This window comes from Epinephelus fuscoguttatus, linkage group LG21, assembly GCF_011397635.1.
Source record: "Epinephelus fuscoguttatus linkage group LG21, E.fuscoguttatus.final_Chr_v1".
NCBI lineage: Eukaryota > Metazoa > Chordata > Actinopteri > Perciformes > Serranidae > Epinephelus > Epinephelus fuscoguttatus.
Genome location: NC_064772.1, coordinates 28,305,115 through 28,366,528, shown reverse-complemented (window position 1 = coordinate 28,366,528; position 61,414 = coordinate 28,305,115). Strand labels below are relative to the sequence as shown.

At 41.4% G+C, this 61,414-nt stretch overlaps 1 long non-coding RNA gene across 1 annotated transcript; it reads right to left on the bottom strand.

Moving 5' to 3' along the window:
* Nucleotides 1-21,113: 21,113 nt before the first annotated feature.
* LOC125882211 (uncharacterized) lies at nucleotides 21,114-58,358 on the bottom strand. The gene is made up of 3 exons (XR_007448317.1): nucleotides 58,260-58,358; nucleotides 23,558-23,693; nucleotides 21,114-21,251 (listed from the first exon to the last, which is right to left on the bottom strand). It is a non-coding gene; the product is annotated as an uncharacterized LOC125882211 (long non-coding RNA).
* Between the last annotated feature and the right edge of the window lie 3,056 nt (nucleotides 58,359-61,414).

Here is a 61,414-nt window from a genome sequence, read left to right as displayed (position 1 = left end):
GTGGTGAGAATGTGTTCCGACCTGGATCTGAACCAACTGCAGTCACATGACACATTGTTTGGGTTAAACATGAGCATGTTACAGTCCTGGAGGATTATTAATGTGCACCTCCTCCTGTACTGCCTTAATATGCACATTCAGCACATCCAATGCATCAAAACATTGTTTTCTAGTTGGAGCCGCGCCTCGTTTTCAAACTGTATGGTTTGACTAAAATGAACAATGACAGCAATATAGTCCACGATGACCAGTGCTAACATCAACCTGCGTAGCTGTCCCTCCATTGTGACATTAGAAAGTGTCACATTTATCTTGCAAGTGTACTCTTCTTCAACGTTTGCTTTACTTCCTGGATTTTTCCCGCGTCATGTTCTCATGACAGCATTTACAAGCGGACCAGATCAAATGCCTTGTGTGAGAAAGCTGCTCTTGATTGTTCAGAAATTCCAATTCTGGAAGAAGTGTAAATGTAACAACGGGGTGCATTTTCCATCCAAAGCCATCAGTCTGCCACATCTAGCAGCTAACGAGTCACACAGACCTCTGAATACATCAAACTAGTCGCCACAGCCCGACAAACACTTAACAGCCATGAACACGTAGTAACAGTATCAGCTGTCTTACCTTAAAACATGTTTCTGCCTCATCAGTATCACCTTATTAAAATCCAGGGCTCTGATTGCTCAATGCTAATGGTGATTTATACACTCAGCTGTTTGACAGAGAGATGCAGTTGCAGTGTGTGGCTCAAAAACAACTGATCTCTCTATAAAGTCTCAGTTGTTTCTGTTTGTTTTCCACCCCCCGCACGCATCTTATGATGATGTCGCAGAAAACTGGTCTATTAGCTACAGAGCAAGCAATTACTTTCAAGATGAGACAGAGCTTTTTGTCTTTATTATCATCTGCTGAAACATTTGCTCTGTGTCTAACAGCATTTGTGTGCGTCTTTAACGTTAATGAAGACGATGTGTAATCTGCGTCACATTTGGCCGAATGCTCGTTGCCGGATAAACTGCACAAACACAGCTGGAAGGAAGTGGTGGTGACACAGAAGTTGTGTCCCGTCTCTTTGTCCCTTGGATTTAATTAATTTCACTGCACTTTGCTGTGATAAAAGTTCACAATAATCTTCGCAGTGTGAAAGTCTGACTTCCTCTCTTTGTTCCCCTCGTGCTCATTTAGAAGTTTGTTGGCTGCTTAAATCATTTTCTCATCCTGACTTCCTCTCTCCTTCCCTAATTCTCTCGCTCTCACCGTCTCCCTTCCGTCTCCTCTACTTAATGATTTCCTCTCTCACTCGATAATCCTGAATACCCTTTCTGAAAGGTTCTGGCCCTTTCCAACTGGCCCTCCCACCAGCGCAGAGCTTTGCCAGGATCCTCAAAGCCTCCCTTTCCAAACATGTCTCTGTCTCATAACTGCTGCATCTGCTCCCAGTCAGACCTCCTGGATCTCCTGGCAGCATGAATCCAAAGCCTCCCGTCTGTCTCCCTTTCTCTGCGAGCAGAGGAATTAAAAAAAGAGTATGAGGGGAAGATGAAGAGATGCAAGCGATCTGCGACGAAGCACTGAGTCCCCTCCGAGTGGTTGTATTATTCAAGGTGTTGTAAAACCTATTAATAGTACATTTGTTCTGGGAATGACAAATTCCTTTGTCCTTCTGCTTTGCTCAAGCAATAAGACTTCAAATGTGCCTCAATTTATCAACAAAAGGCGACAGAGAGCAGATGTTTCCCTAATTTATTCTGGAGTAAAACTTGTCTTCAGCCCAGACTTCACAGCATGTTTAACTCCAAATGTGCTTCCTGAGGTTGGGTGGGATCACGATCAGATCACGTTCTCTCTCCAGATGAAGCTGCGGGGCCAGTTTGGAAGCACAGTGAGAAGCCGCCCTCTCAACAAGGTCTCGGATTGATTGCTGTGTTATCGTATGGCCAGCTGAAGCCAAGTGAAAGGAAAAAACACTCCAGCAAGAAATAACTGCTCTCTTCCAACAAGAGCCTTTTTCACAGTTGGACCATTTTACTTGGGTCTGAACCCAGAATCATTTCGGGGTGCTTTTCACCCTGACAGTGTTGCTTTCTTTCACATGGAAATTCTTCCTAACCACGAATAATTTGCGGTTGTCGGCATGACTTTTTGTTTATTTCGTGCCACTATTTTTAATGTAAACTCTAAAAGTACTCAGGCATTACATCTAAAAACATTTTTATGAAGTTTTCTTCTTTCGTCTCATGTTTTGTAGGAATACAATTAAAACCTGATCTTGATCCTTTGGGTCAAGTCAAGCCATAGTTTCTGCTCCACTGGTTTATCTCACATGTTTCATTAGTTTTTTAATATTCCCCTTTTTATTGGATTTAATTTAGTTTGGATTTTAAGTCTGCCAATACACACTAACTTCAATAATGGATGGAAAAGTTTTGACTCATTTTCCCCAAACTTGCATCAAATCCTTTCACATTTCAAAGAGAGATTTGCTGCAAGGCTGCCTGTGACTTAAAAAAAGTCCCACTACAGTTTGCCCACTTGAACTGTAATATTATGAGATTTATTGTCATTTTTTAAGTCTACCCTAAAGATGATTTTTTTCACTTGTGGGCACAAGATAATTGGAAGTAGTTATTTATTTTGTGGGAACATGTTAATTATCTTGTGGGAGCAGTATAATTGGAGCAAGTTAATTACCTTGTGGGGACAAGATAATTAACTTGTTGGAACAAGAAAATTGGAACAAGTTATTATCTTGTGGGAACAAGTTATTTATCTTGTGGGAACAAGTTATTAGCTGGTGAGAACAAGATAAATGGAATAAGTTATCTATCCCGTGGGAACAAGTTAATTATCTTGTAGGAACAAGTTAATCATCTTCTGGGAACAAGATATTGAAAAAAGCTATTTATCTTGTGGGAACAAGTTAATTAACTTGTGGGAACAACATAATTGAAAGTAGTTATTTATCTTGTGGGAACAAGTGAACTATCCAGTGGGAACAAGACAATTGAAACAAGCCTATTTATCTTGTGGGAACAAGTTAATCATTTTGTGTGAACAGGATAATTGAAACAAGCTATTTATCTTGTGGGAACAAGTTAATTAACTTGTGGGAACAAGACAATGAAACAAGTTATTTATCTTGTGGGGACAAGTTAATCATGTTGTGGGAACAAAACATTTGAAACAAGTTATTTATCCTGTTCCCACAGGATAATTGCAACACGCTATTTATCTTGTGGGGACAAATTAATAATGTTGTGGGAACAAAATAATTGAAACAAGTTATTTATCTTGTGGGAACAAGATAATTGAAACAAGTTATTTATCTTGTGGGGACAAGTTAATCATGTTGTGGGAACAAAACATTTGAAACAAGTTATTTATCTTGTGGGAACAGGATAACTGAAACAAGTTATTCATCTTTTATTTTAAGGTATTTTTTGGGCAGTTTTTGCCTCTCTTGATAGAACAGCTGAGACAGACAGGAAATTAATATAGAGGGGGGGATGACATGCAGCAAAGGGCTGCAGGTCAGAATTGAACCCAGGCTGCTGAGGAGGACTCAGCCTGAATGGGACACACACTCTACCAGATGAGCTCATGGGAAGAAATTATTTATTGTGTGTGCACAAGATTAAAAAAAACCTTCACTATTTGGGTCTTTAGGGACTTTTAAGAGTCTAGATACATTATCATTTCTGGTTTCTTATGACAGTAGATTAAATATCTTGGGTTGTGGACAAAATGACAGTTGAGGACGTCATCCCAGGCTTAAGTAAACACTTATAAACTTTTTTTAAATACTTTTCTGAAATGTTATAGACTAAACAACTAATTAATGATTTGAGAAAATAATCAGCAGATTAACTGACAATGAAAATAATGTTGAGTTGCAGCCCTATTGCAGGTGCATTCTTACAAACAAGTGACAAACAAGTATGATGTCACTGAACCAACCAGAATGTGGCACTGCATGTGCTGTGATGAAAAAAGGCACTAGTTGCCATTTTGAATCATGGCTTGGCGGAGCACTGAGGGCTAAATGACACAGGAAATCAACACATCTGGGTCTCTGGCTCTGATCACAGCCCATCACTGTGACGTGATTGCGCCTCCTTCTAGGAAGTTTTAACGTAAGGCAGAGCTGATCTCTATTAACCCAGCCACGAGGCCAGAGTCCTTGACATGCAGCTCCATCCGAGCTGGGCACTGACTTCTTTTTAAACGTTGGGACACACAGACGTACAGACAAACAGCAGAAATGGGTCGACTCGGAGCAAAAATAACCTGATTACAGCCCACACGCTGCCATCACTGAGAACAGATTGGATATTTACATAATAAGCTTAGTCGTGCAGTCAGTTTCACACCAGCAAGAAACCAGATTCACTTTGCAGAAGCAATAGGATCCCTGTTATCTGTACAAGGAGAGAATAATGTGGGTAACAAATGTGTGGCGTGCTTCACACACGCGTATGGACTGAAGATGATGTAGTTTGACTTGGTTTAAAGAGATTAGAAGGAAGATGTATGAATGAGATGAGGCTGTGCAGATACGAAGGCTTGTCAGCTGATTTGGCAGCAGATTAGTTAAAGACGTGTGGGAAAGACAGTGGATTTTTTCGGCTTTCTAGTCCTGCTGGTCTGTTTGCTGATGAAAGCAAAAACCTCAACAAGAGGAATCTGCGTAGCGAGAGAGAGAAAGATAAACAGGGAGGGAGGAAGGCAGCAGGAGGAGGTATGGAGGAGTTCTGTGAAAAACAAAGCATGGAGTAGAGTGTGTGATGTGCATCACTGGAGGCTGGGAAGAGTTAGCCTAGTGTGATCAAGTGTAGTTTTCTAGTAGTAGCAGCTCTTGTCTCAAATGTAATATTAATGTATTGTACTTGTGTATCATTTTTATTGCATTATAAAAGTGTTGCCTTATGTTGGGGTAACTCTAACACTATCTGAGGAATGTGATAAAAGGCTCTCAGATTTCCTCAAACACATTGTAGTCTAGCAAGAGAAATAGGGTCCTGTGCACCCCATAGCATTTTTTTGTAACCTGCTTTTTTAGGACCCCAATGGTGTCTAGTTAAGAATTTTTCATGTAGCCAAGGTCAACTCATGGCCCACGGGGTTCGTTTTGTGGCCATCTTGAAATTATGTCCATGCTAATGGTGAAAAACGCTCTTTCATCACTCATGAACCAGACAAGATACAAAGACAAATGAACTTTTACACCAGAAATCAAACCGAGAGGTCATTCACAGTCTACATCCACTCTTTATTGGTAGAAAATAGGCAAATGACACATTTTAAGCTCATAACAACATAACTTATTTTGCAGTTCTTTCCTTCAATAGCCAAATGTAACTACAGAATTTATTATCTTACATCAGTCTCAAGGTTATTAAATCCATGAGGTCTATGGCACCAAGAATAAATCAGTTTCAGGATGGTGAGGAAGACCTCAAATCAGACCAGGTACCTGATGAATGCTGTTGAACTTTAAGTGTGGCTTAGGTTAAATAAGCTTTGAAGTTTCTCAATCTTACTTATATATAATATCACTTTTGAGGTTTGTGTTTTTAAGTGTGAGAAAACTCATAAACCTTTGCAGAGCAGTGACAAATAGCGAGTGGATACTTCATGTCAATGAGCTTTCCATTTGATTTCTGGTGTCCAAATTATATGAAAAAGTCAGTTCATTTGTCTTTGTATGTTGTCTGGTTCAGGAGTTCTGAAAATCGGCATTTTTGCCATTGGCATGGACATCAATTCAAGATGGCCGCCAAACAAATCCCATGGACCATGAGCAGGGATGGGCAGTATTTCTATTACTTGTATTTAAAATACGTATTTCAATTACATTTGAGTATTTTGTAATTTGTATTTGTTCAGGGCGATAAAAAGCAAATGTAATTTGTAAGAAAATACTTTTGAGTGGAGTAATTTGTATTTAAAATACTCAAAATACTTTCTCCACGAATCAAAAAACAAAAATAATAGGCTACACTTTCTTATAGTATTGGATGTAACAATATTTTTTACTTATTTTTTTTTTTTTAAAAATATTTTTATCTATATGTTTTTTTTTTAAACTTGGGCCATTCAGTGTGCCCTTCACTGTGCCCTTTTACTGGACTGTGCATAACATAGGAAATTGTATGTTGTTGTGATTGATGCTTGGCGTGAGTATGCTACAAATGAATTGCCTCACATCATGTGGGATCAATAAAGTTGTCTGAATCTAAATCTGAATCAATAAATAATATTTTAGGGTAGCCTACACCAAACTGTGAGAAAACAAGCACAAATTTGCAACAGCTGCGACCAAGTTTGCTACTATCACGCCATTAATGGATGAATCACAGTTGTTCTTTCTGTCATAGTTACTTGTGGTCTCAAACTGCAGCATGTAAATTCTGAGCATTTTTGCTCAAGGACTTTTTGAGTTATTCATTAAAAGATTTGAATTGGTTAGTATAGCGCCACCTATGGACAAATCGTGGGCATTCTTTCTTGTATAGTTACTCATGGTCTCTAGTTGCAGTATGCAAATTTTGAGCATTTTTGGTCAAGGACTTTTTTCACGAAAAGCTTTGTGGACTGACCGACAGAGTGACCTACAGAGCTGCGGGTCACTGCTAAAAAGAAAAAGAAAAAAGTATTTTCTGTATTTGAAAATACAAAATACATGTATTTTGACACATTTTCTGGCACCAGTATTTGGTATTTTATTTTGATACATTTATTTGAGGGGTATTTTGTATCAAAATAGATTTTGGTGTATTTTTGCCCATCTCTGACCATGAGGTGACAACAAGAAAAAATCTTAATTATACACCATTAGGGTCCTAAAGAACCAGGTTACAAAAAATGCCATGCATGTACGCAGGACTTTATTTCTCCTGCTAGACTATTAAATCAGTTTTTCAAATTGTTACCTTCTTGACTATATCACACCATTTTGTTAATCCATTCTTTAATACTTCTGTTTGTTTTCTTCTTTCTAAAGGTTGGAGAGAGACCTCAAGTGTGGTGATTCTCTACATCACACATTTTACTTTCTCACACGTTACACTCCCAAATACAGTAATACATTCATCACACTTAGTACAACTGTCTGGTATGTTGTGGTCTAATTCTACTGGTGTTACATAACTAAGTATGAGCCATTTATGTTGCAATAGTATTAGACGAGTATTTATAGAATATTCTGTGCATCTCCACAAACCATGTTCCAAACCTCCTCCGTTATTTCCTTATTTAAATCCTTCCTCCATGCTCCCAATTTTCCCTCTGAGGACACTTGGGATCCAGAAATTAAGAAATCACAGAAGAAAGAAGTCAAGCCGTCATTATAACGGTCTCTTTGTGACTTGTGCCTTGTTCCTTCTCCCATTCATGGTGCCCATTATGGACAACCGCGCCCTTAGCATTCGCCTAGACTGTCTATGCCATGGTCTGACACTGTCTTCAGCAAAGTAGGATGACTTGTTGCTTTCTTCAACGCTTTTACTCTGGATGAATACATGTACAGATGCAACTGTAGGTCTGGTTTAACAAAGCATGTCTCTGAATCTGCACAGACAGGAGGAGTTTCTTTTTTAAAGCAGAACAGAATCATGTGTGGGTGCCCAGTAGCACCACTGCAGGTGGTCAAGCTAACTTTGCCCTCAGGGCAGAGCAACTTGAGCTTCCAGAGTCTCTCCAAGCAAACGTCCAGTCTGAATAAACACTTTCAAATTCTTCTCTCTGAGTTGGACTGCAAGGAAACACAGAAAGGAGCCCCCTGGATGGCTGCTGTAGCTAACTGAATAGGGCCCTACCTCCAGAGTGGCTGCTTGCTACAGAGGAAGCATTTTGTCTTCTAATGAAATTCGAGGAAACTAAGTGCAATGGCTAATAACGGTGGTGGTGGTGGTAATAGTGGACTATTATAAGGGTGACTGTGAGTCATATCACTTTGGTGGCCCACCATAATTATTCCAACCCGAGTGAACAGTCGAGGAGCTGAATCAAATGGAGGAAAAATAAAAAAGAATGAAGGCAGAGGCAGGAAGGCAACAAGGGGACAAACGTCTACTGATTTGTTTTCCAGTGTCTCCTGAATCTCCACCAACATGACTGACAATTACAATAAAACACAGGTTGAAAAACACTGTAATTTGGCAAATGAAAGAATAAGAATGGTTATGGTTGAAGGAGAAAAAAGGCCAACTTGAATTGTTGGTTGTGACGGGCCACAAAATTCATGTTGCTATATACAGGACACACTACTTCCTGTACTGGCACTGAGCATTGGCAGTGACGTAAATCAGCAAAATATGAACCAAAGTCCTTATGGGATACTGAGCTGAATCATAAAGTAAAGGTGTAATAATTATTCAGATGTTTGAACCTGGAAGCTTGATGATAATGTGGATTTAAAATACTTTAGTAGAGAGTAAGGGAAGTAGCACGGTCAGTGAATGTACTTTATACCAAAACTGTTGACAGTATCAGTCATCATACAGCATTATACTGACTCTACCTACCAGGCGGCCGCTGCAATGCCAAAAATAGTTATGCAGTACCTCCCTGTAGATCTGATAAGACTAGAAACTGTAAGCTTCAAAGTCAGGGCAATGCAAACTAATTCCATACACACACATGCAGAAATGGCTTTGGGGAGATTTTCCCCAGTGATTGGTTGTGGTTACAGCGGCTCTGAAACCCAGTCTGCTCTGCACCAAAAATGTTTCCACCCTTCCTGTATGGGGTAAACATTCGTACCATGCAGCCACCCATTGGCCAAAAACCTGAAACTGATCCGCACCGCAAAATCGGAAGTAGGTCGATTGGCGCTGTTGGCAAACTGTCTCCCTCTAACTCACTCTCACTCTCTCTGGCTCAGTGTGGCCGACAGTTTCTTTTTCAAACTCGTGCTTTTGGGAATAAGGCAGACTGATGCCATAACAGAGCTGTTAATAACTTCAGTGGGAGAAACTTGGAGGGGAAGTGCAACACTAAAGAAGGCAATGGCACTTCCCATCTCCTGCCCTTTATGACACGATGTAAAAAAAAAATGCAGTTTGTGTGGAGTCCTGGAGTCTATCTTCTGCAGTGAGTGTATTTTAGTTCGGAAATATTTGTTTTTACAGCCAAGAAATAGTAATCAGTGCATTTTTCCACATCATTTCAAATTAACCTTCAGTGCTAAAGTCCAGCCCAGAATAAAACACTGGTATTGTACATTTATGCAAACCACAAATGTTACATCTGTTTCACATTTCTGGGACATATTGCTGCAGGTTTTCAGCAGGGGACAACAAAAGCAGGTGTTTTTAACCTCAGTTTGTGCTGCAGTGTTTGCAGCAACAAAACGGGGTGTTTTTAACCTCAGTTTGGGACATGTGCTGCAGTGTTTGCAGCAACAAAACGGGGTGTTTTTAACCTCAGTTTGGGACATGTGCTGCAGTGTTTGCAGCGACAAAACGGGGTGTTTTTAACCTCAGTTTGGGACATGTGCTGCAGTGTTTGTAGCGACAAAACGAGGTGTTTTTAACCTCAGTTTGGGACGTGCTGCAGTGTTTGTAGCGACAAAACAGGGTGTTTTTAACCTCAGTTTGGGACGTGCTGCAGTGTCTGTAGTGACAAAACGGGGTGTTTTTAACCTCAGTTTGTGACATGTCCAGCAGTGTTTGTAGCAACAAAAGTGGGTGTTTTTTAATGACAGAATATGACAGGTCCAGTTGTGTTTGTAACAAAAGCGAGTGTTTTTTAACAGCAGTCTGGGACATGTCCAGTGGTTTATGTAGTGACAAAAGCGGGTATTTCTTAATGAAAGTATGTAACATGTCCAGCAAGTTTTGTAGTGGCAAAAGTGGGTGTGTGTTTTTTTTTTTGTTTTTTTTCACGACAGCTTAAAAAAAATTCCAGTGGTTATTGTAGTGACAAAAGCGGGTGTCCTTTAAAGGGATAGTTCGGGTTTTTGGACATGAAGTTTTGTGAAACGCTGACCATCTGTAGCTCTGATGTGACAGTGTCACTACTGTCAATGAGCCTCCTGCTCTGAGAAATGGCCCGTAGCTTACCGGAGAAAAAGTAGTTCTGAAGATATAAGGGGGACACGTAACCAGAAGGTTTTAAGCTACAAAAAAGTATGCATGTGTTTTGTTAGACTATTTCAATAATTTTAAAACATCCCCGCATTACGCCAGACCTTGCTATCAATTGGGACTATTTTCTGGCCAGTATCACTCCGCCGTGCAGGCCCGCAAGACAGCACGGCAACAGAAATCAATAAGACAGTTCATCACCACGCCGTGCAGGTGCGCAGGATAGCAACGGCTAACGCAAACTTCATCGGCTGTTTCCAACAGAGAACCAGTAGGCTATTATTAGTGAGCTGTGGGAATAAAAACATCGCCGGCTCCCAACTCCATCAGTTTCCTGCTACAGATGTAACCCGTAGGCAACTTTGGCTAACCAACCACCAGAACAAAGCAGAGACTGGTCGTAATCACATATGAATTCACATTCTATGTGACTGATTACTCGTGTCATGGATTTAGCAGTTAGCCTAATATAATAAACTAAATGCCTACGGTAAAACGAGGCCGCGTATAATGTACTCTCCACAACACAACAGGCTATAAGTTCAATCAAACATTTTGTTTTACAGACAATCAGTTACAGACATCGTTATATAGACTGGTATTAGGTAATATATCTCTCTTTGGGCACAGCAGTGCGGAAATTGCGTTTTCTCTGTCCGACGGGATGTGTGGGCAGCTGAAGTGAGCCTGACATACACACAGTTGCTTCACCCTCGCCGGCTTGGTAGCGAGGTTCATCCCAGTTGACACAAGTTGCCTATGGGTTACATCTGTAACAGGAAACCGGTGGAATTGGGAGCCGGCGATGTTTTTATTCCCACAGCTGGGGAAGTCACAAGTTCGCACCATTCTGGTATTCCTCTGTTTACCTACAGCAGCTGACGAGGGTGTGTCGTGAGCCTGAGCCGGTGTTCACGCTGTAGTAGTAGGTATATATAGGGCTAGTACATCTTTTTCCTCACTAATAATAGCCTACTGGTTCCCTGTTGGAAACAGCCGATGAAGTTTGCGTTAGCCGTTGCTATCCTGCGCACCTGCACGGCGTGGTGATGAACTGTCTTATTGATTTCTGTTGCCGTGCTGTCTTGCGGGCCTGCACGGCGGAGTGATACTGGCCAGAAAATAGTCCCAATTGATAGCAAGGTCTGACGTAATGCGGGGATGTTTTAAAATTATTGAAATAGTCTAACAAAACACATGCATACTTTTTTGTAGCTTAAAACCTTTTGGTTACGTGTCCCCCTTATATCTTCACAGCTACTTTTTCTCCGGTAAGATACGGGCGATTTCTCAGAGCAGGAGGCTCATTGACAGTAGTGACACCATCACATCAGAGCTACAGATGGTCAGCGTTTCACAAAACTTCTGCTATAAAAGCAGGTGTATGACATGTCCAGCGTTGTTTGTGGCAACAAAGTGGGTGTTTTCTAACAACACTTCGAGACAGGTCTTGCAGACCAAACTGGGTCTTTTAAGTGCAATAATGATTTTTTTCCCCCAACCCAAACTAAGTGGTCTTTGTGCCTAAATCTAACAACATATAAACCACTAAACATATCTACTTCATATGAAATGTACAAATGTAACATTCGTGGGTTTTAATAATTTTGATGATTACTGTTTCTACAACTCCAAATGATCCAGTAATATCAGAAGCAGCACCAGTACATGTGTTTTGTATCAAGACAGAAATAAAAGAGTATGAATTACTGCCACCAATACATTATTCATGGTTAGTGTAATTTTTTGTGAAATGTTGTGGTGAAGAAGCACAAAATGCTCTTACACAGTGAGGGAGAGTGCTGTGTTTGCCAACTGATCTATAATTTACCAGTCAGGGTCTAATGATATCTGCACCATCCTCTCCAAATGTCTGTGTGTGTTTGTGAGTGTGTGATGAAGAGATAAGGAGTTGGCTGTGACCTGAGGCTCTGAGCAAACACACAAGCTTCGCATGAGTAATATGACATAAGACGTTGGCCGATATGCGTTAATACAGCTGGTGTTAGGTGGGAATACTCTCAGTGATGGATCAACCACCTCCAGCATCGTGGGTGCCATTTACCGCCTGTCGTCCTCCTCAACATACTGCTGAATAAAAGCTGAATGGTGCAAGTTCAGCAGTGAGGGGAACGCCAAAGCAGAAAGATGAGCAATGCACTTACCACCCTACTTTGAGAAATTATGATTGATTATAGCTCCCTGAAGCGTTTCTCACACCGGTCCTCTCCGTGCACTAAATTGGCTCTTGGCTCTGGGCAAAGCACCATTTCATACAGGCACATTTTAAAGCAGACTGTAGCCTGCAGAAGTGGGTTAGCCTAGACCTGTCACAGTTAGCATATGAATTAATGCTATGTTACGCCAGATGAGTTTTATTCTTATTCCGAGTGTGACTGCAGTAGCCCAGCTGTCGGCACAGATTAGCCTGTAGTCTGAATGGTTTGAAGAGTGAATACCCAGAACGTCCTGACTGCAGAGCACGCTCCAGGCTGCAGTCGCGGCCCCATATGATTTTTAAAATGTGTCTGAATTGTTGGCACAGACTCGCCAAGTTCATGTAGTGTGAAGCAGTGCAAGACTTAGCAGACAGAAAGTTTTTGTCAGTTTAGCTCAAGGGAGGGAGAAGAGAATGTACAGGAACAACAGTCACTTTGAACAACAATACCCACTTACACTGACAGTTTATATCAGGTCATCGACCAACTCCAGATGCCCCACTCTTGATAAGCTGCACTGGACAAATGTTAAAATCCTCCAAACAAAACTGAATATAATTTAAAGTGACATTAAATCACAATTAAATTTCACACTCATGCTATTTCAAAATGACTTACTGTGATGTGGGGTCTCATAAAATAAAGCCTTAATCCTTCTTTACTTGTAATGATATCACTTAAGTACTAAAAACGTGCTTAAAGGTATACTATGAAGGACAGGTCAGTTACATGCTTGCCAGCAAAAGTAAAAGTAAAAGACAACCCCACATTAACTCTCATTGGCACTTCATTATATATATTTTTTTCTGTGCTGTGTGTCTTGGATGCCTGCTGCTAACTAGTGTTGGACCATTCGCAAACGAATCTGTTGAGTGAAAGTACCGAACTGAATCACTTCCGGAACTGATTCGTTAATTTCTCAGTTCAGTTGAGCTCAGCAGCCAGCCTGCAGGCAGGGAGTGGAACTGCCGATTCGGTCTGTGCGAACGATGAATCACTCACGAGTCAGACAGGGTGCAGGGAGGGACTGCCTACCACGTGACGAATCACTCGGTGAACGAATCACTCAGTGAACAAATCACTCGATGAACAACATAACCCCTATCCCTGAGTGATTCAAATCATTTCCTCTCAACGATGCACTATCATAGGGACCGTTTTCTCCAAGCTAACGGCTAAGCGAGGAGTCAAGCCACATGAACATAGTCACACACCTCCCCATTGTTTTAACAGAATTAGTTTCCAGATTCCAGCAGGGCAGACGCAGCAGCAGTTAAGCTGCGTATCAGTTCAGTGAGTCGGACTATGTAGTGCTCCTTCCACCAAGCACTGAACGATTCGGTGAACAAATCGTTTGAACGAATCTTTTTAATGAACTGATTTTAGTGATTCAGTCACATCTAAAGAACTGTTTTGCCCATCACTACTGCTAACAGTCTGGCAACTGGTTGCTACATTTATATAAAGCCCCTCCCTCACCTGAGAGCAACATACACATTAATGCAGCAGTAATATTATTCTAAAACATCATTTGTGACAGTAAAACACTGACAGGAAACATTGCATCCATCCATCCTGCTGGTTTGCAGGGGCAGCAGGCTGAGCAAAGTATTCGAGACGTCGCTCTCCCTAGCAATGCTTTCCAGCTCCTCCTGGGGGACCCCACAGCATTCCCACGCCAGACGAATTGTATCATCCCTCCAGTGTGTTCTGGGTCTACCCTGGGGCCTCCTACCAGTGGGACGTGCCTGAAACACCTCTAACGGGAGGTGCCCAGGAAGCACCCTGATCAGATGCTCCGAACCACCTCAACTGACCCCTTCCATCACAAAGGAGCAGCGGCTCTACTCCGAGCTCCCTCCGGATGTCTGAGCTTACCCTATCTCTAAGGCTGAGCCCAGCCACCCCACGGAGGAAACTCATTTTGGCCGCTTGTATCCAGGACCTCATTCTTTTAGTCACTACCCAGAGCTCATGACCATAGGTGAGGGTTAGGACGTAGATGGACCAGTAAATCAAAAGCTTTGCCAATCAATACTTTTACTTTTGCCGCTAACAAAAGCAGTGAGAATTATCCAAAACACTTTATTCAAGTTATGGAATGTAAAACCAAAGCAATGAGCTGAAAGATGCTAAAACACTCAGAGTTCAGGGGTCAGCAACTCCTTTTGGGTAGGAACCCGTATAGTGTCACCTTTCACATTACACATAGTCATCTTACCTGTTGTTAATTTAATAATATTGAGGAGGCCTATAGCAGCTTTAGCTATAATGCCTACCTTTTATTGTGCTGGTAACTATCCTCCTGAGACCCTTCATTCTCATACGAGGACATCACATTTAGGGTTTGCTACACCTTACACTCCATTTTGCGTAACTTAGACCTGTTGTCCTTATTCGTGGACGCTTTTTTCTGCCATCTAGTGGTAGCAAAAGCACAATACACTAGTGCATGTAAAAACAAGATGGCAGCCATCTCTGCCAAGTCAGTCTGCAGCTGATCTTGACACAAAAGTGGACAAGGTCTAAAACCTGTTCTCATGTTATGGTTGAAGCTTGTTTTGTATTTATGATTTATGTTCGAGGACATTGGGACTTTATTAGTGTAGCACATTACACAGGTGTGACAGACTGTTCCTACAGACAAAATGGACATACCTAGCTTGGACGCATGCATACCAAACAACAGTTTGGGACTCAGGAGGCTTTACTTAAACTCAGTGTGGCAGAAAAGTTTCCGACTAATAAGAAGCATCCAGCATTTTCTTTACAATTACACAATAATTAAACAATGCATTTACTGCTGGTTGCACTGGTGGTCTTGAACTGGAAGTCGACTCCAGTTCTCACTGTAAGCAGCTCATGAAACAAGTGTTATCTACATGTCTAGCATGTAAATGTGAAAACTATAATGGGCTAAATTAGCCAGGGGCCAAGAATAATCGTGAGCTGAGAATATGCCATGGGAAAACCATTATCCTGCAGATGCTTCCCAGATGAATGATCACATTAAAACAAAGGTGTTATGACATGAGAGGCCTTTAAAAATGTTAATTGTAAGCAAAAGGCCCTGGGCTTTCAAAGGCAAAATTGCTCCAACAGTTAAGAAACACTTTATGAGGAAATGCTACAGATGTGCAGCTGATACAGAGAGACAGACTCTCAGACTGCGATCATTAAGGGAAATGTGCCTTGCTAATGAGCTGGGTGAATTGGTCACACTGGTGATGAGTCAGACGGAGTACAGAGGGTTTGGTGTTGTGTCTCGCTGTAACACAGACACAAGAACATACTCCTGAAATCACTGCCAACCTTCAGATGGATGAAAGCGGAGCAGTGGAAGCACTACTGGGAGCAATAAAGGAAAGGAGTTGGGGGCTCGCTGCGCTTGTTAACACCAACATAATGCAATCCTGGAATATTTCTTTTTCACAGAGCACCTGCAGCTCAGATATTTAACTGACATGAGACTGCCAAAGGAGCAGAGTGATGTCAGACAATCCGTTACAGCTCAACTACACACAGTCCTGATGACTGAGACAAGTTTTTAAAATAATAATAAGTTGTTTTTAGCGGCATGAACTGAGCGGCCACTTTGGTCTGGTCTGAAATATAGATTGCCATAAAATGTTTTACAGAATCCATGTTGGATGATGAACCTCTGGTGATCCTCCAAATACTCTCAAGCACAGCTATAAAGACCAAATGTAGCTGTGACCAGTGCTTTTGGTTTATGACCGAATACCTGCAGAATTATGACATGTGTCAGCCTCCGTCGTACTTTGTGCTAAGCGCTAATTAGCAAATGTTATATAATGTGCTCAACTGAGCTGGCAAACATGGCAATTATGCTCGCTAGAAGTCAGCATGTTAGCATTGTCATTGTGAGCATGTTGGCATGCTGACGTTAGCATTTAGCTCAAAGCACTGCTGTGTCAAAGCACAGCCAGAGCTGCTAGCATAGCTGTAGAATTAGTCTTTTTTAAAAGTTTGATTGTTGCTCATTAAAGCATGAATATTTAACCTGACAGAAAAATGTTGAAGCTATATTCTCAGTCCACCATGCTGCCTTTGTTCCACAAGTATGTCACATCCCCAACTATGAAAAGTAAATGTATAAATTTAAGGCTTGCACCATCGCCCTGCCTGCATACACAATCAGAAGGCACCTGAGATCATGTGGTCATGCATAAAATAACATCAAGCCTCATGCCCTAAGAAACAGGGACTGTATAACATATGGGAACCTCACAGATAGATGCACAGACAAATGGACAAAGTGTTTTCAGAGCGCAACCTGGCAGCATTGCCTCCTAGACAATGTGTCATTTCCTGGCAGCCCCCCCTGCGCACACATGTGACGGCATCACAGGAAGTTTACCTGCTGCTCTTGACCCTGACTCATAAACCAAACTGCCAAGTGGGGTGAGAATGATGTACACCATGTTTATATGTGTGTTGCATGAGTGTGAGAGGATGTAATAGGTCACATCCTCTGATATTTACTTTATGTTGGCCTTTTAGTATAAGTCACATCCAGTTAGTGTGATCTTCCTCTAGAACATAAAGTACCACGCAATCTGACTCATTATGTTCTGCAGAAGTAGAGCAGACTTTAGCACAGACGTAGTCAACAGTATGGGAACATCATGGGAAACTTTTAAGATGAAATAAGTAAAATAAATGTCTCTACAGTGGCAGTTTGATCACATTCAACACACACATCCATTGATCAAGAATCATGGTTGATAACACAATGTGCAACATGATGTAATGTGACATGACAACATGACATGGTAATGTTATGTACATAACTTAAAATAATTCAACACTGACTAATGGTTTCACACGGGACACAAACGGCAGCCTCCTGGGTCAAAGTCCTGCATTTGTTTAACCCTTTGAAACCTGCAGCGACATTACTTTTCTTGTGCTGCTTTCAGACGCCTTTCCCAAGTATTGAAACCTGAACTCTGAGCAAATTGGTGCAGTTTCTATCAACAACATGGGAAAAAGATCAGAGTGTAACTTGGTAAGAAATGTCCCACAAATTCCGAAAAAAAGGGGGGAGGAAAGGAAAAAAGCTAGGGAAAAATATATTTATAATTATTATTATTATTATTACATTTTAAAATTATGTTATAGAATTATAATTTTTAAGCATTATTTCAAGGTCATTTCCTTCTTTCTTTGTTTTTAATTTTCTCTTTTTACTAATTTCTTGCTTGATTCAAAACACACCCAAAACACACATTAAACGCACATTAATGGCTTTCACAGGCAAACATCTGTCTTTATCTGGACACATTTTCCCCACAAATATAACATGCTAACGTTATCAGCACAAGCCTATGGCATTTTACATTGCATAAATTAGCCTAGCAGCTAGCAGACTTTTCCTCTACTCATATGAAACCAGGGACAACAGCACCATTTAACAAAGGTAATGTTACAAAATTCGGCTCCATTACAACTCACAAGGTTCAAAAACAAAACAACTGTCTTATACTAAACCTGTTATCCAAACAAATACAACATGCTAATTTTATTAGCACAAGTCTATGGTATTTTACATTGTACAAATTAGCGTAGTGACGAGGGGAGATTTCCTCTGCTCATATGAAGCCAGGATAAATCACACACAAGACTTAAAATGCGATTTTTGTGGAGCCTTTATTGTCCTCATAGTTTATTGTTTCTTATCTGTGAAATTAAATTGCATCGCTGCGATATGTAGTTACATTTCTGGGAAGGTGCACGTCAGGCTACAGCGTAGGGTACGGCGTCAAGTCGATGCAGAAGTATAAATCCGCATAAAACATAATTCATAACATCTGATGTTTGTGGTTTGCAGAAACATACAATGCCATAATTGTCTTCTGGTGACTTGGCTGGTTTGTTTGACCCGTCCACCACCCTGACCTTCCTCCCTCCTCGCTCCTAATACGACGTGACCTCACTTCCTTTTTTTCTCCCATCATGTGATGGAGGACAGACTGTAGCACATGGATCACGTGATCACAGCCTGCACTGATATTTTTAAAAATGATCACAGTAGAAACATAAATCACTTGAACCAGGTGAGAGTTCATGACATGATCCTTATGTCTGCTCAATCTGAGTACATAACCCAAATGGATCGTCATGCACATCAAGCAGATTTTCCATCTCAGGCACTGCGAGGACTGTTTCTCTCTCACTAAAGCCTGTACTGATGAAAGCCCTGCCTTTAATACACAGGTCAGTTCAAGTGTGAAGGTCTTTCACTCTATTCATATACATGTCTCAGCAGAGTTGAAAGATACTTTGGCAGAAGAGAAGGCAGCTTCACACACTTTTTAACAACAAAATTAGTAAGCAAACAGACTCTCTATTCATGTTTAACTGGAGAGTACTGTGGGTAAGAGAAATATAAACCAGGAAATACAAACTGTAGATGTTGAATATTTACTATTGGCAGTTTGAGACTGTTACATCTATCTTACATATGTGGGATGTTGGTAGATTCCCAATGTTGGGTAAATGGAAGAGGTGAGCGCCATGGCAGCAGCTGATGGTGTCAGACTGAACCATGTGTTTACACACACACACACACACACACACACACACACACACACACACACACACACACACAGTAAATTTCACACTGTGGATTTGTCATTATGTAACTGCAGGCAGGTCTGTGGATCAAGTGAGGATTGTTGACCCCAGGTGGGAGAGCAGATTTCTATCCTGCGTTTGGGTCGTCTCCAGTGTGCTGCGCGGGTCAGCGATCTCTTCTCCCGGAGGATGATGAGCTGGCCTTGATGAACAGCTCACGGCGCAACATAATGCCATAATGAACGAAAGCAGCCCAGGGGAGCGTTGTTGTTTGTGTGCAGCGTGGCAGCAGCACAGGTTCAAACAAATGATAAGAAGATACATTCATTTGGAACAGACAGCTGAAGATATCTGCAAATATTACCTATGTATAGAATATTGTGAAGCTGGAGGCATTAGTCCAGCTGATCAACAAGTAGGTGCTTACATGCAGATGGTGGCTCAAAGTTTGCACTGTTACGTTATTTGTCTTTATTTTTTTTCCAGAAAACATGCGACAGATGAGAGATGACAATATATTCTGATTGTCATCAATATGCAGCCTCTATCAATTTGTTGTGCTGGTGTGTGGTTCTCTGTGTGCTCACTTGATGGACTTACAAGGCCGGCTGAGCTTCTCATCATCATTAATCCCCATTATGAAAGCAAACAATGATATTTGACAGTAATAGTGCTCAATTGCTCTCGTTGCATTGTGTAATGAATTCAGTGAATGTCCTCCGTCGGTGGCCTGCCGCTGAGCCCAACAGCTGCAGCTGCTATCTTACTATCAGTGCCGCACATTACTATCTGCATTATTATCCATTTGACCCAGTATGGGCGTTCAGCACATGGGTGCTCGGAGCTTTATCTAAAGCTATGATAGGCAATCTGTGAGTGCTGTAATCAATGGCTAATAACCATCCAGGCAGCTGAGCCGGTCATTTGCACAGCCAGGTGGAATTGGATTATCTGATTGGGTCGCTTATGATGTGTCTGGGTGGGTACTGAGTGCTGTGGCCAGCTGCAGGGTGGATGTTCCAAGTGGGAACAGAGTAATCGCTCCGCTGGCACATGGGTGCCAGTGTGGTGGGTTACTGGGAGGTGAGAGAGGCTCAGAACATGCAGACATAGTCTGAGGCTTGACCTGGAGACAGCTGTTGAGGTTCTGAATTGGGGCTGCTCGCTAATATATTCATATTTAGCACTCCATACATCGAGCACTGAGGTAACACAGGGTTTACTAACCTGAGTCCTTGAAAATAGGAACGAATTGAAACCATGACCCTGGTACTCCAACAGTGTACCAAGAGGATGGAGGGAGGCCAGGCTACAGCTGGATGTCCTCCCTGTCCCACACACCCCCAGGGCATGGATGCCTAAGCGAGGAGAAACAGGAGGCTCATGGTCTCTGGAAAACAGCTGGGTTAATGGCCATTGCAGAGGAGGACACGCCAGGTCTCCCCGAACCCCAGAAGCAACCCTTGAACCACTGCTAGTGCGTCCTGCCGCTACGTTCACATTACACAGTCAGCACAGTGACAATGGGTTGGACAATAGCCCCGTTTCCACCTAACACTTTCGGTATGGTACCTTCATAACCAAAAGTAACCCTTCAGACATGGTACCTAGACCCTAGCGTTTCTACCACAAACAGTACGCTTAAATGTGAACAGGGTTGTTGTCACTCACTGCTCCGTCCCGCACACTGTATTTCCTCCTTTATCAGTCTGCACGTTGTTTATCGGCTACAGAACGAGGCTACACGCTGACATTTTCAGAACAAAATAAAACAGGCTGCAGTGAGAGTCTCTCTCCATGGGATATTTAAAAATAGCAGGTTTGTGCATTTAGTCCTTCTCAGGCAAGCTCAGGGGTTTAGTGCTGCCGGAGCCCACAGGAACAACGCTCTGCGACGCTTTTTTTTTTTTTTTTTTTTCGCCAAGTGAGGATTAAAATGCTTGAAGAAACGGTAAATGAAACTTTGTGGCACTTAGTGCTCTATCACTGCTGTAAATGATTAACTTAACTTTCATGTTTTATCTTAATCATGCTTATTTTGAAATCTCATTATTTGGCATTGGGAAGCCTAAATTATGAGGTTTCAGTCACTATTTTTGTATGCTTGTATGATAAAAACTCCTAGAGATATTAATCTAAATAAATCCAGCAAAATGTGCACAAAGAATTGTGGGTACTTTCTGGTTACCTGTTGAGGATACAAATGTGCATCCTTGGACTCAGTCCTCGGTAGAATCTGAAGGGTCCTTGACATTGGAACAGTCCTTAGGTGGGATTTGATGACGTCCTTGAAATTCAGCCATTTAAGGACCCTTCCCTGACTTTGAGAAACTTCCTGTGTCTCCTGATGGGTTGAAACATAAATAACTGCATTAAAGGGACAGTCTACGACTCTAATCTTACACACTTTCTGTTAAATTCAGTGAATATTTTCCAACAGTCCGGTGGCTGTGGCTCTGTCTGTCCCACTGTTTGTTACCATTTACAGAGCCAGAATCGCTGACTGCACCTTTAATGTTTTATTTGACAGACCAGAATAGTTAATTTGCAAAGCAGCTGTCAAATAATCTAAATCCCAGTAAGTAGTTTCAGATTTGGTTTGCCCCATTTAAACAAAAACAGCTCTTTGTTTAGTGTGTGTGCAGTGTTACATCAAACTCTTTGGCTCTGTGTCTCTGTCTCTCTCCGTCCATCCCTCCATCCCTGACAGCCTCTTTGATTGAGATCATGCTGTCATCTGCTTTCAGTGTTACTCACACTCAGAAATGGGACATGTCCCTCCCACTGCAATCTGTCTCTGTTACAGAGCTGACATTGGGGAGGGACTCCGGTCACTTTGCACACTTCTTTTTCCTTCTCTCTTTCTCTCTCTTTCCCTCTCTCTGTCTTTCTCTCTCCCCTCTCTCCACCCACTCGTCATTTGGTGCCCAGATGGAGCCGTTGCAGGCAAAGGAAGCTTTAGCTGTGCACCCTACTTTTTGCAGAAAAATTTGCTGCGGGGCAAGGGGAGGAAAAAAATATCAATGAACACCTTCTGCTGTAATCGGTGTCCAGTAGAGTAAGCAGAACTCGGAGCACCGAACTGTGGTCGATTGCTTTAAAGGTTCACTTTCATTTTCAACCAGCTTTGAATCATAATAATGTAGGCAGATAAATGAACTGTAGTAACACTGACTCCATCTTAGGGCTGTTATGGGCTGTATGCCCGCCACCCTGGACACAAAGAGTGTGGACGCAGATCAAGATAAACCCAATGTGATCTCAAGTGGGCTGGACCAGTAAATTATTGTATGTGTATCAATACCAACACCTTTAAATTGTTCCCTTTTCTTAAGCAGGATTTAAACTTGTGCGTCAACTCTACTCTCTCTCTACTCTCTCTCTAGTTGTGGTGGTGTGTCTGTGTCACTCTGCAGTTACACCTCCAAAACACTAGTTGGCAGCGGGGTTTCTGTGAAGTTAAATTGATTCAAAACACACATTAAACACACATTAAACATGGCTTAAAAGCAATGATTTCAATTACAAGGACACAAATCAGCTTCACTATAACTCGCAGCATTCACAGACAAACACTTGTCTTTATCTGGACAAATTTTCCCCACAAATACAACATGCTAATGTTTTTAGCACAAGCCTATGGCATTTTACATTGTATAAATTAGCCTAGCAGCTAGGAAACTTTTCCTCTTCTCATATAAAACCAGGGACAACAGCAATATTTAACAAAGGTAACGTTACAAAATTCAGCTCCGTTATAGCTCACAAGATTCACAGACAAAACAGCTGCATTATACTAAACATGTTTTCCAAACAAATACAACATGCTAACGTTATTAGCATAAGCCTATGGCATTTTACATTGTATAAATTAGCCTAGCAACGAGCAGAGATTTCCTCTGCTCATATGAAGCCAGGATAAATCACACACAAGACTTAAAAGGCTATTTTTGTGGAAGCTTTATTGTCTTTACAATTGACTGTTATCTGTTAAATTAACGTAAATAAAAGATAAAATAAACAGACAGGAGGTCTGCATCGCTAGGATGTGTTCCATATCAGGGGAGGTGCATGTCAGGCTACGGCGTAGGCCGTTTGACGCAGAAATATAATTACCACTTTAGTGAAAGAAGTGCATTCTAAATATGTTTATTTACAAAACACAGCCTGAAATGTCTTAAGGAAATAACTGAAATTTCAACAGTATGTCTCATTTTTGCTTTTTTACTCATTTTCTCATTCAGTTTACTACTCATTGTCATTACACTTGCATTTTTTCATTGCATTATTACCAATCCATTATTCCACTCCTGTGTATCAATGCTGGCATCACCACACCAAAGTGAAGTGGAAGCTACTGGCAGCAGCAGGGTAAGTTACCCCCTGCCTTACAAATCATTTATGGATCAAATATTTTGGCAGCGCCTTATAAATAAGGTTCCACCAATACTGTTTTAAGATAGAAGTCTGATACAGGTCATTTTGTACTGAGGCTGCTGGTTGACAATATTTTTGCACAATGGTAATTATCTTTAAATAGGTAATTATCTTTAAATATGACCACAAAAGGAATTCAGTGTTTTTTCTGAGAGCTGTATTCTGGTCAGGGTGGAAAAGCCTCTTTAGCTGCATTTTAAATGAAGTACTCACTGTTTAACTTGCTCCTGAAACCTGGCAACTCTGAGCCTTCACAAGTGCATCAGTATTAGGTGTCCAGAGTCATTCAGGGGCTGTTTGCTGGGCTGGTTCTGGACCCTGGCCCGTATGTTTGACACCCCTGCTTCATCTAAAAATACAAATAAAAGAGACAGAGGGAGAGAGATGAGAAGTACTGTATGAGGATGTTGGAATATATTTCATAAATCAATTTGGTGCTTTTCAGGCACAACAGTTTAATCGCCAATGAAAGTTAGTTAGGATATGCAACATTTGCCTAATTTACCATGACTAGGAATGGGTACCGAACCCATTTTGGTGTCAGGAATATTCATTCATTCGTAACCGCTCATTCTGTTGGGAGTCGCTGAGGAACTGGATCACATCCCAGCTGTGTCTTAAGTTTCTCAGTTACATTACTCACTTCTTGGAGGAGTAAATGTTACAGTTAGGATGCATGTATTTACACTCAGTGATTCAACTGTCTGTATTAGATTTGATGACTAAATGTTTCACTGCTTGTTCAAACACACTTCTAGGTCAGTTGTTGAAAGTGTGAATGCATGACTGTAATATTTGCAATTCACATCAAACTTTACCAGAATACAAAGTCAATATATTGGAGAATATTTAGAGCTCCAAGACTATATTGCCATTGCTCATTCATGACCCTATTAAATTAAAGTTCTGTATTTCCACTCATTTATGTTTTGGTATGAAAGTGTGATCACAGTGATGCAGCACAGTACCAGAGTATCCAGCCATGAGCACTCTGTTCCTGTGCAGCTCAGTTGGTAAAGCTTGTTATTGTAAAAGCCTGTGGTTTGCTCACCACAGGAGACAGCCATGCTGAAATGCATGCTCTGCTTTGAACGAGGGCACCTGGCTCAGCAACACCAGCGTAACATGTACTGGATGATCCTGTAAAGGAGGTCGCTCTCTGCGGAGATGAAATGTGCTTCAGCATGTTGTCAAAAACGAAAACAACAGAAGCTGGCGAGGGAGTCCCATCAGGGAGGAAGTGTGGAGCTTGGATTGGATTACAGGTCATTTTCAAAACATATCCTCCCTCACATTCTGTTCAGGCTACACTTCCCAGGTTCTCAGAGAAAACTGGTGCTGCACTGTGCACTGCAGAGTTTTCTTCTCGCTCAACAACATGCAAGATTAAACCAAGGCCAAACATCTGGCCGTGGAGGAAAAGTACTCTCTCAACTCTGGGTGGATAGAAAAAGTTACCTCGGGACTTCCTTGGTATTTCTCCTGCCATGTGTATTTCTTTAATAAAGAACACTGGTTTGAGAAAGAAACTCACCACATGCACAATATGAATGCACTATGAGAAATACATGAAACATTTTGGTACAACACGTCTTCATTTTACGGTTGGATATGATATCTAATAAAAATTGTTTGTATGATAACTAATGAATAGACCCTTTTACAGCCGCTGTCACAATGATGTCGGATAGTTAGCTGGAGGCAAAACACAACTCTCCACCACAGGGCTGTCGGCTACATAGGAGTCTTAAAATGTTGTCTTGTTGTGTTATTGGGAGCCAGAATAGAAGGAGTCATGGCTCAAAACCAGCTGCCACTGCCCGTCAACAAAAACAAAGACAACTATGGTTAAATGTGATAAGACCAAAGGACTGGATGGAGGCCATCATCAAAAATGCTCACATGTGCAGCGCACACTTCATATCAGGTTACGGAAAAGTATTTCCTGTTGTAGGGATGAATAACGTTATGTGTATGAAGGGTTATCATGTCCACCTCATCAGAAACTGGGGAGGGATTAAGAGGAACATTGGATTTCTCTGGAAGGCTAACTTTGTAGCACATTAGCTTTGATGGCAAAACAAACGGGAGGAAACTGTTCAAGTGTGGTCCTCCTTTGTAAGATTGGCTTCCTGTGACATCATCCATCCACTGAGTGAGAGCATACGGGTCGGCCAGTCTGGTCCCGTTGGTCAGTGTTTACTTATTCAAGTAATACTGACCGGAGAGTGAGTGACCTGACATGGTGTGTTCGTAAATTCTGTCTGATGCTCTACACTAAAATGAGAGCCCTGTTGGTCAAAGAAACAGAGCATTATACAGTTTAATCACACATTCACTCCACTCAGCGTTCTGCTGCTCCGTCTCCCCAGACAGAGTGCCGAGAGTGCGCTCTGTGACTCCAACAGTGCGGTGCTCTAGATAACTGAACGGTACATTCAGACAGCGCGCTGAATTTACGAACGGTCCAGTTTGTGCCAGAGTGTGGAGTGAGTACTCGGAGTGAGTATTTCCAATTGCATCACATTGCATTATCTTCCTTCATTGTATAAAACAAGCCAACAGAACTTGCTAGCTAGTGCTAACTAATGTCTCTGGAGAAGTTTTTTTTTTTAATTTATTGACAAATTTACAATACAGTTTGGCATAGAACAGTGTTATACAACCAAATAGGCTACAGACAAGCCTCAATATTGGTTTTAACAGTACAAATAGTCAAAATGTCACAGTAAAAGTTACCCAGTTACTGAGTGAAGAAAATAAATACATAAGCAAATTAAAACAACAACAACAACAACAACAAAAATTATTAAGTAAAGAAATAGGAAATAAAGGGGAAAGAGCTAGGGGAACTCTGTGAGGTTAAGCTCCTCTACTAAATCACGAAGCTTCACAGCCGTCTTTTTCTCCATGCATTTTAAAGATGAGAAATAATGACACAACTCCTTCTGAAAAACATAGATTTGGGGTTTTGTTTTCATGAATTTGTTCTTATGTATAAAAATTTTTGCAAGGATGATGATTGTATTAATTCCCAGATCATGTGTTGGATCTTTTACAGGTATGCCATATAAAATATTCTCTTTTGTTAAATTAGAGAAATTGACAAATTTGGGGAATAACCAGTCATGTAAATCTTCCCAAAAGACATGAATAAACTTGCAATCATAAAATAAATGTTCTGTGGTTTCAATTTCATCATCACAGAATGAGCAGTTCATTCATTCATTCATCTTCTAACCGCTTCATCTTCTTGAGGGTCGCGGGGGGGCTGGAGCCTATCCTAGCTACATCGGGCAGGGGCAGGGTACACCCTGGACAGGTCGCCAGACTATCGCAGGGCTGACACATAGAGACAGACAACCATTCACACTCACATTCACACCTACGGACAATTTAGAGTCACCAATTAACCTGCATGTCTTTGGACTGCGGGAGGAAGCCGGAGTACCCGGAGTGAACCCACGCTGACACGGGGAGAACATGCAAACTCCGCACAGAAGGGCTCCCAAGCCCGGGATCGAACCGGCAACCCTCTTGCTGTGAGGCGAGAGTGCTAACCACCACACCACCGTGCCGCCAGAATGAGCAGTTGTTATGCTCAAAACCAAAACGACACTGTAAAAATTCAGCAGAAGGGTATATTCCATTAAGAATTTTAAAGTGAACTTCCTTCATTTTTGGTGCAATTGGATACTTAAAGAATTTGGCCCTCAAATTCTCAGCTTCCTTTTTAGAGAATAATTGTAGAATTGAGTTTCTGTTTGTTGAGAATGGATATAATTCTTAAATAAAGGTTTGCCGGATTGTGACGTTAGGCACTTTAAGCTATTGAGATTATGACCATTCACCAAAAGTGAAGGAAGATTTGGGTTAATATTACTTTGAAGTAAGTTATTAGATATTATAATTATAGATTGAGGAATTGCTTTGATTATATTATTGTATTGCCTTCTGTCATTAAGATTAAATTTGGAGCAAAATTCTGCAAAGGGTATAATATTTCCAGTGTTATCTAAAAGATGTATTACAGACCATATTCCTTTCTCTAACCTTTCTCTTTGGTAAAAAAAATGGATTTATTTCTAAGTAAGACATACCTGCAATTCCATAATGGGGTGTTATGGGGACTAAAATTATGCTTGAAAATCATTTTCCAGTATAGTAAAACCTGTTGATGGAAGGCAGATAATTTGATGGGGATCTTTTCCAGATCAAAATCACATCTAAGGAGAAAGTTAATTCCTCCTAAACTCATAAAAATATGGTTTGGGATGTGGAACCATTGGCTATTTTCATCTCTTAACAAGGATCTTAGCCAATTAATTTATGTCTCTGGAGAAGTGTTTTAGCTCCAGCTAAGCCCCGCCCACCAAAAACATCAAACTCATTACTAACAGTAAAAGGGTCTACTACTGCCCCAAGATTTAAGTAAGTGAGAGTACACAATCCTGTCAGACAAATGGGCTGTAAGTCCAAAGGGTCATTTATCAGACTATTTGGGGGTTTGGAATAATGAGCCGTCGAATCAATTGGCACTCCCCAAAGCTGCCCAGCCAAAAAGTTAGCACCCTCACCAGCAGATAATCCGTGTGACATAAAGGAACAGAATTGTTTTAGTGTCGCAGGAAAGGGTTGTTCATCCTAGTGTTAGAAATATAAGGAAAAGTTTAAGATCAGTCAATTTGACTGTTTTATTTGAACTGCATAGCCTACAGAAGTAGACAAGCAGATCAGAGATGAGGTTTATTCTTTCTTCAAACTGGATGTTTCACTTTGAAAGAGAAAGAGAAAAGAGAAAAGATGTGTTTTGCAAATGTAAGGCTATCCTGGATAACGAGTCTGGCTGAAGTGCTGGAATATAAATGTAAGAAACATAAAACTATAACATTAAATCCAATGAAGCAGTATAGTAGCGACTATGTAGTAGCATCTATGTCTGGCTCTCACACAGTGGGTGTGCTGGTTGTGAACAGGGCTTTCTTAAATGTAACCAGTTACCTGCAGTAAAATGTAGAACGAAATGCCTGTAAAGGCGCAGAATAAAAAGTCAGAGAACTATTACTTAGGCAGTGCTCCCCTGATCATTAATAGCACATTTCATGATTTTTATAAATCCCTCTTCATCTCCAAGTGAAGTAAGAGCTCAGGAGCAGATTTATGACATAGTTGGAGAGGAGCTCCCAGCCTGCTGTGTCAGAATATGAACGCCCGCTCTTCCAAATGTTCATTTTACCAAAGAGGAAATTTGGGAGGCCATTCTGTTAATGCCCTCTGGCAAATCACCTGGTTTAAACAGGTTCTCATTAACATTTTATAAAAGTCTTGGCCTGAATTATTCCCTGGTTTAGTGCCTGTAATAAACAGTCTACTGGGGGAAGATAATGTAGGAACTGCTGACAGTGTCCTTCATCCAATGATCCACATGAGTGATCTTACCGGCCGTTTAGGAGACTGTGTGGATAACCTAGAGACAGTGGCCAAAACACCCAGACAATTAATTGCTATATCACCTGAAAAGACGGTTAATATTTAGAAATAACAGCTATAATTGAAATCAGTCTACAGCTGCCATGGGACGTAGGCTCAACCCTCAACAGCAATATAAAGAAAAATCCATCTACGAAGGGGCAGGAGTCTGACAATCAGAGTCAAGCTTCATTACCACTGTGCTACATAAATACACAGGTAAGTAAGGTTCACAAGTTGTCCAAAAAATCTCAAGGAAATGTCGGAAAAAACTGAAATAAAGACCACGTTGAGGGAAAGTGAGGACCTTTTTTATTACCTGTATTCTAGTCTGAGTGGGCGGAAGTTCGCTGCATAGATCAGCCTCTCATTGGGCGGAACGAGCCACCCGCTCAAGTCCCGCCCTACCACCTCCGGTTGTGTAGCAGTTTTCAACCGTTTTCAACACATCCTTTACTAACTTTTGCGGTGTTTGATCTTGCGGGGATGTAGCCATTTTTCTGCCATGGTTCGCGTCCTGTAGGCGATATTTTTGTGGGCGTGTTACACCAAAACCTGTTTCCCCCCTGCAATATTTTTGCAAGCACACCGTTGCTGTGGCACCGCCCAGAACGATTGTGATTGGGTGAAAGAAATACAAGCAGCCGGCCGTTTTTTTCCTCCAATCTTAAAGTGAGAGTCGGCCCAGCCAGACCTTTCTTTTCTTGAGAAAGTCTGGTGAGCGAGACTACCTGTATTCAAACAGGTAAATGAAGCTCAGCGTAAGTTCAATGAGGAAGACTTTCTTTATGCTATATCCATTCACAAGTCTTTCCCTCTCCGCTTGCCATGATCTGCCATTCGTGTCGCTGCTGCCAAACTTTAAATCTGTTTTCCTCTCTGCTCCTGTCAGCTGTCATTTTAGGGGGAATCATTGTTTAATATGTACGAAAACCGAAGCCAGGTTAGCTGTTTGCCATGTTACCAGTGTTTGTGCTAGACTAAGCTAAATGTCTGCAAGCTGTAGCTTCGTATTTACCAGACAGATATATTAAAATGTCATTTTTATCTTTAAGACAACATTACAGAACTTCTTGAAGTGCATTTTCAAAAGCATGGTTGTAAATTAGTTTTATACTTTTTTAAGATGTCAGAAGAGCTATTCCAACAGAATCTCAAGTTAGACATTAGATCCACCGAACCAGAAAACTGCTCGCCAGCAGCCAGCAGTATTTGTTATGTAGCGTGTGGTGGAAAATATTTTATTAGTACAAGCTGAAAGCCTTCCAAAGTTTCTTTTCTGTCAAATATGAAAAGGATCATAAAGCAACAGGTTGCTCTTCAATTATTTTTTATCTCTCCTTCAGGCGAAGCAGTTGAGGTGCGCTCAGAACTTGCTGAAACCCTGCATTGTGGCCATCACTGCTGCTTGTGCATGATTGAATTGGGGGAACTTTTACGATGACAGTGCACCTATGAGAGCAATAATAATAAACCTAATCTTAATACGCAGAGAGGAGTTATGAAGGCACTACTAAAAAAAGACATTAACCCCCTATTGTTTGTGTCGCATGCTGCAGGCAGGAGCCATGGAAGTGGCTGGAGGAAAAGAAAAACACCTAATCATGATCAATAAAAACCTAATACACTGCTGCTTGTGTAGCAATGTCAGTTATGAGAGGACATGATTTTATGGAGTCAGAGAATACTGTGGCATAAAAATCAAGCCGGTATGATTGCCTCAAGGGAGTGTTTTTATGTCCGAACCCTGTGAAACCTTGAAAAATTGGACACACTGGGGGGTTATGGGTGTTATCAACCCCTGACACTCTGCTGGAGATAGTCAGAATGAGTCCCATCTCCCTCCACTCCTGAGAGCCCTGCAGTACTGTATATTTTCACCTGGGTCATGATGCACTTATAGGAGAAAGTAATTGAGTAGAATTTGATTCAACTTCATGGCACTCACCGGGCAGGAAATGCTACACCGTCTCTCAGAGGGAGGTCAACTGAGACAGTTTACAATTTAGCTCAATATGTGCAGTTAACCATGCCTTGAAAGTTGAGGCCTCACAATTTCTTTCGTTGAGGAGAGGTCTTGTCCGTGTAGCTGCATCGACGTTTCAGTACAAACTCTTCTCCCAACAATCCTCTGTGTCTCAAGGCTGGTGTGTCAAGGACAAGGGAGCTGTAAATCTGAGTGGGAGGGTTGGACAGCAGTGTATGGCACTCGGTCCTGTCAACAGCCGTGTCCTGCCTTTGACTTATATCTGACATACCCCTGATGAGGTTTCCATTGACCTGTCATCGCCATCTCGTCTCACTCTCCAATGCTCTTAACTTTTCTCTCCTGTCTGCCTCCGTTTCACATTAACTTGGCTGAAAGCTGCATTTGAAAGCACCGCATAGCATCTACCTAACTCATCGGAAACACAAAATGAATCTCAGCACTTCAATCATCATGACAGTCTCCGGTGATCAATGATGACTTCACCAAGCAACGGTCTCATTAGGCCAGCCAAAGGGTTAGTGCTCCCATATACGTATCCTTGCTTATAACTGCAGACTCACTGGGTTAATTGTGCCCCTCAAGGGTATCACTACCTCCGAACTGCTTATTCGTCATATGAGTGATTGGCTCAATGAGAAACTGAAGAATGCCATCTACTCTGAGGCCCCTTGGGGTGAACAGGAGGACAGCTGAGGATATTGCGCTATAGATCTATTTAAAAGTCACAGAAGGGAGCTGCGTTTGAGGCAACATGGTGATAGCTCTTAATAGAAGCAACCTGGGATAGAACTGGAACTGTGTGTTAGCCAGGTGGACCGAAGTTGTGTGATTGTGTTAAACCAGCTTTGGCACCTGATTTCGATTTAGTTCTAGTAACATTTTAGTCATTTGATCATTGTTAGTTTTACTCTAGTTTCATTTGATAAAACTTAGTAGTTTCTATCAGGTTTGTATCCATCCGTAAAGAAATGCACTTCCTTGCGTTGGACACTAGAGGCATCATCCATATATTTATGGCTCTACAGACACCAGTCACATTCGTAAGTGGAAACGAGGTGTAAGAAGCTCAAAGATAAACATGATAATGTCTCATTATTTACCTCATTTGTCTCCCTCACAAGCTCCACTGACTTCTGAGACAATGCTATTATCTTTGCAGCTTAAATTCTGCTTTTAAGGTCAGCGCACACTCTCATTGTGATTAACTCGTCATATTATTCAATAAATAACTCAGCACATTATAATTAACCTCCTTCCCTTGCTGAGAGTCACAAACTGACCTTGCCCCTTGAGGTACGTCTTTGACTAATATTGTGGAAAGATGAATCTTTTATGATCGATGAGGCTGGCTGTATGAAAAGCCATTTGGTAAAGAGCGGTTTGATGTGTCAAAACATCCTGCCTCTTATCTCACCAGTTAGAAAATGTTCTTTTTCCCTTCACAGTCTTAAAGGTTCTTGTTTTATCCATCTGGCGCGGCAGCCTGGGCCCAAATGGCCGATGACGAGATACTGTGTGCACTGTGCACTCCCCGGAGAGGAAGAAAGAGACGAGGAGCCAAAGAAACATTCATAAGACGAGGTGGGTGGGTGAACTATGTCGTCTACTGAGTGATTATCATAAGGCATCACAACCTGTCCACTGATCATCATCAAAAGACAGAAACACACAAGATTTTTTCCCCAAATGGTTTAAATTTGTCAGTCATACGTCTATACTTGATCACTGGCACGGTATGCACAACATGTGTGTTTGATTTTATCAGCAACAAGCCCCTTTTCAGGAAACGTCTCGGACTTTTTTTCTTCTTGGAGTATATATGGAGCTGTTTAATGGGATTTGCCTTTCAGCTGCTTTCTATATGTTTTACCACAAAAATGCATTTGTACTTTGGATCAGCCATTCACAGCACATTCTGTACACTGGGCTTCCACGGATCCTTTCAATCAGTGTCCGCTTTGCAGAATAATGAACACAATATGTTCGGGGTTTAAATTCCATATATGCACAGCTATAGCCAGGGGTTTTCAAAATATGGTCACAGGTCCTTCATGCAGCATTATTGGTGACTGTTTTGATTAGTTTATTATTGTTTGGTGTAATACCTGTATTGGAGGGTATTAAAAATTGTTTGTAATATTCCTTCGGTGCGGTTAACCAGCTTGGGGCCACTGTTGTTACTTGTCCCTTATCTGGGATTTTAGCATTCCTTACGTTACTTTGTGTTGAGTTTTGTTGTGGTCATTTGCCATCATCATGTCTGGACCCATTAAAGAGAGACAGCTACAGCAGGCTTGACCCGTTCCTTTCTGTAATGCAGGACAAACGCATCACTGAGTGTGTAATAGCTGCTGGTGACTCAGCAGGTGTTGAAATAACAAACCAAAAGTAACGCCTAGTGGAAATCAGCCCTAATGTCAGCAAACAAGGCCAACTACCTTCCACTTTCCTAGTGAGACACAACCTTTATAGCACAATGGGTTCCCCTAAAAGTTTAAGTCTATAAAGGAATAGATGTCTTAAAGATACAGAGTGTAGGATTTAGGGCCATCTATTGGCGAAAAAGGTATATAATACTCAGAACTGTTTTCATTGCTGTTTAATCATCTGAAAATACTAATTGATGTTTTCGTTACCTCAGATTGAGTCGCTTATATCTACCAATGTTAAGTTTGACGGCTATTTTAGATTTAGTCGTAGTCTTAAGATGAAAATGCTGATTAGTTTTGGTCACATTTTCGTCATTTTTATCCTGCATAACTTTAGTCTAGTTTTAGTCGACAAAAATTCACGACATTTTAGTCATTACTTCAATACGTTTTCTACATATATATGTATATATATTTTTATCTTTATACTAATCCAGTTACTCCATGTTAGTCTGGAGATTTAAACTTGTGTCTGACAGAGTTGGTGATTAAAACTAAACTTTAATCAGACTCTTTTCTGATAGCACAGCCACACTCACAGATAACTGAGCCTCCTACCTGCCTGTCAAACACCATCAACCCACAAACCTTCCTGAGACAGTCTGGACTGAGTGGAGTCCCACAGGGATCAGCAAGTCTAGCGGCTGGTGGCTGCTTGCTCCGCTGCCATTTAGCGGCTGCTAACTGCTGCAACTAACAAACTCCAGAACTGGAGTTTACCAGCCTCATGCAGCATTTGAAGATAATTACAGGCATGGCTGTTCTCGGCTTTCAATGTCTGATAGTCGACTAAGTCTTGTCTCATCAACGAAAATGAAACATCGATTTCATCCTTGTATTTATTAGCAAGATATATTTTTAGTTCATCATCGTCTCATTTTCCCCATGGGAAAAAAGGGTGTTTTTATCATCAGTTTTCATCAGCGAAATTAACACCGAGTCTGCCACGTTGTTTTACAGTAGCCCAGAACCAGGCTCCCAGGAAATGCGTTGAGCTTCGAAGCCATTTTTTGTAGTGGCCAAATGGGAGAATAACAACTTCCCAGCCTGTCATGTGATGCCATTGCTCCCAAAAACAGTTTGTCTCATACATTAACATTATGAATGAGACGTCGGTAAATCAGTGGGTACATTTCTATATGCGTCACAATGCCTGCAAAATGATTCCCTTCATTAGAAGAGCAGTGAGATTAAATAATTTTATCCCCATTCAGGTTAGCTCAGTGCTAAACTGGAGGTAGTCTCTAGTGTGCTTGACTTAATGGGCCACACAGTGCCCACAGAGCAACACTCACATGCACACAACATGGTTATAAAGCCATATTACATACTAAAGCCTACCTGAAAGTTGTCACTGGCGTAGTCACTAAAGATCACAATCCAATTTCTGCCAAAACTGAATCATGCACATGGTAACAGGTTGCAAACACCTCCACAACCACCAACATACTGAGGACATGACCCTAATGTACCTACCGTAGCTACCGCCCTGCAGATTTGTTTTTGTATCATAATCGTGTGCCTCATAAGTTGTGAAGAAATGTATTCATGATTGAGTTTTTCTGTGTCTGCCTGCACTGATTTCTTTCCATATCCTTTTCAATAAGCACATTAATTAAAACCAGGCATGTTAACGCAGTCTATCAGATCCTCTTAACCAGTCCAGGTTGGATTTTAGAGCCTGTTTTGTGCAGTAGTTGTAAAAAACTGGCTCAGCAGTTGTGGATTATGTAAGCCTGTTGCATGCCCACCTTGCTACATGGAGTTGTAAAAACAGAACAGAAGTTGTTGGAGCAGCCTTGAAAAAGCAGTTAAATGTTCAAGACTCTGTCTGCCGCACATGTTCAGCAGATCCTCGCGATTTTCTCCTTAAACCGCTGGTGTGCTTTAGTCTGCGGAACATTTCTGCCTTCCTGAGCCGGACTAAATGCTAATGGCCCCAGCAGGTTAACCGAGGCCATTATATGACAGCTCTCTCCAGTCCAAATCTTTCTGTATGAAAGACGCACTTCAATAATGAACACAGTCAAACGGGCTTTTCAGCTTGATGGGGCCTCTTTGAGCAGGTGTTTCAGCTTAAACTCTGCAGACATGAACAATGCCAATGATGTTTAACACAGACGCAGAGGATCGCTCTCCAAGAATGGTATTTCCTCTTTTCTTTTAAAGCTGGAAGCAATTTCAGCCAAGTGGGTTTGCCAGCTCTCTTTCTCCACACACTCTGGTCATATCCTATATCCAACAACCTTTGTCCTGAGCAAACACAAACACACGCTGTGCACATTTACAGTGCAGACACTTTTTTACACACACTCACACACACACAAAGTGGATATAAGAGTAAACTTGGCTACATGAAAGCACACAGACCACATTAATATGCGGACATGCAAAAATATGGAACATACATGTTGTCTGCTTTGCATTTTCTCCTCTACTAGTGTTTCTAGCATTTCATCTCACTTCCAAAATCTCACCTTACACACACACACACACACACACACACACACACACACACACACACACACACACAGCCTCTCCTCTCAGCCCGTTTATGGTCTCACTATTGAAGGGTCCCTGCTTGATCTGCCTGATGTGTTTCTTTTCCACAAACTCCTCTGGGGCTTTTGGAGTGAGATAGAGAGGATAGAGGAGGATCACGGATCAAAGTGAATGAACTCAGAGGTTTAGGGATCAGTTCAGGGATCTGGGATGATCTCCTGTCAGTTATAAGATGATCCATTTGTGCTGTTTTCATTTAGATTATGCAGAGTCAAACGATCCCACCCCTGCTGGGGCTTTGAACTGCGTGAATGAAGCTTGTTTAACAATGCTGCCTCTGATCTGATCTGATCTGATCTGATCAGTCAGTGTGTGACACCAGATTCACACTGGACATGGAAGCGCCACGAAGCATGCCGATCTTCCATGGAGCGCCACCCGCTTCCTTTAAGCATTGATGCTAACTAGTCACCTGTTAGTTCTGCTGAGGTCATTTTGGTCAAAGTAACGCAAAAGTAGTGCAATAAATAACTCACTACTCTATACAGAGAGTAATATTGTAAAGTAACTTATTACTTTCAGATGATGATAACTAAATATGTCATAAATTACATTTTGAGAGTGACTTGCCCAACACTGTAAGCTCATTGACAGCCACTGTCAAACTGTTGCTGTGAAAACATCACTTTATGATCCATAAATGTACATTATCAGTATGTTAATGGAAACACGAGACCTTATTGCTAGATCTGTGATTGGGTCTTAGCTACAGACCCAACAGACCCAATAGACCATCAATTGTCTGCACACACATTTAAGCTACGTCCTGAGGGGAACAGATGCACCTGAAAAGGATTGCTGTGATTAAGATGTAGTTTCCAAAATTCAGATTACTGTGACAAACAAGTCTTGTCCCTGACAAAGCACCAGGAGTTGAAAAGAACTTCCTTATTTAACTTGGAAAAAAAGCATTATCGATGTCTTGCTATGTTTCACATGGTGCTGTGAATATCTATGAATCAGCATTCAGTGTGGTCTGGTTTTCATGGGACCGATCAGCTTCCTTTATCAGTCATCAGGCTGCTGTAAATCAGTGCTGGCAGGGACTGAACCTGAATATTTCATACCTACATTTTGTTTCATTGATTTCTGGTGAAATACTGTTAGACCAGTTACTGTGGGAGTGTGGGCCTCCACTTGGCACAAAGGAGGGTCATGTGCAGGAACATGTGCAGGAACATGTGTGTCTTGCATGTATATGTGTGTCATGTCTGTACAGTAAATATTAAGAGTGAACAAGTGATTAGCTGAGCTTTGACGTGTTTTTCCATTTCAGTATTTTTTAAGGATTTACCAAACAAGAAATGAAACGCTAAATAAGTTTTAGAGAAGCTGACAGGCGGATTGTTTTTAAAACTTCAGACAGAATCAAGCTAGCTGTTTCCCCCTGTTTTCAGTCTTAATGCTAAGCTAAGCTAATCACCTGCTAGCTTAAGCTACATATTTATCAGACAAATGTAAGAATGGTATCGGGGCTGTACACATGCTGTGCTTTTTGTGCCCTCAAATTCATTGTTACCTCCGCCAAGGAGGTTATGTTTTCGCCGGCATTGGTCTGTTTGTCTGTCTGCAAAATAACGCAAAAGTTCTTCGGATTTTGATGAATTTTCAGGAAAGGTTGATAATGGAACAAGGAACAGATGATAAAATTTTGTTGGTGATCGGTTGAAGCGAAGTGGATAAAATAATAAAATGGCGGGAAATCCGAGCTGCTTGGTGGAGGTCTGCGCTCTCCGAGTGCTTTTCTAGTTTTTTAATGCAGATGCGCTAAAACGCCAGAGCAACTTTGTCGTGGTGTGCAGGCGCTCCCGAACGCCTATTTTTCAAGGTACTAAAGCTACGCCCTGAGATATACAGTTCAACTTTTGGAATGCAGCAGCGCACATCGCATGGCATGTGGCGGGGAACACCCAATCACAGCCAGCAAATATTTTTCCCCTCTTCCGTAAAAATGACACTGTGATAAACATGGAGAAGTTGATCATGTTAATGCAGGGCTACCCAGAGCTTTACATCTGTCCAATGGACGATAGGCTGACACACTTATAAACAGCTCCCGGAAGAAGATCAGCTCTGCACTCAGGATTTTAGGTACAAAGCCTATATGATGCTTGTTAAGGTTGCTTAGAAACCTCAGATGCAACCTGCTGCCTTCTTGAAAGCTGGCACAAAAAAAGCACAAAAGTAACACCCAGTGCCCGACCTCGTGTTTTCCAGGTGGCTAATGACGTGGCATGTGTGCGGCCCCTTAATCTTCTAATTCAACTCAAGACAACAAATGAGCAAATTTACCAAAATGCCAACCTGTCCTGTTAAACGAGTTTCATTAAATGATAACGCACCACTAATGAGACCACTGAGAGAGCCACCAAGCATTAGCCTTCATAAAAGAAGCACACCACCCCCCTCTCATGCACACACATACACAGGTATATCAATCACATGAAGGACACATGTTTGCACATGTATATTTACCAATGTTAGCAAACATGCACGCCCCCACCTGCCTGCACTTGCACATACGAAAAAGCACGCATGAACACTCCCTTGTCAGTTTGAGAGTAGCCATGTGTCCGACCATCCTTAAAAACCTCCTCACAGCCCAAGATGGTGGTTATGGGGGAAAGTGGAGGGGCCACAGAGGTCCCCATGTTTATTTAAGGTGAAACCGTCACCCAGTTTACATTCCTGCCTTCAGTGGGACTGAATGGACAAGCAGGGCTGATTTATTTGTAAAACCAGAGCTAAGCTGGGCTGCAGGATCTTTATGGACACAGAGACTAAATCATCATCATATAGTTCACTTTATTTGGTCTCAGCTGGAAAAAATAACATTACAGCAACTCACAGTAAAGTTATTCTCACTGGCAGTGCCGTTATTTGCCCCCTAAGGTTGCTGCGACCTAGAAAATCAAGAGTCTGTGATTTAGCTCTGGTCGATGAACATTTCTGAGCCAGCTGTAAGGATAATAGGTGCAGTTCTGGAAGGAGTTTTCAATTTAAAGGAAAAATAAATGTTTTCAGTATAGAGCTCAGCTTTATCTAGTGCAGACTTTTTTCAGTCCAGTGTGGGGCTGAAGCATATTCCACAGAGCGCTCCCACTGAGCTGCTGATTGAATGGTTGTATTGATAAAGAAAGTCAGTGTGTGTGTGTTGGAGTTGATCGCACTCCGACCTGTGGGAACACACGGAGTCTGACCAGAAAATGGATTGCATTTAGAGGTAGAAATGGGAGTTTGGACCCTCCAGGAATCTCTGGCTGCTCGACTGTCCCCTGATCAGACTTTAAATATTTATATGACATTTTGACACAGAGCCTGTGTCGAGAGAGAGAGGGAGTGTGTGTGTGTGTGTGTGTGTGTGATACTGACTTTGCCCAGAGCTGTATGGCACGCTTTAAGACAGATCTGGACCGCTCCCCATGCTTTGCTTTGAATCAGGATCCTGGTGTGTGTGCCATCTGCAGCCTGGCATCAAGAGGCCTCATACAGATTATGTCATGATATGCCATCAGGTACACAGTCACTGTCCCACTGAAGACATCTCCCACCATCATATGTTAAGTTTTACTGTCTTCTTTTTGAAAGCAGGCATCTTTACTTCCTGTCATCAGTGTCACTCACTAAAAACACCTGAGTACTGAACTGTCTGGCGATTACCCCCCAGGTACCTGTACCCCAGGTAGTTATCAGGGTGTGTAAAACCTAATTAGGCAAATAGAAAAGTCTAGATTAACTAAAGTAATAGATAGGTATGGGTTAATAGCGAGATAAAAGTAACACAAATATTTGAAAAGTTAGGCTAGATTAAAGTAAAAGAAATACCTGTAAAACTTCAATTAATAGCTCGGGCTATTATTTGTGTAAATAACTGAACTCAACAGGCCTATATTTGGGACAGGCCTTTAATTCCTTTCACACAATATGGACGCTCAGCAAAGATCAAGAAATACAGTCCAATTGTTTATTTGAACAGTATGAAGGGGGGCCGGGGATAACGGCATAATGACATAACACCACTTTATCCTGTTAAAATAACATTGTAAAAATAAAACTTGGATTCATTTTTATGAAAAACACTTTTGATTCTTTTGATCTAAGGACCCTGACAGACCAAAGGAATATAAATAACTTACCGGGTTATCGAGGAATGGACACATCTTCTCTCTTTATGACAGCTTCAGAAGATGGGAGTCAGGTAAATCTGACTGACTTACAGTCCTCTCTGGTGCTCATGGGTTCAGTAAAATGAAATCAATGTTCACTCAAGCGGGTAGTCAACAATCTGATTTTATACATCCAAAAAACTGCTTGGCAACCAGACCAGGCGTCTAATTGAGACAAGCCTTTATTTGTCAAAATGTGTAGCTACAACGGGCTAGTAAAAGGGACTAGGTGTTTAATTTAGTTGTAGGTAATAAATGGAGTAAATAGTAGGGCTGTACCCAAATATTCGGATATTCGAATATATTCGTTTCTGTGGGTAGGTATTTGTTATGAAAATTTGGTATTCGATATTCATTTTTTTTATTTACTTTTTTTTTTTTTTTTTTGGTGCTAAATGTTTGTTGTTGGTAAATGTGGGTTATCAATAAAAACCAAAACTTTTAAATTGCATTGTTAAAAATGTGAAAATATAGTATAGCCTACCAACGGAGCTTGTGTGCACGGCTGGCTTGAGCGCATCCGTCTGAGGCTGTGGCTCAATGCCAAGTTTTACCACTCTATCACTATTCCCTCTAACTTGTAGCTGTTTTTTTGTTATCTTTTGAATTTAATATGAATTATGGAACCGTTTTTGTCAACATTTGTTTCCCCCGATTTGTACAATAAATTATTGTATTCAACAAGTTTCTTTTGGAGTGCGTGACACAAGTGTGTTTTGAAAACGACCGCGGACTGTCACCTGCTCAACGCATCAGTACCTTCGGATGCCATGACAGTAATAGCCAATAATGTCAAAATATCATTTACAGACCGATTTAACAGACGATCACTGCTGCCTGACCCGCAGGTCCATTTGTGGTTCCCGCGGGTTACGGGTCGACCCGCGCATCACTACTTAGCTCAGTCTATAAATGCTGTACGCAACAGTAAGGCTATAGACATTATATTCTATTCAGGCCGGCAGAACCAGCAGCGCATCGGCTCTACAGTGCACGGCACTGCTGATTAACCATTTTATTGCAGCACAGAGTGTCTGCCAGCAACCAATTACTTGCAGAGGCTTCCTACAACTTGTTTCAGCGGTTCCAATTTAATCAGAAGACAAATTAAACAGGATGACTAGCCAATGTGAAAATCAAAAGAAAGCATAGAATAATGAACTGAAGGAGACTGTTGTGCCATCAAATATTTTGGTGGTTTGAGAGCAAAGATCTGGTCACCACTGTGCAAAACTCCGCAATACAATTAGGTCCGAAAAAAACCCGGAGGAGTGCTTTGCAAGGAGTCTCTGAAAGGACCCGAGCCTGGCGTAAAACCAGAGACGGTTTAATAGTATGAAGAAAATATTTCACATTATCTTCTTTTAAACAGTCTAATGTATCAAATAAAAAACAACTTCAGCCCTGTCTTCTAGAAATTATATTTATATACAACTAATGTGAAACAGTAAATATGTTTCCTAATTATTAACGTAAGAGGAAATGTTGATAAATAATGTACCTGGCAAGTCTCAGAAATGTTGATACTGAACATATCAGCAAAATGGTCTCTGAAAACATATTTTAGGTTCAATAAAATGTTCACAACCTACTTCAGAAATCAGCAAAATGTTCACTGATGATGCATTTCAGTTACTTTACACCAAAATATGCAATCTAGTAACACAGTGACCAATCATATTGACAACAGCATCATTTTTTTTATTACTTTCTAGACAGTCCTAGTCCCAATTAAACACCCAGTCCCTTTTACTAGCCGAGTGTAGCTAAACATTTTGAGACATAAAGGCCTGTCTCAAATAGATGCCTGGTCTGGTTGCCATGCACTTCATTTTTATAAAAGTTATTTAAGTATATAAGACTGGATTGTTGGCTAACCCCCTAAGGTAACGTTAGTTAGCACATACGAATATATACATATCTATGTTTAAACTTTGGTTAGTCTTGAGATACTACACATCGTTAGCTCAGTAAAATTCTCTGCAAGTCAATAGTTAAATTAATTTACTGGAACTATGAGCACCAGAGAAGACCATAATTGATTCAAATAAACAATTTGATTGTGTTTCCCATCTTTGATGAGCAACAGTTTTGTGTAAAGGCCTGTCCCAAACATAAGTCTGTTGAGTTCAGTGATTTAAGCAAATAATGGCCCAGGCTACTAATTTAGTTTTACGGTAAGTAACGGAACAATCCAAAGTGCTTCTGTTCTGAGACAGAAGTCTGGACGTGAGCCAGAACTTCTAGTGTCAAGGTCTTGAAATTTGTACAGCCACCATCCTCCCCAACCACCTGCTTGCATCGCCTACACAGTACATGAATGTAGTGTTTCGTTGTCACAAGAACGTAATTAAGAAGCAGTTTAGTAACGTACACATGTAGTTGCTAGGAGACAGGGCTGCCGATTCAAAACCTACTCAAATGAACAAGATGGGTGGTGTTAAGATCATGTGATAGGGCTATGGGGTAACATTAAGGCCTGTGAACAAGTCGTCTACAGGATACAGTATGTCTGTCTCTATCTGGCTTCCTGTTCTTCTGAATAGAGACTTTTGGGACTTTAAACACCTTTGCTTGTTTTCGCTAATTAAATCTTCAGCGTTTTCTGGCAGACGATCTCCTTAAACACTTCCTTGTCTAATTTTGAGTTTACCTTTTAAGTTCAGCTCTTGGGCACTGGCAAGCGATTTCCCTTGCTCAGGATGTTGATCGGTGGTGTATAATGTGCATTATCCTCTGTAAGACGTATTAAGGGCTTATTTCGGTAAGACAGTCGAGCTCTTTAAATCAGAACTCGGCCGGCTCTCAAGCGTTCCCCACTATCTTCATTCTTTAAACTGCACACCAAAGCCAAGAGGGTTTGGCAGAGGCTGCAAGGTTTTTGCTCCATTATTCTAATTGCCTTTAACCTGTAATCAATATTTACGGCACAGACAACCCAAAGGCCTGTAGGACTAAGCATTTCTCCCTCTTTTCTCTTGCCTGATTTGATTAAGGAAGACTGCAGCCAGAGTAAAGTGCGCTTCTGGTTATAGCTCGGGACAACTGGGTGATGTGGTTTCTTTTATTCCTCCAGTATCACCATGTGATAACTCTTGACCTTCCACTATACCTCTGGAGTCAAATAGTGTCTTCAGAAACAGCTTGCCTCATTGTGAATTGAACAATCTGCTCAACACAATCGACCTTTGTCATGTATTGTTTGCAAAATGGAAAGGCAATCGGAGAACAAATAAAAAAGGTCAGATGGAAAGAAAAGAAAAGGTGAAATTGAGGCGAGGACGTGTTGTCAAAGATGAGACGGTGCAGAAGAACCGGGGTAAGTGGGATGAGGAAGGAGAGGAAAAAGTGCCGGTGAAGGAGAAGAAACAGTGAGAAATCAAGTCTCCAGAGTGTGAAAGGCCAACAGCCCACGCTGTGATTCCATCTGGCCTCCTCGCTCAGCATGTGTGTGTGTGTTTCAGCGAGTGGAAGCGCGCCAGAGCAAGAAATGACCCCGTATATGTGTTTGTGTATGTAAGCGCTAGGCTGCATATGTGCGTTTTTGTGTGAGTACATGCCGCTCGCGGGTTCATGCATGCCTACGGTCTGTGTGTGTGTGAGTGTGCGTGTGACGTGATGTTCATGTATAGCAGAGCGAAAATGGAAGCGTCCACAGCCCCTCGGCACTACAGTGTGTCATTGCCTGACCTGTATACAGGGACTGAAATAAGTCAGTGGGGACACATCTGTGATACTGGCTGTACACGAGGCTGCTAAAGACACTTAGTGAGTGGGTGAAAAACTTCAACTTATGTGTATATGTGTAGAATATTTGAGCTTTGTTTGCTTTTCACTTTTAACGTTTTTTGTTGACATAGTTTTTGAAAACAGATACCAAGGACATGTGCCAGTGTCTCTTACTTTACAAAAGCACAGGCGAGATAAAACCACAGAAACATAATGAACAGAAAGGACATTCAACTGTTTCCTATCGTCGTCTGAGTGGTGCAAAAGAAAATGGCAATTGCTGTTAGTTGTAACAGTTTGGCCGTTAAGTGTGCCACACTCACCAGCTTCAGTTCTCAGTTTTGGCCTATTCTTACACCTACTTCTTTTACCAAACAAAAAAATACAGCTGTACACCAATCTAAGTTTCTCTCTTTCACTGAAATGCTCAGAAAGTTTATGGTCGTCTCAAAAGCTAACTCATAGTTGCTTAATGATTATAGATTAGATTTTAACTTAGAAAGAGCCGTTTCTATTGACATAGCAGGGAGCGGGTCCTTGTTAATGAAGATGTTGCACTGCCATGTTTCTACAGTGGCCTAGAATGGACAAACCAAACACTGGCTTCAGATAGGACCATTTGCATTTTCGCGAAAAAAAAACCTGAAACTGCTTTACTCAGAGTTTCTACTAGGTTTAATCACTGGGTCCATTTGTTTTTTGAGATGAAGAGACATCTGTGGATAATTTGGCTTCTGATAAAAACCTCCTTAACATCTGGATCTTAAGTGAGAAAAAAATCGTGAGCACACATTAGAAAGTGTGAAGCTAATGACTCACGACACCCCAAACGGCATCGGAGAAGTAGCAGAAGTTTGCAAGTAGCAAACAGCATAGAAAAAACATGTAACATTTCTTTTTTTTTTTTTTTTTTACCAGTTTTAATCACCTGGTCCGTTTGTTTTGGAGATGAAGAGACCTCTGCAGATAATTTGGCGTACGTCATGTTTCAACACACGGTTATATTTTACAAATGACGGATTGCGTCTTTGAAAACGTCCTACTCCACTGCTCATTTAGTCGTTATGGCAAAACCTCACCTCATTGAGTTCGCGGTTTGTTTTATAGAAGTTTGTAAGAAGTTAGCCCGCTACAGCGATTGCAATGGCAACGGTACACATAAAAATGGCCGCCGCTCTGACCGCATGAGGGTCTGTCCTAACAGTAATATCTGTTCTAACTCAATATTTCTGTGGATAAAGCTCAGTAGCCAACTACTTGCAATGCGCCGTTCTGCAACGTCGGTTCACATCAATGCAACTAGCTGAGATGGTGTATCATCACTATGCAACGACTCTCTGTACTTCTGTCTTTTCAGCCTTATTTTGTGGCTGAATTTAATTTGTAGCTTCTTAAAATATGAATGAGGATAGTGATAGTGAGATACTGGCTACAACTGCATTTGCAGTAGTGATGAAATGGCTCAAAACAGACACAAAACCAGCATCAGATGGACTGTGATCATAATAAATACTCCGCAATACGTTTCGTCTCGTTGCAAATCGTTGGTCTGAACTGTGCTTAACCTTTTTTTAAACGTTGTATTTTCCTCTCAAAAATGTAAACCCACTGCAGACACTTTATCCTAGCCCTTCTTCTAATATTGGTATGCAACTATAATTTATTTTGCTATTTGTGTAAGTGTAATATATATGCTTTACTTAAATAAAAATATCACTCTGTTCTCACAGTAACCTCATTTAATTAAGGTTTTGATTTCACTTCATAAGAAAAACTGTTTAAATGAGCGTTGGACACATGTTCTCTCCTAAGAAGCTTGTGATCTGTGTCGTGATTTATTTTGGAACACCCCCGCTGTAAGCCTAATTCTCAGCATATGTGTGAATTATTGCAATCATCTCCCTTATTAAAGCTCCAGTCAGAAGAGGTCATGTTTGTAGTGTTCTGCTATCTTGTGTCAATAATGTGCAGAGACAAAGATGAGTCCATTTGGTTCAATTTTTGATAAGATATTTGAAATTAGCCCCAAATATAATGACAGGAGCACTACTGATGGTTTAGGATGATGCACATATGTTGTGATTGTTCTCCAACTAGACCAGAGCTAATGAGCTTTACTGTTTTTTCATCTCAGTGATGCTTGACGTATTTTTCACTCCTCCGCCCTGTTTCAAATTGAAAAGCATCGTGTACTCTTTGAAAACCAAAACCTTTGTGGCTTTATGATGGCACCTTCATCAGATCAGAGGTGGTGACACTGACTGACTGCATCTACATTTCAAAGTAGATGACAAATAAACACAAATAAACACACCAAACACACCAGACTGTAAATCTGTACCGTATACACATTTGTACAGTATGTTCATACCAGCGCAGGACACATTTAACCATGCGCACAGCGTATGCAGTGTAGCCTGAGATACCCTGAAAGAGCCTGTGAGCACCAACTATCCAGGGAGCTCATTATGTAAATAGCTTACAGTAAATTGGGGACCTTAAAAGACTCTTTTGCATTTTACAATGCTTTGCCCTTTTGGCCTAATTCAGCTTGCAAAACATCCACACCCCATAATGCTCAAACCAGTTACGCTCCAGCACCATAATCCCCCTCGCTTCAATAACAAATGGTGATGAAACAAACAGCCTTCCCAGTCCCTCAGAATCGTCCCCTCTTCACTCCCAAAGCACTATCTTGTCCCTAAATATCCCATGACCCATTTCTGGTGTTCTTGGAGACAGTTTATACCGTCTTGCTTAAAAGGCAGCTTGGGGGAGTCGCTGTGATGGTGTCAACAGTCTGAGGGGCTCATCTAACAAAGCTGTGTATAGAAATGTGAACAATTGAAAACATAGATGCCATCTGTGTAGGGTTATTAAAGGGGCTGTATGCGAAATCAGACTGTATGAGTTGTCTCCACATGGCTCTCAAGATGGAGGTTGGCTGAGCCAGCAGCTAGCAACTAACAGTCCTTGCTTCCTAAACACTGCTTAACAGTGGCAGCTGGTTGGATGCCATGCTTCCATGATGATACTGATATTAGCAGTAACTGCTGTGTAAGTGCAGTGCAAAGCAGCAGCTAGCCAGTGGGATACACACATGCACTAACATACATGTACGACAGAACATGGAGAAGCTTGGATTACAACACACACTGATTTTGCCTCAGCGCTACACAGTCTATGCACATGGCCTGCAGCTTTGTGAGCATTTATACTTGTGCGGTGGTGTGTCTTTGTCACTCTGCAGTTACACCTCCAAACCACTAGTCAGTGGTGGAGGTCTCTGTGAACTGCTGTAAAGTTTAGTTGATTCAAAACACACATTACACATAATAGAGACAATTTCAAACACAAGTACATAAATCAGCTTCACTATAACTCGCAGCATTCACAGACAAACACTTGTCTTTATCTGGACACATTTTCCCCACAAATACAACATGCTAATGTTTTTAGCACAAGCCTAAGCATTTTACATTGTATAAATTAGCCTAGCAGCTAGCTGACTTTTCCTCTACTCATATGAAGCCAGGGACAAAAGTAACATTCAACAAAGGTAACGTTACAAAATTCGGCTCCATTACAGCTCACAAGGTTCACTGACAAAACAACTGTCTTACACTAAACATGTTTTCCAAACAAATATAACATGCTAACGGTATTAGCACAAGCCTATGGCATTTTACATTGTATAAATTAGCCTAGCGACAAGCAGAGATTTCCTCTGCTCAGCCAGGATAAATCACACACAAGACTTAAGATGCTATTTTTGTGGAGTCTTTCTTGTCTTCACAATTTATTGTTTTTAAACTGTGAAATTAAAGTAAACAAAAGCTTCGTTTTCACTGAGGGAAATGGTTTCAGTTCGCAAAAATACAGGAGGCATGTAATTACATTTCTGGGGAGGTGCACGTCACACTACGTTGAAGCAGCGCCTCTGCCGTAGGTTAAGCATGGGTTCGATGCAGAAGTATAAATCCCACTTAAGTTTAAATGTCCTTGTCTGACAATAAGTAAAGAGGATGCATAATGAATAACATTGGATAACTATTTCTTAACTTCACTCTGTTGCCTGAACCTTTAATAATATAATTCTGATTGACCTGTCTCTTATCCTAAAATCATCTGCAACATTGGTAGGCTGAATGTAGTTTGCTGTGCAGGTCTAATGTGATTTATAACTGATTAAAGGCTGTAAGTCAGTATACTTTCTAGAAGCAAAGGAATGATTCACCACCAGTCACCCATAGGAGTCATGCAATATGGAGTCGATGCTGTGCCAGTCTTTATTTAGGGGCGACTTTATTTAGATAGAACTTTTTATACATAACTTGTGCTGACGTAAAACCTGCCTGGTTAAACTGTTTATATAATAATTGATGCTTTCATGAAGACATTGATGTGACGGATTGGAATGAGGCTTAAAATAAATACAGGGTTTAAATGACTTCAATATAAAAGGTTAATGCGAATGTACATACCTCCTGTCAGACTTCATCATCTGTCTGCTAATATTCCTGATAATTGTACCAAGTGCTTGAAGAAGAAAGGTAGTCAATTTCACTGTCTATGAGAATGTCCAAAAATTCAGAACTTCTGGAAAGATGCTATAAAATATTTGTCAGAGAAGTCTAACACCAAGGTCCCTTTAAATGCCAAACTGTGTGTGCGTGGAATACATTGAAGGGGGCTTCATTCAAACATCGAAACAGACTAAACTTCTGGACTCCGGAGTTCTCCAGGCCAGGAGAGCTATTGCATTATGTTGGAAGGGTATGGACGCCCCATCATTGAGAACGTAGATAAAGGAGCTATGAGAGTGTAAAGGTCTGGAAAGACTAACTTAGATTTCTAAGGGTAAGCAGAAAGACTTTTTCAGCTCTGGGAACCGTATATGAACATTATAAAAGGAGGAAATTGTAAAAGAGGTAAGAACATAATTAGATTTATTGGTATTGTACCGCAGTTCGGTGCAACATCAGTGATGCATCAACCATTGTGGTGAAGAGGGAGCTGAGCGGAAGGCAAAGCTTTCAATTTACTGGTCCATCTGTGTCCCAACCCTCACCTATGGTCATGAGCTCTTGGTAGTGACCGAAAGAATGAGATCGTGGATACAAGCGACCAAAATGAGTTTCCTCAGAAAGGTGGCTGGGCTCAGCCTTGGAGATAGGGTGAGGAGCTCAGACATCCAGAGGGGAACTTGGAGTAGAGCTGCTGCTCCTTAGTGTTGAAAGGGGTCAGTTGAGGTGGTTCGGGCATCTGATCAGGATGCCTCCTGGGCGCCTCCCATTGGAGGTGTTATGGGCACATCCCACTGGCAGGAGGCCCCGGGGCAGACCCAGAACATGCTGGAGGGAATACATATCTCATCTGGCCTGGGAAGGCCTCGGGGTCCCCCAGGAGGAGCTGGAAAGCGTTGCTGGGGACGTCTAAGGTGCTTTGCTTGGCCTGGCAAAAATGGATGGATGGTACTGTATCTGATATCTGTGCAAGAGTGTTTGAAGATGTGTTACTTTAGTTTCAACTGTTTTGTTGCATTTCTTTGATGTGTTGTCAATGACATAAAATGATAAAAATATTGAGGAAAAAAAATCATATTTTCATGTGATTGTATGACATGATTAATTACACTTAATTGTACTTTTTATGATAATTATGACTGAATAAATTAAACTTGGGGGTTTAGTAAATGAGGCTGTCATAGTTTAATGAAAGTCTTGTTTTCCTTCATCACTGTGTAACTTGAATTTGTAGGAACTTAAAATGAAATTTGACACGAAAGATCTCAAGAAACATGTTTCACACCTATTTACCCAGCAGCATGTAGCAACTCCTTTTTTTCCCTGTGGTTAAAAAAAGGGTAATTAAAAGTGCCAATATTCACAATTTGGCTCATTTGAGACAAATTCATTAGTAAACGCTGAAATAGGTTTCAAAGATGCTGCCAACAACGTCTTGGCAGATGATTATGATGACAATTAAAAGCCGATGGTTTCATCACCCCCTTCTAAAGGTCCTCCAAAACCCCCAGTCTCAGTTTGACCTTTACCTATTTTAGGTATTGGCATGAGCACATACAGCTGACCTTCCTGTGGAGAGTCATGGACAGTCACTGTGGAAAAGAGGTAAAGAACGGGAATAAAGACGTCTTGATCTCCTCTCAGGTGGCCTTCTCAAATCTCCCATAGCAACCTAAATGATTACATGAGTGCATCTTAAATACAACCATCTGAACTCTTTGAAACCCAAAGAGATTCAGCGTGCTGATTTGCACAGTCCGACCAGATGCTTCTGCTGGAAAGATTTTTTTTTTTTTTTTGCCTGGTGGATCCAGACAGGGTGGCCTTTTACTGGGCTGCAGTAAAGAACGCCAGCCTCCTCCAGCTATTCATTATCTTAAGTGAGTCTGCAGCAGACAGTGAGCAGGGAGCGTTCAGATGCATGATGGGAAAGACTGCTGAAACAAGCTTTTCAAAAAGGGGAGATCTCACAGGACACTGTTAATTAATGAGAGGATGTGATGCATCTGATTAAGATGGCTGGTGTGCCCAACCTGTTTGCTTGTTGCTGTAAAAATATTACGTTTGGTATTCTAAAAGTGTAATGTCATTATAAAGTCTGATTATAGCTCCACAAATGTTCTCCCAGAGGCAGGTTACACAACTCGTTATCTTTTTTCTGTTCATTCATAAGATTTTGTGGTTGGAGCCTCTCGTTCTTAAAGAGAACGTTCAGCCCAAAATCAAAAATATGTATTTTTCCTCCTACGTGTAGTGCTATTTATTAATCTAGATTGTTTTGGTGTGAGTTGCTGTGTGTTGGAGATATCGGCTGTAGAGGTGTCTGCCTTCTCTCAAGTATAATGGAACTTTTCCACTTTTCCAGCATGAGACTCTGACACACCTCCGGAAACCTCCTCCACCTCAGAAACCACCGGCAAAGCGCAGAGGGTGAGGCTAACGCACCTAGCCGTGCTGCAACTGCTGCAGACTTAGCAAGCTAACTCGCTAACCCTGCAGTAGATTTAGTTCAGTTGCACTAACTTCTATTTTGGAAACTTAGCTTATCTCTGAAGAAGCACAAAGGCACTTCGAGAGATCTGACAATATTCAGCCACATAACAAGTCCTGTGGATTATCTTGAGTAACCGGGTCATGATTTCTGAAAAAAAGAGACACTGCAGTTGAGATCTTTTTTTTTAAATGATTTTTTTGGCGCTTTGTGCACCACAAGCTGAGTGCCATCTACTTTCATTATATTCAGGGGAAGCTAGACATCTCTAACTTACACTCTGCAACTCCGACAAAACAGTCTAGATTGATAAATAGCACTACAGGTAAGAGGAGAAATATGTAGTTTGGATTTCAACAGGAGTTTCTCCTTTAAAAATTTGAAATAATTCGTTCTCCTCTGCTGGGAAATATTAGAAGACAGAACAGAGTTGATGTCTGGATTTCTGAGGTTGATCAGCCTCACCTGTTGATGTGCACCTTGATATATCAAACCATTAATGTCTTTACTGTAATGAGCCAGGAAGAGGAGCAGGAAGAGGCTGATTAAACTAATCTTGTAACTGACTTCCTTCATCTTCAACTGATTAAACACTGTAAATGTTAAATGGTCGCTGCTGCTGCTTGAGTGAGACAGGAAGAGGAACTCTCCTGTGTCTCTGTGTGTGTGTGTGTGTGTGTGTGTGTGTGTGTGTGTGTACCTACACATCCAGCAAACATCCCCACAGTGATGAAGAAGTATTCAAATCTTTTACTTAAGTCAAAGTACTAATGCTACACTGCGAAAATACTTAACTACAAGTAAAAGTGCTGCATTTAGAAACTTACTGTTGGCAGTTATATTTTGGCATCACTGGGCAAAAATCCCATAATTAACTTCCTGCCTACACAACCCAGTCTCACTCGTCGGAATCTGGCACTTGGGCAGTGACTTCCAGCGTCAGACACAGACGAAAAAAGCCGTCCTTTAACGTTGATATTGTACTTGGATACCACTGTTATAGTTTAACAGTGGCTGGTGGCGTCAGGGGGAAACGCAGCGGGACAAGAATGAAACTTAAGGCTGCGTAATTCCGAGTAGGGTGAGCAGGAGGGGTGGTGGATGGGTCCAACATACATCAACTTTCACCCAGGAGAGCGGTGTTCGCATACCCCAAAGGTTATAAAGCCAAACCCTGTTCTTTTTTCCTAAACCCAACCACGTGTTAATTGTCGAAGAAAAAAACAAACATAGCAAAAACAAACATGTACCATCTCTGTTATAGAGCAGCTTATCTTATCCTCTACTCGTTGTTTTTCTGAATTGAGGACATTTACGTCTGCTGTTCTTCTCCTTAGAGTTACCTGCTAACCGCTAACAGCTACTATTTAAGTCTCCCACAGTGGGTTGCATGCATAACATGTCATCAAAACGCCACACCCGTCTTGCCAGCTGTTCCGTTTGTACAGACACTGTTAAGGCGCTGTTACTACCTCCCATGGCGGCTTAACGGCGAAACCACTCTGCCCCCCATTCTGCGATTGTACCTTATACACAGTACCACAAGGTGGCATAACAGCACGATATTCCCGCCTTCAACAGGCAGTGTAAAAGGGCCTACAAATTGTCCTCTGTCTCACTCCCCACCACTGCAGACCACCCCGCCAGGAGGAGAGTGGGCAGCAGCTCTGGAGATGGACCTTCAGTCCACAGCTACATCAGTACAAATCCAGCCACAGCAAACCCCAGCTCCGGGGGACCAAACTGTCCTGACTCCCCACCAGATCAACAAACTTTCTGTTGCTGCCGTCACACAGGTTAGACCTGTGCCCACTGTGACACCTGGTGCTGGGGCCTTTGCACTGGATTGATTCGGAGCCCCTACAGCTGCCAACGGAAGGTCTGTCCCAGGAATTCTGCTTGCTTTCCTCTCTGGGAAGCAGTCCGCAGTAGTGGGGACCAGGGTGGAGGGACTGTGGGATGGCTAACATTACCTAGCTAACTCTTGTATGAAGCCAAGCATGTTATACCTGTGGTGTCTGGTGGGAGGGGCTTAGGACAGACAAGAGAGAGCTGCAGGGTGTATTTTCAAATTCTGCCAAGGGCTTGTTTTTTTTGCCTTTGTCTTTTTGCCTTTTGGGATTTCTGCTTCCCCCAGCTTTAAGTACAAGTATGTGAGTACTCATTGTGCAGAAAAAATGCACTGTAAAATCACTTTGTAAAGTGTTTAATAAGGAAAACTGACAGCTATTTAGATATTCAGATGCAGCATTAAAATTGTATAAGCTAAGTTTCAGAACAATAGTTCTCAGACAAATGTATTTTCAGCTTTTGTGACAAAAATATTAGCTGCAGTCAAATGAGGTGAACACGTTTTATTGCCTGAAAATTTCACTGTTTATTGGTATAAGTCTGCATATGAGAGGAGGTGGTTCCCTCAAAGCCTTTGCAGCAGCACTGCAGCCAACCAACCAGACACATGTTTGATTTATACGCAGCATCAAAATGAATTGTTATTCAGGCACATGAAAGGGAAGCTAATCAATTCTGTGTGTACAACTCTAGGAAAAAAATGTCACAGCAGCCAAAGTTGTCTCTTTTCTTTCTCAGAGTGGTTTATAATCTGAAACAAATCTGGATAAACACACGGTCTAGACTGCTGGATGCTGAGTTGATACTCCTCCTTAAACTCACTGAAGTGCTGATACACAGACAGACAGATCCTCATTTTTATGTGGAGGCTCTTAAATATTCACAAATCATTTAAATGGAAGAGTGTGACCCAGAACAGCTTATTTAAATTGGTTTTAAAACAGTGATGTTTGCTGGCAGTGGGCAGATGTAGAATCAATTAGGCTTAGTTGCCTCTTAATTATCATAGTCGATGGCGAAAAAATGATTTGAGCAGACGTTTTGGTGTAGGAGTGCAATAAAAGCAACTATTGTTGAGTTTATATCAATCAGCGCACAATTACCTTCCAATCAAACCAAACAAAGACACCATTTATGAACACAATGGAAAGATGTAGATAAAAGGTTGCTTTTTGGGGCGAAATGAAATTAGTATTTTCTCTGGAATGCCTGATTTTCAATTTCCATAATGGTCCAAAAGGTTAGAGAAATGAAATTACAATCGAAAATTAGAAAAAGCAGTGTCTGCTTCATGTCGTATCTCTTTTTTGCTCTCCACTTTGAAAGAGTCACTTTAAGCAGCACAAAGCCAAGAAAATCCGCTCAGACAAAAAGAGCTCCTTATCTTGCTCCCTCCATAATAATGGAAATCCAATACATTTTATTACTCATAGAAATTCTAATTAATGCTGGGTTTATAAAATGAGGCCAATCAGTCAATATTATCTACAGTCGGAGCTGGATGCAGCCTTAGCTCCGCAGCAAAACGAGGACTCTGACATGACAGAATGTAATATCTCATTTCTGAGTCAGAAACGCAGGGCCGGCGCTGCAGACATGCCAGACTTCTGTATTGAGAACAGCCTGACGCTGCATCTCGAGCTGTCTCTTTCTGCTTCACTTCACTCACTTTGCAGATGAGGTTGGCAGCGGCGGCCCGCTCCGTATTTCAGACTAATTTATGACCTCTGCAGAGGAGGGTGCATTAGGAAGATCAGCCACGTCAACCTCTGCCATGCTGCAACAACTGGCCATGAGAAGGCAGAAGAATGCATCGCTATATATACTGTGTGTGTGTGTGTGTGTGTGTGTGTGTGTGTGTGTGTGAGAGAGCATGTGCATTCAATTAAACCTTAAGTACATTAAATTTGCTCCATGTCTCCTTATAACTGTACGTATGCTTTTCTTTTTGAAGACTTTTCATGCAGCAGTGCTGGCTTCCATCAAAGTCAGTCGTTTGGGTTGTGTTTTTGCTTAAAAACAGCTTGAAAGAGAAAATATTTAATGAAATTTAAGCCAGTTTGTGCAGCTTTTTGAAGCATTTCAGGGTCTTATATGGCTTTAAATAGTTGGTTGTCTTATTATTCAACAGATGCATAACGCAGGATAAGGTATTCCAAAGACTGTATTGTTCTTTTTCAATCATGTGTTGAAGCTACATGGGTTATACATCCAAACATATTCACCCTCACCTCCTCCCTCAGACTTGCTGCTCAGTGACAACGTTATTTCATGTCAGCTTTTGCACCTGAATGTGAACTTCTGTTATTTCAGCAAGCGACTATTGCTGCCACTTTTCTAAAGGTGACGGTCATTATTAGCCTGACTGCAGGAGGCTGCTTGTCAGAAGAAAAAAACATGAGTTTTAAGCTTTTAAATAAAAGGCCAGGGCTGAGGTGGAATAGTCTTCTTGTGCTTAGGAAGGTTCCTCGCTGAGTGAAAAGACCCAAAAGTGGCAGTGATGGTAAGAGCTGGTTGAATTCTCTAAATGCTAAGGAAAGGTGCCTCAGTGCTTCCTTTCTTATCTCCTTTGGAGTAGGGTGCACAGGACCATCCTTTACGAAAGGCAAGGAGGAAATACCTTCCCATAATCCCTTGTGGCAGCAATATTTCAAATCATCTACGTAAATAACATCCGCTGTTGCATAATTACGTAGCCTAGTGTGAGTGCAATCAAATTTCCTTCGCACTTTTACTTGACCTCATAACGTTTTCCATCATGATCAAGAAAAAGTGTTTAGGAAAAGACACAGGACCATAGACTTTATAGAAATAAAGGATGTAGCAACTGCGACGTCAGCCATTTTGGCCTTGTTACAACCAGCCACTTTCAGTATGGTACCTTTGGAACCAAAGTAACCCTTCAGACATGGTACCTAGACCCTAGCATTTCCACCAGAAACAGTACTCTTAAACGTGGGCGGGGTTGTTGTCACTCACTGCTCCGTCCAGCACTCACTATATTTCCTCTGGTGACACAGAGGGAAGTCCGTACTTCATTGATCGTCCGCAGAATGAGGCTGCACGCTGACATTTTCAGAACAAAATAAAAACAGGCTGCAGTGAGAGTCTCTCTCCATGGGATATTTAATAATAGCAGGCTTGTGCATTTAGTCCTTCACAGGCAAGCGCAGGGGTTTAGTGTTGCCGGAGCCCACAGGAACTATGCTCCACAATGATTTTTTTTTTTTGTCCATCTATTCATATAATCCAGTCAAAATGAATATATTTTTCTAACACTTGAAGATCCACTCATTACGAAAAGTGTATGTTGTATAAAAAGTAAAGTAATGGCCAGAGTTGTCACAGTGAAATTTAAGGTGTGCTGATGGATTCATGTCGTCAACTTGAGTAACAGTACAAGTTAACGTTCCACCTTAAAAGTTGCTGGCAGGCGGCTCAGCGATCCAAGTTTTTTTTTTCCTCAGACTCCAGCTGCTGCAAGAGGCAGCAAAACATTCTTTCATTTTATAGTTACAGTTTACTAATAAAACTCTCCACAGTATGAACAGTGGTTACATGAGCCTCAAAACCAGCCACAACTCTGAGCCCTGAGCAGAGTGACCGTCCTCTACTGACCAATCAGACTGCAGTGTTCACAGCTCCACCTTTTAGTACCAGATCTGTGTGCTAGGTACCCCAACAGAGGGGGGACCAAACATGGAAATGTTTCCATTGGTACCATCCACAACTTTTCACAGTGAAGACAGAAAATAGCATACTAAACTGAATTGAACCGGACTGGACTGCTCAGTGGAAACGGGGCTAAAGAGCTCATACATGCTGTACAGTGCCCAAAAATAAGTTCTGGAATCTGGAAAAATGAATGAAAATAGGGCATGTGAGGCCTGACATTTTGTCTGTCGCCACCTTTGGTTTCCTTTTGTCGGAGCCACAAATGACCATAATTGGCCGAGAGAGTTGTACTGTAGAGGAGTGAGGGGTGGATCTGACTGAGAGCCTATAGACACTATCTGCAGCCAGCCTGTCACTCGAAGTGGTCGTGCCTTTAATTACTTGTAACTTTAAGCCTTAATAAAATGTAAACAGGTGAGTTATATAAAAATACAAACTGCTACAGTCATGAACGGGAACATTAGCTATAGACGCCAAAACTGTTTTTGTACCAGGTTGTAAACATGTTTATTACTGCTGTTTTAACATGGGTGTTTATGGGGATTGACTCACTCTTTGAGCCAGCCTCAAGTGGCTGTTCAAGGAACTGCAGTTTTTTGCACTGTTGTGTTAGCCTCATTTTTCAGTCCCAGATGTTGCCGCTTGCCACTATTGTATTTTTTTGACAATTTGACCACAGTCTTTGGCTGTCATGTTTCTGAAGAGGACACGATTCAGTTTTTATAAAATCAAAGCAGCATCGCCATATACCCACATTTTCTTCATGGAAACACTGATGTTTTGAAACCACCAATTTTGTATCGCACTCCCACAATGCAAGGGAACTCAAAAGAGACTCTGAGCCCCTGTCAGAACCTAGTTCTCCTCATGACTACTAAACTGAGCTTTATATATATGTAAAAATGTCCCTTTAAGATATAATACAGTAGCTTGAAATTTGATTTTGTCTGAACTGTATTCATAGTTTCCTCAGCAGTCTGTCCTACATGCATCTCAAGTATGTCTCCTCTTTTCTCATTTCCTACAGTACTTTACCTCCCTCCCCCCTTGGTCCCATCCGAGGAGGGGAGGATGGATGTATAGCCAACAGGACACAGCCACAGCTTTGCCTCTAGCACTGACCTCCTCCGATGACAACCATATGCTCCTATATTAAATATGTATGGCTGTGGAAAGAACCCGCCATGTGAAAGTCAATATTGTCCAACATCCTAAAGGCGTCCGAGTGGTGAAGACTCCCATGTGGTTTAATGTAAAGCTGATGTCTTCACATATTAAGTTTTATTATGCCAGTTATCTTTATAAGTATGACTGAGACATCATTTTCATTTTCACTCTTGTCTTTTTCACTCTACAAATTAACAATATAATAGTCCATCATTTACTGAGTCGATTATTTATTTCCTTGAAGGAAGACATTCTGTTTCTTTTCTTTTCCCATTCTTAAAGAGTTGATTAAATTCCACCAAGGTCAAGGAAAGAGCGATTCATTCGAGTGGGAAACACATGGCGGAAAAAAGCCAAAGTCAAGACATGGATTTAACTCTAAGAGATTTAACTACAGCAGTAAAAGTGTAGGGTTTCCTTGTTTTTAAACTTCAAGTGTTTATGTACTAGTATAAATGTACTAACATCAAGAGGTGGCTCGACAGATTTTTCTCCATTTGTTTGACCATCATGTGCACTGTCTCTGGCACTGAAAGGACCGCAGTACTAGTATCTATTAGCTATATTAGGAGCTGGAAAGTCCCTATAGGGTGGGCGGGAGGAGTGGTGTATGAGTCCAAAAAACCCTGGACTTTCACCCAGGAGCCCGGTGTACGCTTCCGGTGTGAATGTGGTGCCAAACCATGATGTTTTTTTCTAAATCTAACTATATGCTTGTCCTGGCATTTGTATGCCTGGAACGTCCACAGGAGACACAGAAGGATACCTGGTGTGTAATATGTAGACATGAAAGGCCACTGACAAAGTGGCAATATGTGACGACTTGGGATAAGAAAATGTTGGTCTGTCTCACTCCTTACCAGATGTTGGCTCTGATGTGCAGTTTGTTGTTTGTAGAGGTTGAAGAAGATGAGATTAGCCGTTTTCATGACGTTCAGGTGATTCCAGGTGGATAAAACTCCCTACAAAAGCAATGGAAAGGCTAGTATGGTCACACATTGTTTTCACAAGGAGAAGGCATTTTAAAATATGCTTAGTTCCTTAAGGACGAAGTCTCAGGCTGCTTTCAGTCCTAGAGTTGTCTTGCTTTGATCTGAATCAGGGACACATTTTGTCACAAAGTTGTATAATTGGCTAGAGTTGGTTCGTGTTCTCACGGCAGCATTTACAAGTGGACCAGATCAAATGCCTTGTGCGAGAAAGCTGCTCTTGATTGGTCAGAATTTCCATGTGGGAAAAATCCAGGAAGTAAAGCAAACGTTGAAGAAGAGTACACTTGCAAGATAAATGTGACACTTTCTAATGTCACAATGGAGGGACAACTACGCAGGTTGATTTTAGCGCTGCTCATCGTGGACTATATTGCTGTCATTGTTCATTTTAGTCAAAGCATACAGTTTGAAAACGAGGCGCGGCTCCAACTAGAAAACAATGTTTTGATGCATTGGATGTGCTGAATGTGCATATTAAGGCAGTACAGGAGGAGGTGCACATTAATAATCCTCCAGGACTGTAACATGCTCATGTTTAACCCAAACAATGTGTCATGTGACTGCAGTTGGTTCAGATCCAGGTCTGCACACGTTCTCACCACAAATGAACCGCACCAGAGTTCGTTTGTAACCGGACTGAGACCACCTCTTCAAGAAGGTCTCGGTCCGGTTGTTTTGGTGCACACCTGAGTGTGATTGCTGTGTTCACACCTGCCCAAAGGAACCACACTTAGGGGGCAAATGAACTTGAGTTCAATTGAACCGAATCAAACAGGACAGGTGTGAAAGCAACCTCAGACTAAAAAAAATTAACCCAGTTGGGTTCACTGCATTTTGGATCGGATCAAATTATGCTTTCGGACGCATGAAGACCTCTACTCAGCGAACCCTATGGCGCCCCCATCATTTATAGTTTACTTTCTGGGGTTATAAATTTGTTAAAACTCTGGACTCCTAACTTTCTCACAGTGACTACATGGTCTATGATGTCATGCTGCTGTGATACACCTATGTGTTCTCAGGTTACAATAATTTTCAGATCCAGTATCAGGTAATTAACTCCAGGGCCAAACAGGCACATCAGAGGTGCAATCATCCCACAGAAAGTCTTTGGATGATATCACTCCAACAGCTCCCTGAGTGTAGCATGAATCCATACAGCACCTCCTCACAGTAACATGATATTACAGCCAGGAGAGCAGTTACTGTCAAATACATGTGCTGCACTGGGTGATGAGAATCTCTAAATGTCAAATGAGTCATGCCTTCTAAAAGCCTTCTTGTTGTTGCCATGTTAATTTTTTCTTTCTTGGAGCACACTGGAGCAACAACTGATAACTGGCGAGATATTATTATTGTGATAAATTATGTATTAGATCAACAGATGTCCCGAATTCTTTCGTGATGGGATTTAATTTCATTTTTTATTTGAATTTCCGATACATTTCTGGTGATTTCTGCTTTGTCATATCTCTCTGTGGTGATAATAAATCAAATGTGGCTCAAAAAGAACTGAAATTAGCACAATACCTGTAAAGACATGCCAAGAAAGAAAGAAAAAGTGATCAATACAGAAAAATGACAGCAATGAAAAGAGAATGTCAGAGCTAAAGAACAGAAGAATGACACCTGAGGGATACATGTAACAGTCATTATCTCACATGTGGCATTTCATGTCCCTGAAGGACTTCTCAGGGGAAAAAAAAAATACTACGCTGATGTCAGTATGAGCTGCATGTAGACAGGTGTGAAATCAGTGGCAAGTAAAGAAAAGCAGAACATATGAAAACAGAAACTGTAGGGGGAGAGCGTCTATGTTCCAGGAAGAGCTGTGACAAACACCACCTGAGAAGTGTAAATACTGACAAAATTGCGCCAAGACGGAGAGAAACACAATACGAAGACTCTGGCAGATATATGTTCAAAGAAGCCAGCAAGGACCTTGAAATATCTCCATCAGGCAATCAATAAAAACACTGGGTTGTACGCAAGCCTGTAATTCCCCAGATAGTTGTTCAGGAACTCAACAACTTAATTCTTTACTCTACAGGAATTACTCTGAAAAACACTCGCTCCACTTGTCGCAGCCACGTGTCTACTTGTCGGTGAGAGATGGAGGAAAGTGGAGAGGTGAAGGTCATCTTTCTAACACATATTAAAGCAGCACCACAATGAGTTTGACCTTTCAGCACGTCGACTTCTGGCCCGATACCCAGATACTGTGTTAACCATGGTGACACCAGGGCCCCTGCTGCCTTTCATTTACCTTAATAAAATGCATTAAAGCTGCAGCACATGCAATCAAACTGACCTCACACATCAGCGCACACAGTACACACACTGCATACACAAACTCACATGTAGACAGCATGTGCATATAAATACACCTGACTGTAAATGCCCCCATCTTTTAATGTATCTCTGGTACAGTTCCACTGACTGTTCTCAAATACATTTAAAGAAAACTTTCATGCTGCTACATCGAGAATATCTGCTTTCAGAGAATTTGAAACTTAAATGACATTCTGACCTTCGTTTATTCATTTTTGGGACTATATAGCCCCGTTTCCACCGAGCGGTACGGTTCAGTTCGGGATGCGTTTTTCTGTTTCCACTGTGAAAAGTTGTGGATGGTACCAATGGAACCGTTCCGTACCGTTCCCATATTTGGTACCCCCCTCTGTTGGGGTACCTAGCACACAGATGTGGTACTAAAAGGTGGAGTTGTGAACACTGCAGTCTGTTGATTGGTCAATAGAGAATGGCTGATTTTCTAGTTTATAACCACTGTTCATACCGTGGAGAGTTTTACATACATTAGTAGATTATAGCTATAAAATGAAAGGATGTTTTGCTGCTTCTCGTAGCAGCTGTTGTCTGAGAAAAAAAAATACTTAATTCACTGGGCCGACTGCTGGCAACTTTTAAGGTGGAATGCTAACTTGTAATGTTACTCAATGCATGAGCTGACGAGGTGAATCCATTAGCACACCTTAAATTTCAATACGACAACTTTGACTGAC